Source organism: Hordeum vulgare, chromosome 4H (genome assembly GCF_904849725.1).
Source record: "Hordeum vulgare subsp. vulgare chromosome 4H, MorexV3_pseudomolecules_assembly, whole genome shotgun sequence".
NCBI lineage: Eukaryota > Viridiplantae > Streptophyta > Magnoliopsida > Poales > Poaceae > Hordeum > Hordeum vulgare.
Genome location: NC_058521.1, coordinates 51,805,120 through 51,877,208, shown reverse-complemented (window position 1 = coordinate 51,877,208; position 72,089 = coordinate 51,805,120). Strand labels below are relative to the sequence as shown.

Below are 72,089 nucleotides of genomic sequence, written 5' to 3'. Positions count from 1 at the left end.
GCCACACCATGATCTCCATCATCATGATCTCCATCAACGTGTCACCATCGAGGTTGTCGTGCTATCTATGCTATTACTACTAAAGCTACGACCTAGCAATATAATAAATGCATCTGCAAACACAAACGTTATTTTAAAGACAACCCTATGGCTCATGTTGGTTGCCGTAGCATCGACGTGCAAGTCGATATTAACTATTACAACATGATCATCTCATACATCCAGTATATCACATCACATCATTGGCCGTATCATATCACAAGCATATCCTGCAAAAACAAGTTAGACGTCCTCTAATTTGTTGTTGCATGTTTTACGTGGCTCCTAGGTGTATCTAGTATGATCGCATCTTACTTACGCAAAAACCACAACGGAGATGTGCAAATTGCTATTTAACCTCTCCAAGGACCGCCTCGATCAAAACCAATTCAACTAAAGTTGAAGAAACCGACACCCGCCGGTCATCTTTATGCAACGAGGTTGCATGTCAATCGATGAAACCAGTCTCTCGTAAGCGTACGAGTTATGTCGGTCCGGGCCGCTTCAATCCAACAATACCGCCGAATCGAGAAAATACTAAGGACGGAAGAAAATCGAACATGACCGCTGACAACCCATAAGTATAGGGGATCGCAACGGTTTTTGAGGGTAGAGTATTCAACCCAAATTTGTTGGTTCGCCAAAGGGGAAGCGAAAGAATATTCTCAAGTATTACTAGCTGAGTTTGTCAGATTCAACCACACCCGAAAGATTAGTGTCTGCAAGCAAAGTATCAGTAGCAAAGTAGTATGATAACAACGGTGCCACAAACGATTTGTTGACGGCAGACTATTCCTAACTGTTGTATCAATGGCGCCAGTAGGTTGCACGTGGGCGAGTAACTATTCTTCCCCGACAACAGTGTCGGAAAAGATCTTGCAACAAGTAACAGCGAAGTAGCAAGGAACAGCAGTAGCGGCAGCAGCAAAGTAACAGCAGTAGCAACAGTAGCAGCAAAGTGGCCCAATCCCTTTTGTAGCAAGGGACAAGCCTAGACAAAGTAACGTAGCAAGGACCAGTAGTAAAAGACTCGTAGGCAGTGGATCGGTGAAGGATGAGTATGACGGATGTGATTCATCATGTAACATCTATAACACGGAGAGATATGTAACTAGCTCCCGTTCGTCAATCTAATGTAGGCATGTATTTCGTATGTAGTCATACGTGTTTAGGGAAAAGAACTTGCATGACATCTATTGTCCATCCCTCCCGTGGCAGCGGGGTCCTAATGGAAACTACGGTATATTAAGGTTCTCCTTTTAATAAAGAACCAGACTAACGCATTAACACTTGGTGAATACATGAACTCCTCATACTATGGTCATCTCCGGGAGTGGTTCCGGCTATTGTCACTCCGTGGTTACCGGGTCATAACACATAGTAGGTGACTACAACTTGCAAGATACGATCTAAATCACACATATATTGGCGACAACATAATAGGTTCAGATCTGAAATCATGGCACTCGGGCCCTAGTGACAAGCATTAAGCATAGCCAAGTAGTAGCAACATCAATCTAGAACATAGTGGATACTAGGGATCAAACCCCGTCAAAAATAACTCGATTACATGATAGATCTCATCCAACTCATCACCGTCCAGCAAGCCTACGATGAGATTACTCACGAACGATGAAGAGCATCATGGAATTGTCGATGGAGGAAGGTTGATGATGACGATGGCGACGATTTCCCCTCTCCGGAGCCCCGAACGGACTCCAGATCTGCCCTCCAGATGAAGAACAGGAGGTGGCGGTGCCTCCGTATTGTAAAACGCGATGAAACCTTCTCTCTGATTTTTTTTCTGGGCTACACGGAATATATAGAGCTGAGTTTGGGGGCGGTGGTGCCATGTGGGCCCCACAAGCCCTCACGGCGCGGCCTAGGGGGTGGTCGCGGCCTATGGGCTTGTGGCCCACTGGCACGCCCCCTCTGGTGGATCTTTGCGCAGGTATTTTTTCTTTTATTCTAGAAAAAATCTCTGTAAATTTTCAGGACATTCCGAGAACTTTTATTTCTGCACAAAAACAACACCATGGCAATTCTGGTGAAAACAGCGTCAGTCCGGGTTAGTTCCATTCAAATCCTACAAATTAGAGTCCAAAACAAGGTCAAAAGAGTTCGGAAAAGTAGATACGACGGAGACCTATCAACTCCCCCAAGCTTAAAGCCTTGCTTGTCCTCAAGCAATTCAGTTGACAAACTGAAAGAGACAAAAGAAAAACTTTGACGAACTCTGTTTGATCTTGTTGTTGCAACTATGTCTAACTCATATCCAGAGTTTCAGCAAGACCACAAGAAAACCACATAAGCAAATGACATCTAGGTCTCACGGTAAACTCATATCAATGGCATAATCAACTAGCGAGCAAATAATAATAAGTCTCAAACGTCAACACTTCAATCAAAACAACATGAAGCAGTATGAATAGATGGTATCTCGCTAGCTCTTTCTAAGACTGCAAAACATAAATGCAGAGCACCTTCAAAGACCAAGGGCTGACTAAACATTGTAATTCAAGGCAATGAAGATCCAGTCATAGTCATACTCAAGACAGTTAAAAGCAAAGCATAAAAATGACAAAGGTGCTCTCTAATTGGTGCTTTTGCAAGAGGAGAATGACTCAACAGGAACATAAATAGACAGGCCCTTCGCAGAGGGAAGCATTGATTTGCAGAGGTGCCAGAGCTCAAGCTTTGAAAACAGAGATAATAATTTTGGGTGGCATGCTTTCATTGTCAACGCAGTGACTAAGAGTTCTCAACATCTTCCACACTACACATGATATAGGCGGTTCCCAAACAGAAAAGTAAAATTTTGACTCCCCCACCACCAATCAATCACACTCCACGGCTAGCCGAATCCTCGGGTACCGTCCATACCAACATCAATCCTGGGGGGTTTTGTTTGCTATTATCTTTTCGATTTGAGCATGGAACTGGGAATTCCAATTACCTGCCCCTTCTCGTGGATGATAGTGAATAAACACATATCGAGGATAACACGCCTAGCATGGAAGATACCAATAGCCCCCTGTCACCACATGAGCACTTCAGGCATACAAAACAGATTATTTCTTGAAGGTTTAGAGAGTGGCACTTGCAAATTTACTTGGAACGGTAGGTAGATACCGCACATAGGTAGGTATGGTGGACTCATATGGCACAACTTTGGGTTTATGGCGGTGGATGCACAAGCAGTATTCCCGCTTAGTACAAGTGAAGGCTAGTAAAAGACTGGGAAGCGACCAACTAGAGAGCAACAACGGTCATCAAAATGCATTGAGAGTAACTAACATTGAGTGCAAGCATGAGTAGGACATAAATCACCATGAACATGAACATCATAGAGGCTATGTTGATTTTGTTTCAACTACATGTGTAAACATGCGCCAAGTCAAGCCACTTGAATCATTCAAAGGAGGATACCATCCTATCATACTACATCATAGGCATCTCAACATTCATGTTGGCAACCAAGACAAACCATTATAAGCTCCTAGCTAAGTAAGCATGGCATAAGAAACTATGATCTCTAAGTTGTCATTGCAAACATGTTTCTCTCACAACAAAGTTGAACAAGGAACAGTGAGCTAGTCATATTTACAAAAACAAAATAGATCGAGTTCATACCAGCTTTTCCAGGCTCAGTCACTTCATCATATATCGTCATTATTGCCTTTCACTTGCACGACCGAATGATGTGAACAATAATAAGAGTGCTCGTGCATTGGACTAAAGCTGGAATCTGCAGGCAAACACAAAGGAGAAGACAAAGTAATATGGCTCTTTGAAAGCTAAAGAGGTATGCATGCAAGAGCCACTAAACATTGTAACCATGATCTTCTACCTTGACCCAAAGAAAAAAAAACTATCTACACTGGAAATCTCCCAACAAGCAAAAGAAGAAAAGGAAAATCTTTTTGGGTTTTCTCAAACTAGACAGACACACGAAAAGAAAACGAGAAAAAGAAAATAAACTAGCATGGATGATACAGTGGCAAAGTGTGAACACCGACGAACAAAGTGAAAGCATAAGCAAGAATGTAAATTCGGTGAGAACACATACTCCCCCAAGCTTAGGCTTTTGGTCTAAGTTGGTCTACTCCCATGGATGGTCCTGGCGAAACCCAAAATCATAATGGGGGTTATACGGGAGCGCTGCAGCCACTGCCTGAATAGCTGCCTCATGGAGACGAGCAACCTTTGCCTCCCTTTCATACTCATCTGCCTCTCCTCTGGTTATGTAATATCTCCGTTTTACCTGAAAGTTAAAGAAGGCAGGAGCAGGAAGGGTAATATGGAAAACACGCTGCCGGTTAAATATCAAACGGTATAGGAGGGATTCATCATCCCTCTCAAGGAACTGGTAGCGTGTCAAAGCGACGCGGTCAAGGAAAGCTCTATGGAGCGGGGGATCTCCTTCGCGGATGGGTACTCCAAGAAAATTTCCTATGCGAGTGGCATAGATCCCACCAAACAAATCCCCTTCAATAGCATTCTTATTCAGCCTCCTTGCTATAATAGCTCCCATGTTGAAGCTTTTGTCACCCGTCACTGTGCTCTTAAGGATACTAAGGTCGGGTGCGCAGAGGTGACAATGCTCAATCTTGCCATTAATGCATCTTCCTATGAAGAGGGCAAAATAATGCAAGGCAGGAAAATGAATACTCCCGATGGTAGCTTGCGTAATGTCTCTAGTTTCTCCAACTGTAATACCAGAGCAAAAATCTCTAACCGAAGATTTAGGAGGATCATTGAGGCTACCCCAAATGGGTATTTTGCAAATTCTATTGAAATCCTCTAAATCCATGGTATAAGATTTATCATAGAGATCAAACAGTACCGATGGCTCACGACCAGCTGAAAATTTGAATCTACGAACAAAAGAGGCAGGGAGAGCAACATACTGTTCACATTTATCGGAGATGAATTCTTCGAGTCCGACGTTGTGAACAAGTGCATCAAACTCATCTTTGAAACTAGCCTCAATCATAAATTCATCAGAAGGCCATTCACATGGTTATACGTGTGCGTCCCTAGGTTGGTAAGGATCAGGCTCCCAGATCGCAAGACGGGGACCTCTCTTGCTTGAGGAACCACCATGAAAGTTTCTCCTGAACATCTTCCTTTTCTGAAATTTCCAGTAACCCAAAGGAAAGGTGAACAAGGTTCAACTGAACTTGTAGCAACTACTCCCAATAGTTCCTAGAGGCTATATTACGCATCAAAACTACTTGGGACCAGCTAAAATCAGCATGCAAAGCTCAAGAACATGGTCACTGCTACTGCGTCAACAGACCTTCCCTGGTACGGCGCCAGGAATCCTGCTGTTGCGGCTACGCCTTTAGGGACTTCCCAGGCAAATATGCAAAGGATTCCCCCGTGGCCTTGGAGCCTTGCGTTGGTGTTCCCTCGAAGCGGAAAGGGTGATGTAGCACAGCGGCGGTAAGTATTTCCCTCAGTTTTGAGAACCAAGGTATCGATCCAGTGAAGGAGTATCACAAGTGCCTCCACAAACACAAAGAGCTTGCTCCCAACGCTATGAAGGGGTTGTCAATCCCTTATAGATTGTTTGCCAAGTGAGAACTGAAAGCAACAAAGTAAAAAAGCAAAGTAAAAGCGGAGGTGTAAACGATAGGTGTGAATAGACCCGGGGGCCGTAGTGTTTTTTTTAGTGGCTTCTCTCATGAAAGCAAGTAGACGGTGGGTGAACGAATTACTGTCGAGCAATTGATAGAACCGCGCAAAGTCGTGATGATATCTATGGCAATGATTATATCTATAGGCATCACGTCCAAAACAAGTAGACCGATACTTTCTGCATCTACTACTATTACTCCACACGTCGACCGCTATCCAGCATGCATCTAGTGTATTAAGTCCAAAAGAACAGAGTAACGCCTTAAGCAAGATGACATGATTAGATGGACAATCTCATATCTACGACAAAGCCCATCTTGTTACCCTTGATGGCAACTACACGATGTGTGCCTTGCTGCCCCTATTGTCACTGGGAAAGGTCACCACACGGTAAGAACCCAAAACCAAGCACTTCTCCCATTGCAAGAATCATAGATCTAGTTGGCCAAACAAAACCCAAGACTCGGAGAGACTTACAAGGATATCAAATCATGCATATAAGAAATCAGCAAAGACTCAAATATAAATCATAGATAATCTGATCACAAATCCACAATTCATCGGATCTCGACAAACACACCGCCAAAGAAGATTACATCAGATAGATCTCCATGAAGATCATGGAGAACTTTGTATTGAAGATCCAAGAGAGAGAAGAAGTCATCTAGCTACTAAGTACGGACCCGTAGGTCTGAAGTGAACTACTCACGAGTCATTGGAGGGGCGATGATGTTGATGAAGAAGCCCTCCAACTCCAAAGTCCCCTCCGGCAGGGCACCGGGAAGGGTCTACAGATGAGATCTCGCGGAAATAGAAGCTTGCGGCGGCGGAAAAGTGTTTTCGTGGACGCCCTGATTTTTTCTGGATTTTTAGGGAATATATAGGCCAAAGACCTAGGGCAGGGGGGCGCCAGGGAGGCCACAAGCTTGGTTGTCGCGGCCTCCCCCCTGGTCGCGGCAACAGGGCTTGTGGGCTCCCTGTGGGCCCACTTTCTTGGCCCTCAAGCCTCCTGATCTTCTTCCTTCTGGAAAAAATCATTTTGGGGATTTTATTCCGTTTGGACTCCGTTCCAAAATCATATCTAAAAAGAGTCAAAAACACACAAAAAACAGGAATTAGCTCTTGGCACTTAGTTAATAAGTTAGTCCCAAAAAAGATATAAAACGTAAACAAAACATCCAAAGTTGACAAGATAACAGCGTGAAACCATCAAAAATTATAGATACGTTTGAGACATATCAGTCACCAAGGTAGCAAAAATACGCGGAGTATAAGGCACTAGAGCAAAAACTAATTGGATCAATGGAGGAGTCACTTACCAAGGAGTAATTTCCCCAAAACAGTTCGGAGAATGGTGATTTGAGCAAAGAGATCGAAAATCCCAGCAAAAGGAGCAAGAACACGGGTTTGAGCTGCGAAGCGATTTTTTCTGGAGGTAGGAGAACCAGATGAGAGCAAGAATGAGTGGGGGTGCCTGTGGGCCCCACAAGCCTGGGTGGCGCGGCCAGGGGGTGCCCGCGCCCCTAGGGCTTGTGGCCCACTGGTGTGGCCCCCACACAAACTCTTTGTCTCATAATTTTTCAAAACTTCCAGAAAAAATCATACTTGATTTTCAGGACGTTCGGAGAACTTTTATTTTCAGGGTACTTTTCTACCGGACGCTAAAACAAAAAACAGGGAAAACTAAATTAAATCTATCATTTTTCTTCTAAGCAACCTAAAGTGAAAGCTTGGAAGAGAGGTTTGTGACTCCTCGATTCATCCATCTCATGGTCATGGAAAGAAAATCCGTCAACGAGGTTGATCAAGTCTCCTCGACAAACCTTTTCGAATCGCAAAAGAGAACGGAGAATTTTCGAATAGTCACTAGGTCACCTCAATGGGGTGTGTATTTCCCCAACAAGCAAATCATACTTCATCTTGACACGAGGAATAGGGCATTCAAAGCTCCCAATAAGAATTGATGAAGTCTTTTCGATAGCATTGATGCAATGTACTCGATATTGTTTCTTCGAAAAGTGCACTCTATGCTCATTACCGTTGACATGGAAAGTGACATTGCCTTTGTTGCAATCCATAACAGCCCCTGCAGTGTTTAAAAATGGTCTTCCGAGGATGACAGCCATGGCATCGTCCTCGGGAATATCCAAGATAACAAAGTATGTTAAGATAGTGACATTAGCAACCACAACAGGCACGTCCTCGCAAATGCCGATAGGGAAAGCAGTTGATTTGTCGGCCATTTGCAGAGAGATTTTAGTGGGTGTCAACTTATCCAGTTCAAGTCTACGATAAAGAGAGAGAGGCATAACACTAACACCAGCTCCAAGATCGCATAACGCAGTTCTAACGTAGTTGCCTTTAATGGAGCAAGGTATAGTAGGCACACCGGGATCACCTAGTTTCTTAGGAGTTCCACCCTTGAAGGTATAGTTAGCGAGCATGGTGGAAATCTCAACCTCAGGTATCCTCCTCTTATTAGTCACAATATCTTTCATGTACTTAGCATATGGAGACATCTTGAGCATATATGTCAAACGCATTTGCACAAAGACAGGTCTGATCATCTCAACGAATCGCTCAAAATTCTCATCATCCTTTTTCTTGGATGGTTTGGGAGGAAAGGGCATGGGTTTATGAACCCATGGTTCCCTTTCTTTACCATGATTCCTAGCAGCAAAGTCATTCTTATCGTATATCTTAGTCTTAGGTTGTGGGTTATCAAGATCAACAGGTTCAATCTCCACATCCTTATCGTTGCTAGGTTGAGCATCATCATGAACATCACTATAGATATTATCATTAGGGTCATGATCATCACCAGATTGTGTTTCAGCATCAGAAACAGAGGCATCGTTTGGACTCTCAAGTGTAGCAGCAACAAGGTTGCTAGTGTGCAGGTTCCTATCATCTTTCTTCTTCTTTCTAGGATGACTAGTTGCATCAGTGCTAACTCCTTGAGTATCTTATTCAATTCTCTTCGGATGACCCTCGGGATACAACGGTTCCCGGGTCATTCTACCGTCTCTAGTGACAACTCTGACGGAATTGTCATTCAACTCATTGAGCAAGTCATTCTGAGCTTTAAGTACTTGTTCTACCTGAGTAGTAACCATAGAGGCATGTTTACTCAGCAGTTTAAGATCATTGACATTTCTGTCCACACAAGCACTTGAATGACTAAGCATACGAGCATTCTGTTCCAATTGTCTGCTAACATAATCATTGAAACTCTGTTGTTTGTCAATGAAGTTATCAAATTCTTCCATGCATAGGCTAGCAGGTTTATCAAAAGGAATAACAGTCTCATCAAACCTACGCAGAGAATTTACTTCTACTACCTGTATCGGGTTATCGAGACCATGGACCTCTTCGATAGGTGGTAGATTTTTGACATCTTCAGATTTAATGCCTTTCTCTCGCATAGGTTTCTTGGCTTCTTGCATATCTTTGGGACTGAGGAATAGAATACCTCTTTTCTTCGGAGTTGGCTTAGGAGGTGGTTCGGGAATAGTCCAAGCATTCTCATTGCACAAGATGTTATTCAATAGAATCTCAGCTTGTTCTACAGTTCGTTCCCTAAAAACACTATTGGCACAACTATCTAGGTGGTCTTTGGAAGCATCGGTAAGTCCATTATAGAAGATATCAAGTATTTCATTCTTCTCAAGAGGGTGATCAGACAAAGCATTCAGTAGCTGGATGAGCCTCCCCCAAGCTTGTGGGAGACTCTCTTCTTTAGCTTGAGCAAAGTTGTATATTTCCCGCAAGGCAGCTTGCTTCTTATGGGCAGGGAAATATTTTTCAGAGAAGTAGACCATATCCTGGGGGCTACGCACACAACTAGGAGCAAGAGAAGTGAACCAGGTCTTAGCATCATCCTTTAGCGAGAAAGGAAACAGCTTGAGCATGTAGTAGTGGCGGATCTTTTCCTCACTAGTGAATAGGGTGGCTATATCGTGCAGTTTGGTAAGATGGGCTACAACCGTTTCAGACTCATAACCGTGAAAAGGATCAGATTCGACCAGAGTGATTAACTCAGGGTCAACAGAGAATTCATAATCCTTATCGGTCACAAAGATAAGCGAAGTGGCAAACTTCGGGTCGTATTTCATCCTAGCGTTCAGAGATTTTTCTTTCCACTTGCGCAGTAATTTATCAACATCATAGCTATCCTTACACGCAAGAAAATCCTCAGCTATCTCTCCCTCCATAACATAGCGCGTATGTAACGACCCGACCTGAAACGGCCAAGTCTCTGGTGTTTCCGTACCATCCCAAGATCATGTTGGTACACACTCAGTACATCAATGTATATATCAAGAGTTCAATCACACAGCTTTATTAATCGAAATCTCATATCGAGTACTTTATTACAATAATGAATTACAATAAAGTGGCTGAAGGCCATCTCATGAGATAACTAATGAAGACTAGCGGAAGCATCAGGTAGACGAGTCCATCCGACTCGAGGGAATGTCGCCGAGCGTAGATCGTAGCCTCACTCCTGGTCGGAAAAGTACTCTGCAACATGATACGTTGCAGCCGTGTAGGTCAGCATATGGAATATGCCGGCAAGTCATCAAAGAGAGGGGGTGAAATAATATCCAACAATTTCTACATGCATATATGGCAGGTGGGGCTATAAGTTTTAGCATAAAGCAAATTTTCTCGTACAACAAGAGAGGGCTGAACGCAAAATATTACTACATTGTTTTGTTGTTAACGAGATGGTTCCGCCAACCAATTCTCGTACCTGAGTTGTCGATAATTCCCACATCATTATTAAATTGTGTTGAGAGTTCAGGAAAATTTCAATGCCTTTGGCTCAAGTTGTCCATGACCGTGCACTCGGCTAATCGATTAGGTTTGGGCACTCTGCAGAGTTTTGCACACGTTCCCCACAAGATTTGATCGCCTCCAGGTATATCCTCGCACTTCAAGGTGTTTGATGATCAAAACATGGTCTTTAAACGGGTCCCTATGATCCCCTGTCGGTGCCCATTCAATCCTACCGTTCTTCTACATCTGCTAGCACCGCCTGTCCAGAGTCGCCGCGTTGTCCAACCAAGCTAGAGCCCATAATGACTTGTGGTTGTGCATCTAAGCCTTGGGTCTTGAAGCCTCCGTCCATCTCTTCGAGCCTGGGTGAAGCTTTCCGCAAGATGTCATGGCACGTCTCCAAGCATCCCGGGGTCGTCCACTGGTTTCTCCAGGGAGCCCGTCAAAACCGTTCTTCACCCAGAGTTGCATTGCTTCACGAGGTCTTGAAAATCTTGACTTAACCGGTCTTGGTTATTTAATTATCCTCGCATCACTCGTGTTATGCACTCAACCAGAATCTCGTCTACTCAAGCATAACAATATGAAATTTGTCGTCCCGGGCCAAGTATCGGGGTTGTTGTGTGCCTACCACATGATACTACAACCTATAACTATAATTTCCAAGTACCTACTCAGCATGCAATTGGGCAAAGAAGGGTGAAACTACCATGCATAGAAAACATAGGCAAATAATATGATCAAAATGACTTGCCTTGATGATAGTTGTCTTGATCGAGCACTTCTAAGTAGCAAGCTTCGCACTCCGGGTGATCTACCGATACAAACAAATACACACCATAAGCACTACAATCATCAACAAGTAAAATAACATCACAAGCACAAAGTAGCTATGGCATAAAGTGAAGGAATTCACTTCACCTAACTAAGGCAGAAATTGTTTCTGTTAAAACCCCAAGTAAAATATTGAAAAACATTGAAACTTATACTACAGAAATACATAATCACTAGGAAGCAGTAGCAAAAATAATCAAATTAAAATCTATTTTTAAACTCCTGGAATAAGCAAAACAAGGTTTAAACTAAATCTAATATAATTCAAATTTGAAAATTTCAAACATAGACAAATAATATGTTTTTGAAAACTAAAGAAAAATTGTGATCTACTGGAAAACGATTCAACTCCATTGGAGTTCTGTAGCCAAAGTTATGATCAAAACAATTTTAAAACTCTCTCTGTTTTGGAATTAAAACATAAAAAGAAAATCTGAATTTTATCGGATAGGGGTACACGTGTTTCTCTCTGGTTGGTTGGGAGGTTGTTTGCTGCGGTGACAACTAGCAAATGGCCAAATCTTAACAAAAACTCTCCGGCTAATAGTAAGTGAAAGAAAACCGTTCGGGTTTTGTTTAAAAACCGAAGGGGTATTGTGCTTCTAATCACATGCGTTCGTTTCAGATCTAACGGCTACCAGGGGATGGGGGGTGCTCACCGTGGGGTGCTGCTGGTGCTCCTTCTTCGACAAGGCAGAGAAGGTGACGGTCGACGGGGAGGGCCCTCCGGCGGTCTCCGGTGGCGGCTAAGAGGTCGGGGGTGTTGCGGGGAAGCTCCTTCGTTGGTTGATGGCGGCGGAGGGGCAGTTCGGTGGCCGGGGTAAGCAGGGGGAGCTTGGGGAGCTTCGGCCAGCTCCAACTCCGGCGAGGTGGCGAGGGGTGGTGAAGACGCGGCGAGGGATCGGGCTAGGGGGAATGGGTTGCGGGGGCGGTGGGGGAGCTCGGGGCGGCGTCGGTTGGGGCGGGGAGGCGAGCGGTGGCGCGGGGGTTGGCGGGGGCGATTTCTCTGGAGCCTGGCTCCGGCGAGGCAGTAGGGCAGGGCGAGGCGGCGAGCGGGCGTGGGGACTCGGGGTCTTGGGGGAACGGGGCGAGGAGGCGAGAGGGGGTACTTATAGAGGGAGGAGAGGGTTGGGGGAAGGAAGGGGCTCGCGGATCTGAGCGGATCCCGGCGAGGCAGCAGCTCGGCCATGGAAGGAAAGAACCGGCGGGGGAAGAAGGAAGGAAGAAGAAGGGAAAGAAAAAACTAGAAGGGAGCGCGAGAGAAGCTCGGTTCGGCCAGGGGATCTGGATCCCGGGCTAGGCGGGATTGGTCCTATTCGGCTCTAAAGCGCCGGCGGCGCTTTCCTTTTTACAAAAATATGGTTCCCGATTTTGTATTTTTTTTTTAAACAGCAAGAGAATGGAATAAAAGGAAACAAAATAAAATAATTAATATAGGGTATTATATACCAAAATGATCAGAAAAATATTATCTACTCGATTAACATTTTTCCAAGGCCAAAATAAAAACTAAAAAAATGTTTTTTCAGAAAAACCCCTAAAAGCTTTATTTTCTTTTTCAAATTATTTTCTCCATAAATCTCTGGTTTTTCTTGGCTCAATTATTTTCAAAAGTGCCCCTGATTTTGGAGGGTCATTTTCCTCCGCTCTTCTTTGCTTGCAAGAATTTTGTCGGGGCATTTCTCGAGGGAAGAAAATAGAAAAGCAAAAGCAAATATTTGAAAGAATTCAAATGCAAAACTTTATTGCAAACAGAATGCATAGATGCTTAGCTACATTTATAGAACATTCCCAATTAGAAAAAATTGGGATGTTACAAACCTACCCACCTTAAGATGAATCTCGCCCTCGAGATTTGGGTTGGCTAGAAAATAGGTGATCTCGACGAAGATCCTCTTCTCATTCCCAGGTGGCTTCTTCCTCGGTGTGGTGGCTCCACAACACCTTGCAGAACTTGATGATCTTGTTGCGGGTAACTCTGTTGGCGGTCTCGAGAATCCTGACGGGTTTCTCCTCATACGTCAGATCACTGTCAAGCTGTATGGCCTCTAGGGGCACTGTATCTCTCAACGAAACATCAGCCATCTCAGCGTGGCATTTCTTCAACTCGGAAACATGGAAGACATCATGAACTCCAGACAATCCTTCCGGCAATTCCAGTTTATATGCAACTTCGCCTCTACGTTCAAGAATTTTGTAGGGGTCAATGAATCAAGGGGCTAACTTTCCTTTCACACCGAATCTCTTGATTCCTCGAAGTGGAGACACCCGAAGATATGCTCGGTCTCCCACTTCGTATGTTACTTCCTTGTGTTTGTTGTCAGCATAACTCTTCTGTCTGGACTGAGCTATCTTGAGTCGGTCACGAATCAGCTTGACCTTCTCTTCAGAATCTCGGATAAGGACAGGACCAAATAGTTGTCGGTCTCCAACTCCATCCCACATCGGTGGTGTTCTGCACCTCCTTCCGTATAAAGCTTCGAAAGGGGCCATCTTCAGACTCGGCATAAGGCAAATTGTCATCCCAGGTAGACCCATAGTCTAGTTCGCAAGATCTCAACATGTCCTCTAGAATCTGATTGACTCTCTCGGTCTGTCCATCTGTCTGTGGGTGAAAATTTGTACTGAACTCCGATCTCGTTCCCAAGGTTTCATGCAGTTGGTGCCAAAATTTTGACGTGAACTGAGTCCCTCTATCTGACACAATACTCTTCGGTACTCCATGTAGACATACGATCCTCGTAATATATATCTTGGCCAGCTTGGCACTCGTGTAAGTAGTCTTCACGGGAATGAAGTGAGCTACCTTGGTCAAACGATCGACCACAACCCAAATAGAATCATAGCCAGAACGGGTCCTGGGTAATCCTGTGATGAAGTCCATACCAAGCTTTTCCCATTTCCACTCGGGTATCGGCAGAGGTTGAAGCAAACCTGCTGGCTTCTGATGCTCGGCTTTCACTCGCTGACAAACATCGCATATTGCTACAAACTCGGCAATGTCTGTCTTCATTCCTGTCCACCAGAAACTTTCTTTCATATCCAGATACATCTTGGTGTTGCCTGGGTGTATCGAGTACGGGGAATCATGGGCCTCCTGAAGTATCAACTTCCTGAGTTCGGGATCATTGGGCACATAGATGCGATCCTCAAACCATAAAGTCCCGTGTTCATCCTCACGAAAACCTTTAGCCTTCCAGTCTTTCATTTTCTGCTTAATCTCAGCTATCTCTGTGTCTCTCTTCTGTGCTTCGTGGATCTTTTCTGTCAAAGTGGACTGAATTTCTAGTGTGCCTATAAATCCTCTTGGAACTATCTCCAATTTGAGCTCTCGGAGATCATCGGCTAACTCCTGGGGTAATCCTCCCACTATGAGTGTATTCACATAACTCTTGCGGCTCAAGGCATCGGCTACAACATTTGCCTTGCCTGGGTGATAATGCAATCTCATGTCACAGTCCTTGATCAATTCTAGCCATCTCCTCTGTCTGAGGTTCAACTCCTTCTATGTGAAGATATATTTCAGGCTCTTGTGATCAGTGGAAACATCACAACTATTTCCGATCAGGAAATGTCTCCAGGTCTTGAGAGTGTGCACTACGGCTGCTAGTTCCAAGTCATGTGTGGCATAATTCAGCTCATGGGGTCTGAGCTGTCTGGATGCATAGCCTACGACTTTACCTTCTTGCATGAGCACTCCTCCAAGTCCTTGACGAGAAACGTCACAGTAAACCTGGAAATCCTTCCGAATGTTCGGCAATATCAGCATTGGGGCTGTAACCAGACGTTTCTTCAACTCTTGAAAACTGGCTTCACATTCCTCAGTCCAAACATACTTGGACTCCTTCTTCAACAACTCTGTCATGGGCTTGGTGATCTTTGAGAAATTCTCAATGAACCTCCGGTAATATCCGGCAAGTCCGAGGAAACTACGGATCGCCTTAACTGAAGTGGGTGCTACCCATTCGGTGACTGCTGCGACCTTGGCAGGGTCCACTGCTATTACTTCTCCTGAAATGACGTGTCCGAGGAATCCGACTTCCTTCAACCAAAATTCACATTTGCTGAACTTCGCATACAACTGATGCTCTCGAAGTTTCTCCAGAACTAGACGCATATGTTCCTTGTGTTCTTCCTCATTCTTGGAGAATATCAGTATGTCATCGATGAACACCACGACAAACTTGTCCAAGTATTCCAGAAATACCTTGTTCATCAGGTTCATAAAATATGTCGGAGCATTAGTCAGTCCAAATGACATGACCGCGTACTCATACAAGCCGTACCGAGTGGTGAAAGATGTCTTGGGTATATCTTGTTCACGAATCTTCAGCTGATGATACCCGGATCGAAGATCGATCTTGGAGAATACTCGGGCTCCAACTAACTGGTCAAACAGATCATTGATCATCGGCAAGGGATACTTGTTCTTGATGGTCGCCTCATTCAATGCACGATAATTGACAACCATTCTCAAGGACTTATCCTTCTTTTCAACCAAGAGCATTGGGGCTCCCCAAGGTGAAGAACTTGGGCCAATATACCCTTTGTCCAACAACTCCTTAATTTGCTTCTTGATTTCTACCAAGTCATTTGCGGGCATCCGATAGGGTCTCTTGGATATCGGGGTTGTTCCGGGTAATAGATCAATCAGAAATTCAATCTCTCTATCAGGTGGCATGCCCGGCAATTCCTCTGGAAATAGATCTGGGTATTCTTGGACAATCGGTACTTCCTCCTGGACTACTCCCGTGCGAGAGTTTCCCGTTTACTCTGTGTCGGGCGCTGAGACACGTACTTAATCCGCTTTTGCTTGGGGGTGGTGAGCAAAATAGACTTAAGGGCACAATCAATATTCCCTTCGTACTTGGCCAACCAATCCATGCCTAGGATTACATCCAATCCCTGAGACTCTAATACGATGAGGTCAGTGGGAAACTTATGGTTCCTGATGTTGAGACTCAAAGCATGGCATCCTATCCCGGCTGTCATCATGCCTCCTGGGGATCTGACCTTAATAGGCTGGCTGAGGGTTCTAGTTGGCAAACTATACTTTTCCACAACTACCCTTGATATGAATGAATCCGTTGCACCAGAATCAAAAAGTACCAATACTGGACGTGAATTTAGCAATAACTTACCAACCACAGTATCGGGGTGATCATAGACCTCTTGAACGTCAATGTGATTCACCTGAGCTCGAGGAAAAGGGTTGGGCTTCTTTGCTGAGTTGTCGTTGCCGTTTCCATTTCCCTGCTTGTTCTGGGGACATTCAGTGGCATAGTGTCCCGTCTTCTCACACTTGAAGCAGGTGATATGAGTCAGGTCCTTCTGAGCTGGAGCGGAATGATGCTGAGTGCCGGTACCGCCATTCTTGAAGTTGTTGTAGTTGCGGTGGTTCCCATTTCCTCCATGGTTGTGGCCTCCATGGTTGTGCACTGGGTGGTTATGTTGGACGTGTCCTCCAAACTTACCGGATCTAGTCCCGGTATTCCCTGAATAGGGGGTGTAGCGAGGCTTCTGCTGAGTGCCGGAGTTGAACTTCCCATTGCCATACTTCCGCTTGCGGTTCTCCATCTGCCGATGTTTCCCCTCCAAGATGAGGACCTTATCTACCAGCTCCTGGTAGTTGTTGAAGTTGGCTACAGTCAGCTGAATGCTCAGCTCATCATTGAGTCCCTCCAAGAACTTTTCCTGCTTGGCCGCATCATCGGCCACATCTCCAGGTGCATAACGGGTGAGCATGCTGAATTCGTCAACATACTGAGCAACGGAGCGATTTCCCTGGCGTAAGTTGCGAAACTCGCGCTTCTTCAGACTCATGGCCCCAGCTGAGACATGAGCGGTGCGGAAGGCTTGCTTGAACTGCTCCCAAGTGACTCCAGCAATGGGTTATGTGGTGGTGTAGTTCTCCCACCATGCAGCTGCAGGGCCTTCAAGTTGATGCGCGGCAAAGCGCACCTTCTCAGCTTCAGTACAACCGGTAGTGATTAGTTCCCGCTCCATCTTGCGGAGCCAATCATCTGCCACAATGGGCTCAATGCTGCAGGAGAAAGTCGGAGGGTTCAACCTCAGGAAACGGGTGAGATTGTCGGCCTGGGTTGGATGGTGGTTGTTGTTATTGTTCTTGTTCTGGATGATCAGCTGCATCAGGGTATTCTGTTGCTGAATCAACTGAGTGAGTTCCGGCGGAAAGTTGGAAGCAGGGTCACGTCTCGGAGGCATCTGGTGTTTGTAGAGGGGTGAGATTAGCATAGAACAATGGTCTAAAGAGTAATTACACTACCCATATGAAATGCAACAAACAAGTATCACACCACACATTTTATTCAATACCATCACAAAAGGTTCACACACAGGGATACAAGTTTCCATAACCTAAACATCGGCCTAAGAGTTTAACGATAAGATAAAATTGGTGGACTAGTCCAAGTGTCCTCCTTAGAAAAGCATGGTGGTGGGTCCTTCGGTGGAGCTTGCTTCATAGTCCTCCTCATTGCTGATCAAGGGGGCTACGTCTCCTTCGGGATGAAGGTTCTCGCCCATGTCCAGTTCTTCCTCCAGGTATGCGACACGAGTCTTTAGCTTCTCGATCCTCTCCAAGAAGTCATGCACCTCCAATTCGTGCTCATAGTGGGCTTCTCGGGCTGCTTCTTCGAGTTTGAGTTCGCGGAGCGACAGTTGCTTGATCTTCCTGGCGTCATTGATCACACGATGCTCCAGAGTCCCACTGTGCTTCTCCAAGGTCTGGGCATAGGACAGGAGAGCGTCCTTGGTCTTGCTTGATATGATTTCTCCATCTTCTCCTCTTCGGGATACCGTGAATACATCCGGTGAAATAGGGCAGCCTCTGTACACTTCTTTGATACGTCTGAGTGCACAATGGATCTCCATGTCCCTTCCGAGAATCCAGCTGGGTGCGATGAACTTGAAGTCCACAGGCTCAGTGCGCGGCTCGAATGTCCTTCCGGGAACGTGCACCTCAATCTTGTAGCGTGAATCCTCCGGGTATGACGAGGTAGGCTTCCCAGTGATAGTCGGCACAGCAATCCTCAAGTCCTTGGTGGTCCGCATCGGCTCCTTTCCGAAAGGCATAGTGCCGTCGGGCTGGCAAAACTCTGTGAACTTAACGGGGATGAAGGTGGCCATCTAAAACATTGGAAAATCAGAGAGAAGTCAGAAATGATGAGAAGAGGAAATAGAAGATTTATAGACATAAGAAAAATACTTTTCTTCCTAAGGCTTTTCCATTCCTAGAGGTTACGTTCTACGGTCAGCGTGTGCTCTGATACCATTTCTGTAACGACCCGACCTGAAACGGCCAAGTCTCTGGTGTCTCTGTACCATCCCAAGATCATGCTGGTACACACTCAGTACATCAATGTATATATCAAGAGTTCAATCACACAGCTTTATTAATCGAAATCTCATATCAAGTACTTTAGTACAATAATGAATTACAATAAAGTGGCTGAAGGCCATCTCATGAGATAACTAACGAAGACTAGCGGAAGCATCAGGTAGACGAGTCCATCCGACTCCAGGGCATGTCGCCGAGCGTAGATCGTAGCCTCACTCCTGGTCGGAAAAGTACTCTACAACATCTTACGTTGTAGCCGTGTAGGTCAGCATATGGAATAGGCCGGCAAGTCATCAAAGAGAGGGGGTGAAATAATATCCAACAATTTCTACATGCATATATGGCAGGTGGGGCTATAAGTTTTAGCATAAAGAAAATTTTCTCCTACAACAAGAGAGGGATGAAAGCAAAATATTACTACATTGTTTTGTTGTTAACGAGATGGTTCCGCCAACCAATTCTCGTACCCGAGTTGTCGATAATTCCCACATCATTATTAAATTGTGTTGAGAGTTCGGGAAAATTTCAATGCCTTCGACTCAAGTTGTCCATGACCATGGACTCGGCTAATCGATTAGGTTTGGGCACTCTGTAGAGTTTTGCACACGTTCCCCACAACATTTGATCGCCTCCAGGTATGTCCTCGCACTTCAGGGTGTTTGATGATCAAAACATGGTCTTTAAACGGGTCCCTCTGATCCCCTCTCGGTGCCCATCCAATCCTACCGTTCTTCTACATCTGCTAGCACCGCCTGTCCAGAGTCGCCGCGTTGTCCAACCAAGCCAGAGCCCATAATGACTTGTGGCTGTGCAGGTAAGCCTTGGGTCTTGAAGCCTCCGTCTGTCTCTTCGAGCCTGGGTGAAGCTTTCTGCAAGATGTCATGGCACGTCTCCAAGCATCCCGGGGTCGTCCACTAGTTTCTCCAGGGAGCCCGTCAAAACCGTCCTTCACCCAGAGTTGCATTGCTTCACGAGGTCTTGAAAATCTTGACTTAACCGGTCTTGGTTATTTAATTATCCTCGCATCACTCGTCTTATGCACTCAACCAGAATCCCGTCTACTCAAGCATAGCAATATGAAATTTGTCGTCCCGGGCCAAGTATCGGGGTTGTTGTGTGCCTACCACATGATACTACAACCTATAACTATAATTTCCAAGTACCTACTCAGCATGCAATTGGGCAAAGAAGGGTGAAACTACCATGCATAGAAAACATAGGCGAATAGTATGACCAAAATGACTTGCCTTGATGATAGTTGTCTTGATCGAGCGCTTCTAAGTAGCAAGCTTCGCACTCCGGGTGATCTACCGATACAAACAAATACACCATAAGCACTACAATCATCAACAAGTAAAATAACATCACAAGCACAAAGTAGCTATGGCATAAAGTGAAGGAATTCACTTCACCTAACTACGGCAGAAATTGTTTCTGTTAAAACCCCAAGTAAAAATATTAAAAAAATTGAAACTTATACTACACAAATATATAATCACTAGGAAGCAGTAGCAAAAAGAATCAAATTAAAATCTATTTTTAAACTCCTGGAATAAGCAAAACAAGGTTTAAACTAAATCTGATATAATTCAAATTTGAAAATTTCAAACATAGACAAATAATATGGCTTTGAAAACTACAGGAAAATTGAGATCTACTGGAAAAACATTCAACTCCATTGGAGTTCTGGAGCAAACGTTATGATCAAAACAATTTTAAAAGTCTCTCTGTTTTGGAATTAAAACATAAAAAGAAAATCTGAATTCTATCGGATAGGGGTACACGTGTTTCTCTCTGGTTGGTTGGAGGTTGTTTGCTGCGGTGACAACTAGAAAATGGACAAATCTTAACAAAAACTCTCTGGCTAATAGTAAGTGAAAGAAAACCGTTCGGGTTTTGTTTAAAAAACCGAAGGGGTATTGTGCTTCTAATCACATGCGTTGGTTTCAGATCTAACGGCTACCAAGGGGTGGGGGTGCTCTGATGGGGAACGTCGCATGGGAAACAAAAATTTTCCTACGCGCACGAAGACCTATCATGGTGATGTCCATCTACGAGAGGGGATGAGTGATCTACGTACCCTTGTAGACCGTACAGCAGAAGCGTTAGAGAACGCGGTTGATGTAGTGGAACGTCCTCACGTCCCTCGATCCGCCCCGCGAACAATCCCGCGATCAGTCCCACGATCTAGTACCGAACGGACGGCACCTCCGCGTTCAGCACACGTACAGCTCGACGATGATCTCGGCCTTCTTGATCCAGCAAGAGAGACGGAGAGGTAGAAGAGTTCTCCGGCAGCGTGACGGCGCTCCGGAGGTTGGTGATGACCTTGTCTCAACAGGGCTCCGCCCGAGCTCCGCGGAAACGCGATCTAGAGGAAAAACCGTGGAGGTATGTGGTCGGGCTGCCGTCGAAAAGTCGTCTCAAATCAGCCCTAAAACCTCCGTATATATAGGTGGGAGGGAGGGGGCCTTGCCTTGGGGCTCAAGGAGCCCCAAGGGGGTCGGCCGAGTCCAAGGGGGAGGACTCTCCCCCCCCCAAACCGAGTTGGACTAGGTTTGGTGGGAGGGAGTCCCCCTCCCTTCCCACCTCCTCCTTTTTTTTCTCTCTTGATTTTCTTCTCCTTGGCGCATAGGGCACTTGTGGGCTGTCCCACCAGCCCACTAAGGGCTGGTGTGTCTCCCCCAAGCCCTATGGGCTTCCCCGGGGTGGGTTGCCCCCCCCCCCCCCGGTGAACTCCTGGAACCCATTCGTCATTCCCGGTACATTCCCGGTAACTCCATATCTACTTAAATCGTCAGTGAAGGTGAGAAAATAACGATATCCGCCGCGTGCCTCCACGCTCATTGGACCACATACATCGGTATGTATGATTTCCAATAAGTCACTTGCATGCTCCATTGTTCCGGAGAACGGAGTTTTAGTCATCTTGCCCATGAGGCATGGTTCGCACGTGTCAAGTGAATCAAAGTCAAGTGACTCCAAAAGTCCATCAGCATGGAGTTTCTTCATGCGATTTACACCAATATGACCTAAGCGGCAGTGCCACAGAAATATGGCGCTATCATTGTTTACTCTAACTCTTTTGGTCTCAATGTTATGTATATGCGTATCGCTATCAAGATTCAATATGAACAATCCTCTCACATTCGGTGCATGACCATAAAAGATGTTACTCATAGAAATAGAACAACCATTATTCTCAGACTTAAAAGAGTAACCGTCTCGCAATAAACAAGATCCAGATATAATGTTCATGCTCAACGCAGGTACTAAATAACAATGATTTAAGTTCATCACTAATCCCGATGGTAGCTGAAGTGACACTGTGCCGACGGCGATTGCATCAACCTTGGAACCATTTCCTACGCGCATCGTCACTTCGTCTTTCGCCAGCCTTTGTCTATTCCGCAGTTCCTGCTTCGAGTTGCAAATATAAGCAACAGAACCGGTATCGAATACCCAGGCACTACTACGAGAGCCGATTAAGTACACATCAATAACATGTATATCAAATATACCTGATTTTTCTTTGGCCGCCTTCTTATCTGCCAGATACTTGGGGCAATTGCGCTTCCAGTGACCCATACCCTTGCAATAGAAACACTCTGTTTCAGGCTTAGGTCCAGCTTTGGGTTTCTTCGGCGGATTGGCAACAGGCTTGCCGCTCTTCTTCGAATTGCCCTTCTTGACTTTGCCGTTTCTCTTGAAACTAGTGGTCTTATTTACCATCAACACTTGATGCTCTTTACGGAGTTCAGACTCTGCGACCTTCAACGTCGCAAACAACTCGCCGGGAGACTTGTTCATCCCTTGCATGTTGTAGTTCAACACAAAGCCTTTGTAGCTCGGCGGCAGTGATTGAAGGATTCTGTCAGTGATAGCTTCTTGCGGGAGTTCAATCCCCAGTTCAGCTAGACGGTTTGAGTACCCAGACATTTTGAGCACATGTTCACTGACAGACGAGTTTTCCTCCATCTTGCAAGCATAGAATTTATCGGAGGTCTCATACCTTTCGATCCGGGCGTTCTTCTGAAAGATAAACTCCAACTCCTGGAACATCTCAAATGCTCCATGATGCTCAAAGCGACGTTGAAGTCCCGGTTCTAAGCCATACAAGACTGCACATTGAACTATTGAGCAGTCCTCCTTACGTGCTAACCAAGCGTTCTTAACATCCTGATCAGCCGTAGCGGGTGGTTCATCTCCTAGCGCAGCATTAAGGACATAATCCTTCTTCCCAGCTTGTAAGATTAGCTTAAGATTACGAGCCTAGTCTACAAAGTTGCTTCCATCATCTTTCAACTTAGCTTTCTCTAGGAACGTATTAAAATTCAGGATGACTGTCACGTGAGCCATGATCTACAACACAAATATATACAAAGTGGACTTAGACTATGTTCAAGATAATTAGAGTTCAACTTAATCAAACTATATGCTAAACTCCCACTCAAAAAGTACATCTCTCTAGTCATTTGAGTGGTTCATGATCCACTTACACTATCCCAAGTCCGATCATCACGTGAGTTGAGTATAGTTTCAGTGGTAAGCATCTCTATGCTAATCATATCAACTATATGATTCATGATCGACCTTTCGGTCTCATGTGTTCCGAGGCCATGTCTGCACATGCTAGGCTCGTCAAGCTTAACCCGAGTGTTCCGCGTGCGCAACTGTTTTGCACCCGTTGTATGTGAACGTTGAGTCTATCACACCCGATCATCACGTGGTGTCTCGAAACGACGAACTGTAGCAACGGTGCACAGTCGGGGAGAACACAATTTCGTCTTGAAATTTTAGTGAGAGATCACCTCATAATGCTACCGTTGTTCTAAGCAAAACAAGGTGCATAAAAGGATTAACATCACATGCAATTCATAAGTGACATGATATGGCCATCATCACGTGCTTCTTGATCTCCATGACCAAAGCGCCGGCACGATCTTCTTGTCACCGGCGCCACACCATGATCATCCATCAACATGTTGCCATCGGGGTTGTCGTGCTACTCATGCTATTACTACCAAAGCTACATCCTAGCAAAATAGTAAACGCATCTGCAAGCAGAAATGTTAGTATAAAGACAACCCTATGGCTCCTGCCGGTTGCCGTACCATCGACGTGCAAGTCGATATTTCTATTACAACATGATCATCTCATACATCCAATATATCACATCACATCGTTGGCCATATCACATCACAAGCATACCCTGCAAAAACAAGTTAGACGTCCTGTAATTTTGTTGTTGCATGTTTTACGTGGTGACCAAGGGCATCTAGTAGGATCGCATCTTACTTACGCAAACACCACAACGGAGATATATGAGTTGCTATTTAACCTCATCCAAGGACCTCCTCGGTCAAATCCGATTCAACTAAAGTTGGAGAAACTGTCACTTGCCAGTCATCTTTGAGCAAAGGGGGTTACTCGTAACGATGAAACCAGTCTCTCGTAAGCGTACGAGTAATGTCGGTCCAAGCCGCTTCAATCCAACAATACCGCGGAATCAAGAAAAGACTAAGGAGGGCAGCAAAACGCACATCACCACCCACAAAAACTTTTGTGTTCTACTCGAGAAGACATCTACGCATGAACCTAGCTCATGATGCCACTGATGGGGAACGTCGCATGGGAAACAAAAAATTTCCTACGCGCACGAAGACCTATCATGGTGATGTCCATCTACGAGAGGGGATGAGTGATCTACGTACCCTTGTAGACCGTACAGCAAAAGCGTTAGAGAACGCGGTTGATGTAGTGGAACGTCCTCACGTCCCTCGATCCGCCCCGCGAACAATCCCGCGATCAGTCCCACGGTCTAGTACCAAACGGACGACACCTCCGCGTTCAGCACACGTACAGCTCGACGATGATCTCGGCCTTCTTGATCCAGCAAGAGAGACGGAGAGGTAGAAGAGTTCTCCGGCAGCGTGACGGCGCTCCAGAGGTTGGTGATGACCTTGTCTCAGCAGGGCTCCGCCCGAGCTCCGCAGAAACGCGATCTAGAGGAAAAACCGTGGAGGTATGTGGTCGGGCTGCCGTGGAAAAGTCGTCTCAAATCAGCCCTAAAACCTCCGTATATATAGGTGGGAGGGAGGGGGCCTTGCCTTGGGGCTCAAGGAGCCCCAAGGGGGTCGGCCGAGTCCAAGGGGGAGGACTCTCCCCCCCCCAACCGAGTTGGACTAGGTTTGGTGGGAGGGAGTCCCCCTCCCTTCCCACCTCCTCCTTTTTTTTTCTTTTCTCTCTTGATTTTCTTCTCCTTGGCGCATAGGGCACTTGTGGGCTGTCCCACCAGCCCACTAAGGGCTGGTGTGTCTCCCCCAAGCCCTATGGGCTTCCCCGGGGTGGGTTGCCCCCCCCCCCCGGTGAACTCCCGAAACCCATTCGACATTCCCCGTACATTCCTGGTAACTCCGAAAACCTTCCGGTAATCAAATGAGGTCATCCTATATATCAATCTTTGTTTCCGGACCATTCCGGAAACCCTCATGACGTCCGTGATCTCATCCGAGACTCTGAACAACATTCGGTAACCAACCATATAACTCATATACGCATAAAACAACGTCGAACCTTAAGTGTGCAGACCCTGCGGGTTCGAGAACTATGTAGACATGACCCGAGAGACTCCTCGGTCAATATCCAATAGCGGGACCTGGATGCCCATATTGGATCCTACATATTCTACGAAGATCTTATCGTTTGAACCTCAGTGCCAAGGATTCGTATAATCCCGTATGTCATTCCCTTTGTCCTTCGGTATGTTCCTTGCCCGAGATTCGATCGTCAGTATCCGCATACATATTTCAATCTGGTTTACCGGCAAGTCTCTTTACTCGTTCCATAATACAAGATCCCGCAACTTACACTAAGTTACATTGCTTGCAAGGCTTGTGTGTGATGTTGTATTACCGAGTGGGCCCCGAGATACCTCTCCGTCACACGGAGTGACAAATCCCAGTCTTGATCCATACTAACTCAACTAACACCTTCGGAGATACCTGTAGAGCATCTTTATAGTCACCCAGTTACGTTGCGACGTTTGATACACACAAAGCATTCCTCCGGTGTCAGTGAGTTATATGATCTCATGGTCATAGGAATAAATACTTGACACGCAGAAAACAGTAGCAACAAAATGACACGATCAACATGCTACGTCTATTAGTTTGGGTCTAGTCCATCACGTGATTCTCCCAATGACGTGATCCAGTTATCAAGCAACAACACCTTGTTCATAATCAGAAGACACTGACTATCATCGATCAACTGGCTAGCCAACTAGAGGCATGCTGGGGACGGTGTTTTGTCTATGTATCCACACATGTAAATGAGTCTTCATTCAATACAATTGTAGCATGGATAATAAACTATTATCTTGATACAGGAATTATAATAATAACTATATTTATTATTGCCGCTAGGGCATAATTCCAACGTGCTCACCGTGGGGTGCTGCTGGTGCTCCTTCTCCGGCGTGGCAAAGAAGGTGGCGGTCGACGGGGAGGGCCCTCCGGCGGTCTCCGGCTGTGGCTGAGAGGTCCGGGGCGTTGCGGGGAAGCTCCTCCGTCGGTTGGTGGCGGCGGAGGGGCAGTTCGGTGGCCGGGGTAAGCAGGGGGAGCTTGGGGAGCTTCGGACGGCTCCAACTCCGGCGAGGTGGCGAGCGGTGGTGAAGAGGCGGCGAGGGGTCGGGCTAGGGGGGATAATGGGTTGCAGGGGCGGTGGGGGAGCTCGGGGCGGGGAGGCGAGCGGTGGCGCGGGGGTTGGCGGGGGCGATTTCTCTGGAGCCTGGCTCCGGCAAGGTAGCAGGGCAGGGCGAGGCGGCGAGGGGGCGTGGGGACTCGGGGTCTTGAGGGGGAACGGGACGAGGAGGCGAGAGGGGGTACTTATAGAGGGAGGAGAGGGTCGGGGGAAGGAAGGGGCTCGCACATCCGAGCGGATCCCGGCAAGGCAGCAGCTTGGCCATGGAAGGAAAGAACCGGCGGGGGAAGAAGGAAGGAAGAAGAAGGGAAAGAAAAGAAAACAGAAGGGAGCGCGAGAGAAGCTCGGTTCGGCCATGGGATCTAGATCCCGGGCCAGGCGGGATTGGGCCAATTCGGATCTAAAGCGCCGGCGGCGCTTTCCTTTTAAAAAAAATATGTTTCCCTTTTGTATTTTTTTAAAAACAACAAGAGAATAGAATAAAAGGAAACAAAATAAAATAATTATTATAGGGTATTATATACCAAAATGATCAAAAAAAAATCTCTACTCGATTAACATTTTTCCAAGGCCAAAATAAAAACTAAAAAAAATGTTTTTTCAGAAAAACCCCTAAATGCTTTGTTTTCTTTTTCAAATTATTTTCTCCATAAATCTCTGGTTTTTCTTGGCTCAATTATTTTCAAAAGTGCCCCTGATTTTGGAGGGTCATTTTCCTCCGCTCTTCCTTGCTTGCAAGAATTTTGTCGGGGCATTTCTCAAGGGAAGAAAATAGAAAAGAAAAAGCAAATATTTGAAAGAATTCAAATGCAAAACTTTATTGCAAACAAAATGCATAGATGCTTAGCTACATTTGTAGAACATTCCCAATTAGGAAAAATTGGGATGTTACAGCGTATCAGGCATAACAGGCATAGTAAGAGGTTCTACTTCAATAGTATCAGCAGTTTTAGAAGTATCATCACGTCTAGCAGCAACTCTAGCAATATGTGCATCAAGGAATGCACCAAGTGGCAAAGCAGTATCAGGCATAGCATCATCAGGCATAGTATCAAGCATAGCATCATCAGGCATAGTATCAAGCATAGCATCATCAGGCATAGTATCAAGCATAGCATCATCATAAGCATCATGGGCAGCAGAAGTAGCATCATCAAGCACATGCGACATATCAAGATTTCTAGAAGGAGGCGAAGTCACAAACTTACTCATAACTGAAGGTGAATCAAGTGCAGAGCTAGATGGCAGTTCCTTACCTCTCCTCGTAGAGGAAGGCAAGATTTAGTTCTTGGATCTTTCGGATTCCTCATAGTGATCAGCAGACGAAAATCCCAAGTGACTTAGAGAATATAGTTGTGCTTCCCCGGCAACGGCGCCAGAAATAGGTCTTGATAACCCACAAGTATAGGCGATCGCAACAGTTTTCGAGGGTAGAGTATTCAACCCAAATTTGTTGGTTCGCCAAAGGGGAAGCGAAAGAATATTATCAAGTATTAGCAACTGAGTTTGTCAGATTCAACCACACCCGAAAGATTAGTGTCTGCAAGCAAAGTATCAGTAGCAAAGTAGTATGATAGCAACGGTGTGAGAAACGATCTGTTGATGGCAGACTATTCCTAACTGTTGTATCAATGGCGCCAGTAGGTTGAACGTGGGCGAGTAACTATTCTTCCCCGACAACAGTGTCGGAAAAGATCTTGCAACAAGTAACAGCGAAGTAGCAAGGGACAGCAGTAGCGGCAGCAGCAAAGTAACAGCAGTAGCAACGGTAGCAGCAAAGTGGCCCAATCCCTTTTGTAGCAAGGGACAAGCCTAGACAAAGTAACGTAGCAAGGACCAGTAGTAAAAGACTCGTAGGCAGTGGATCGGTGATGGATGAGTATGACGGATGTGATTCATCATGTAACAGCTATAACACGGAGAGCTATGTAACTAGCTCCCGTTCGTCAATCTAATGTAGGCATGTATTCCGTATGTAGTCATACGTACTTAGGGAAAAGAACTTGCATGACATCTATTGTCCATCCCTCCCGTGGCAGCGGGGTCCTAATGGAAACTACGGGATATTAAGGTTCTCCTTTTAATAAAGAACCGGACCAACGCATTAAGACTTGGTGAATACATGAACTCCTCATACTATGGTCATCTCCGGGAGTGGTTCCGGCTATTGTCACTCCGGGGTTGCCGGGTCATAACACATAGTAGGTGACTACAACTTGCAAGATAGGATCTAAAACACAAATATATTGGCGACAACATAATAGGCTCAGATCTGAAATCATGGCACTCGGGCCCTAGTGACAAGCATTAAGCATAGCCAAGTAGTAGCAACATCAATCTAGAACATAATGGATACTAGGGATCAATCCCCGTCAAAACTAACTCGATTACATGATAGATCTCATCCAACTCATCACCTTCCAGCAAGCCTACGATGAGATTACTCACGAACGACGAAGAGCATCATGGAATTGTCGATGGAGGAAGGTTGATGATGACGATGGCAACGATTTCCCCTCTCCGGAGCCCTGAACGGACTCCAGATCTGCCCTCCAGATGAAAAACAGGAGGTGGCGGCGCCTCCGTATCGTAAAACGCGATGAAACCTTCTCTGTGATTTTTTTCCGGGCGAGACGGAAGATATAGAGCTGAGTTTGGGGGCGGTGGTGCCACGTGGGCCCCACAAGCCCTCACGGCGCGGCCTAGCGGGGTGGCCGCGGCCTGTGGGCTTGTGGCCCACTGGCACGCCCCCTCCGATGGATCTTTGCGCAGGTATTTTTCTTTTATTCCAAAAAAAATCTCCGTAAATTTTCAGGACATTCCGAGAACTTTTATTTCTGCACAAAAACAACATCATGGCAATTCTGCTGAAAACAGCGTCAGTCCGGGTTAGTTCCATTCAAATCATGCAAATTAGAGTCCAAAACAAGGGCAAAAGAGTTTGGAAAAGTAGATACGACGGAGACATATCTACCGCCCACAAAACCTTTTGTATTCTACTTGAGATAACATCTACGCATGAACCTAGCTTTGATACCACTGTTGCAGAACGTTGCATGGGAAACAAAAAAAATCCTACACACACGAAGACCTATCATGGTGATGTCCATCTACAAGAGGAGATTAGATCTACGTACCCTTGTAGATCTCTCAGCCGGAAGCGTTAAGAAACGCGGTTGATGTAGTGGTACAACTTCGGCATTCAAATCATCGTTGTCCCACGATCCGTCCCACGAACGGTTCCGATCTAGCGTCGAACGGACGGCACCTCCGTGTTCAGCACACGTACAGCTCGACGATGATCTCAGCCTTCTTGATCCAGCAAGCAAGACAGAGAAGTAGATGAGTTCTCGGGCGGCGTGACGATGCTCTGGTGGTGGTGGTGATCTACTCCTGGAATGCTCCATCCGAGCTCCGCAGAAATCCGATCTAGAGGTAAAACTATGTGGAATAGCCTTGAGTTTCACGTGGAAAAGTTGTGTCTCGAAAAGCCCTAAACCAACAATATATATAGGAGGAGGGGAGGGGCTAGCCTTGGGGCACAAGGGCCCCAAGGGTGCATCGGCCGCCAGGGAGGAGGAGGACTCCTCCTCCAATTCGGTTTGGGAAGGAGGAGTCCTCCTCTTCCTTCCCACCTCCCTCTTTCCTTTTTTTCTTTTCCTTTGGTATTTTTACATGTGGCGCCATAGCCCTCTAGGGCTGACTCCACCAGCCCAATAAGGACTTGGTGCGCCACCCTAGGGCCTTGGGATCACTCCCGGGTGGGTGGGCCCCTCCCGGTAAACACCCGAAACCCATTCGTCACTCCCGGTACACTGCCAGAATTGCCCAAAACTTTTCGGTGACCAAATGAATCCATCCTATATATCAATCTTCGTTTTCGGACCATTCCGGAAACCCTCGTGACGTCTGTGATCTCATCCGGGACTCCGAACAACGTTCAGCAACCACACATATAACTCAACCATACTAAAACATAATTCGAACCTTAAGTGTGCAGACCCTGCGGGTTCGAGAACTATGTAGACATGACCCGAGACACTCCTCGGTCAATCTCCAATAGCGAGACTTGGATGCCCATATTGGATCCTACATATTCTCTGAAGATCTTATCGGTTGAACTTCAGTGTCAAGGATTCATATAATCCCGTATGTCATTCCCTTTGTCCTTCGGTATGTTACTTGCCCGAGATTCGATTGTCAGTATCCGCATACCTATTTCAATCTCGTTACCGGCAAGTCTCTTTACTCATTCCGTAATACAAGATCTCGTGACTTACACTTAGTCACATTGCTTGCAAGGCTTGTGTGTCATATTGTATTACCGAGTGGGCCCCGAGATACCTCTCCGTCACACGGAGTGACAAATCCCAGTCTTGATCCATACTAACTCAACGGACACCTTCGGAGATACCTGTAGAGCACCTTTATAGTCACCCAGTTATGTTGCGACGTTTGATACACACAATGTATTCCTCCGGTGCCAGTGACTTATATGATCTCATGGTCATATGGCGCATAGGGCCCTTTTGGGCTGTCCCACCAGCCCACTAAGGGCTGGTGCGCCACCCTTATGACCTATGGGCTTCCCCGGGGTGGGTTGCCTCCCCCGGTGAACTCCCGGAACCCATTCGTCATTCCCGGTACATTCCCGGTAACTCCGAAAAACCTTCCGGTAATCAAATGAGGTCATCCTATATATCAATCTTCGTTTCCGGACTATTCCGGAAACCCTCGTGACGTCCGTGATCTCATCCGGGACTCCGAACAATATTCGGTAACCAACCATATAACTCAAATATGCATAAAACAACGTCGAACCTTAAGTGTGCAGACCCTGCGGGTTCGAGAACTATGTAGACATGACCCGAGAGACTTCTCGGTCAATATCCAATAGCGGGACCTGGATGCCCATATTGGATCCTACATATTCTACGAAGATCTCATCATTTGAACCTCAGTGCCAAGGATTCATATAATCCAGTATGTCATTCCCTTTGTCCTTCGGTATGTTACTTGCCCGAGATTCGATCGTCAGTATCCGTATACCTATTTCAATCTCGTTTACCGGCAAGTCTCTTTACTCGTTCCGTAATACAAGATCCCGCAACTTACACTAAGTTACATTGCTTGCAAGGCTTGTGTGTGATGTTGTATTACCGAGTGGGCCCCGAGATACCTCTTCGTCACACGGAGTGACAAATCCCAGTCTTGATCCATACTAACTCAACTAACACCTTCGGAGATACCTGTAGAGCATCTTTATAGTCACCCAGTTACGTTGCGACGTTTGATACACACAAAGCATTCCTCCGGTGTCAGTGAGTTATACGATCTCATGGTCATAGGAATAAATACTTGACACGCAGAAAACAGTAGCAACAAAATGACACGATCAACATGCTACCTCTATTAGTTTGGGTCTAGTCCATCACGTGATTCTCCTAATGACGTGATCCAGTTATCAAGAAACAACACCTTGTTCATAATCAAAAGACACTGACTATCTTTGATCAACTGGCTAGCCAACTAGAGGCTTGCTAGGGACGGTGTTTTGTCTATGTATCCACACATGTAAATGAGTCTTCATTCAATACAATTATAGCATGGATAATAAACGATTATCTTGATACAGGAATTATAATAATAACTATATTTATTATTGCCTCTAGGGCATAATTCCAATAGTCTCCCTCTTGCACTAGAGTCAATAATCTAGCCCTCACATCATCATGCGAATTACATTGTAATAAATCTAACACCCATACAGTTCTGGTGTTGATCATGCTTTGGCTGTGGAAGAGGTTTAGTTAGTGGATCTGCTACATTCAGATCCGTGTGCACTTTGCATATATTTACGTCCTCTCCCTCGACGTAGTCGCGGATGAGGTTGAAGCGTCGTTTGATGTGTCTGGTCTTGTGAAACCGTGGTTCCTTTGCTAAGGCAATGGCACCCGTGTTATCACAGAACAAGGTTATTGGATTCAGTGCGCTTGGCACCACTCCAAGATCCGTCATGAACTGCTTCATCCAGACACCCTCCTTAGCCGCCTCCGAGGCAGCCATGTACTCCGCTTCACATGTAGAATCTGCTACGACGCTTTGCTTGGAACTGCACCAGCTTACTGCACCCCCATTAAGAATAAATACGTATCCGGTTTGCAATTTAGAGTCGTCCGGATCTGTGTCAAAGCTTGCATCGACGTAACCTTTTACGGCGAGCTCTTCGTCACCTCCATACACGAGAAACATCTCCTTAGTCCTTTTCAGGTACTTCAGGATATTCTTGACCGCTGTCCAGTGATCCACTCCTGGATTACTCTGGAACCTACCTGCCATACTTATGGCCAGGCTAACATCCGGTCTAGTGCACAGCATCGCATACATGATAGAACCTATGGCTGAAGCATAGGGGACGGAGCGCATATGCTCTCTATCTTCATCAGTTGCTGGGCAATGAGTCTTACTCAATCTTGTACCTTGTAGAACTAGCAAGAACCCTTTCTTGGACTGTTCCATTTTGAACCTCTTCAAAACTTTATCAAGGTATGTGCTTCGTGAAAGTCCTATCAGGCGTTTTGATCTATCCCTATAGATCTTAATGCCTAGAATGTAAGCAGCTTCTCCTAGGTCCTTCATAGAGAAACTTTTATTCAAGTAATCCTTTACGCTCTCTAAAAACTCCACGTTGTTTCCAATCAGCAATATGTCATCCACATATAATATTAGAAATGCCACAGAGCTCCCACTCACTTTCTTGTAAATACAAGATTCTCCAACCACTTGTATAAACCCAAATGCTTTGATCACCTCATCAAAGCGTTTGTTCCAACTCCGAGATGCTTGCACCAGTCCATAAATGGATCGCTGGAGCTTGCACACCTTGTTAGCATTCTTAGGATCGACAAAACCTTCGGGTTGTATCATATACAACTCTTCCTTTAGGAAACCGTTAAGGAACGCCGTTTTGACATCCATCTGCCAGACGGTTTGAGTACCCAGACATTTTGAGCACATGTTCACTGACAGATGAGTTTTCCTCCATCTTGCAAGCATAGAATTTATCGGAGGTCTCATACCTCTCGATCCGGGCGTTCTTCTGAAAGATAAACTCCAACTCCTGGAACATCTCAAATGCTCCATGACGCTCAAAGCGACGTTGAAGTCCCGGTTCTAAGCCATACAAGACTGCACATTGAACTATTGAGTAGTCCTCCTTACGTGCTAACCAAGCGTTCTTAACATCCTGATCAGCCGTAGCGGGTGGTTCATCTCCTAACGCAGCATTAAGGACATAATCCTTCTTCCCAGCTTGTAAGATTAGCTTAAGATTACGAGCCCAGTCTACAAAGTTTCTTCCATCATCTTTCAACTTAGCTTTCTCTAGGAACGTATTAAAATTCAGGATGACTGTCGCGTGAGCCGTGATCTACAACACAAATATGTTCAAAGTGGACTTAGACTATGTTCAAGATAATTAGAGTTTAACTTAATCAAATTATTCGCTAAACTCCCACTCAAAAAGTACATCTCTCTAGTCATTTGAGTGGTTCATGATCCACTTACACTAGCTCAAGTCCGATCATCACGTGAGTTGAGTATAGTTTCAGTGGTAAGCATCCCTATGCTAATCATATCATCTATATGATTCATGATCGACCTTTCGGTCTCATGTGTTCCGAGGCCATGTCTGCACATGCTAGGCTCGTCAAGCTTAACCCGAGTGTTCCGCGTGCGCAACTGTTTTGCACCCGTTGTATGTGAACGTTGAGTCTATCACACCCGATCATCACGTGGTGTCTCGAAACGACGAACTGTAGCAACGGTGCACAGTCGGGGAGAACACAATTTCGTCTTGAAATTTTAGTGAGAGATCACCTCATAATGCTACCGTCATTCTAAGCAAAATAAGGTGCATAAAAGGATTAACATCACATGCAATTCATAAGTGACATGATATGGCCATCATCACGTGCTTCTTGATCTCCATCACCAAAGCACCGGCACGATCTTCTTGTCACCGGCGCCACGCCATGATCTCCATCAACGTGTTGCCATCGGGGTTGTCGTGCTACTCATGCTATTACTACTAAAGCTACATCCTAGCAAAATAGTAAACGCATCTGCAAGCACAAACGTTAGTATAAAGACAACCCTATGGCTCCTGCCAGTTGCCGTACCATCGACGTGCAAGTCGATATTTTCTATTACAACATGATCATCTCATACATCCAATATATCACATCACATCGTTGGCCATATCACATCACAAGCATATCCTGCAAAAACAAGTTAGACGTCCTCTAATTTTGTTGTTGCATGTTTTACGTGGTGACCATGGGTATCTAGTAGGATCGCATCTTACTTACGCAAACACCACAACGGAGATATATGAGTTGCTATTTAACCTCATCCAAGGACCTCCTCGGTCAAATCCGATTCAACTAAAGTTGGAGAAACCGACACTTGCCAGTCATCTTTGAGCAACGGGGTTACTCGTAGCGATGAAACCAGTCTCTCGTAAGCGTACGAGTAATGTTGGTCCAAGCCGCTTCAATCCAACAATACCGCGGAATCAAGAAAAGACTAAGGAGGGCAGAAAAACGCACATCACCGCCCACAAAAACTTTTGTGTTCTACTCGAGAAGACATCTACGCATGAACCTAGCTCATGATGCCACTGTTGGTGAACATCGCATGGGAAACAAAAAATTTCCTACGCGCACGAAGACCTATCATGGTGATGTCCATCTACGAGAGGGGATGAGTGATCTACGTACCCTTGTAGATCGTACAGCAGAAGCATTAGTGAACGCGGTTGATGTAGTGGAACGTCCTCATGTCCCTCGATCCGCCCCGCGGACAATCCCGCGATCAGTCCCACGATCTAGTACCGAACGGACGGCACCTCCGCGTTCAGCACACGTACAGCTCGACGATGATCTCGGCCTTCTTGATCCAGCAAGAGAGACCGGGAGGTAGAAGAGTTCTCCGGCAGCGTGACGGCGCTCCGGAGGTTGGTGATGACCTTGTCTCAGCAGGGCTCCGCCCGAGCTCCGCAGAAACGCGATATAGAGGAAAAACCATGGAGGTATGTGGTCGGGCTGCCGTGGAAAAGTCGTCTCAAATCAGCCCCAAAACCTCCGTATATATAGGTCGGAGGGGGGGGGACCTTGCCTTGGGGCTCAAGGAGCCCCAAGGGGGTCGGTCGAGTCCAAGGGGGGAGGACTCGCCCCCCAAACCGAGTTGGACTTGGTTTGGTGGGTGGGAGTCCTTCCCTTCCTTCCCACCTCCCTTTTTTTCTTTCTCTTTGATTTTTATCTCTATGGCGCATAGGGCCGTTTTGGGCTGTCCCACCAGCCCACTAAGGGCTGGTGCGCCACCCTTATGGCCTATGGGCTTCCCCGGGGTGGGTTGTGTTGGAATTATGCCCTAGAGGCAATAATAAATGTATAGTTATTATTATAATTCCTGTATCAAGATAATAGTTTATTATCCATGCTATAATTGTATTGAATAAAGACTCATTTACATGTGTGGATACATAGACAAAACACCGTCCCTAGCATGCCTCTAGTTGGCTAGCCAGTTGATCAATGATAGTCAGTGTCTTCTGATTATGAACAAGGTGTTGTTGCTTGATAACTGGATCACGTCATTGGGAGAATCACGTGATGGACTAGACCCAAACTAATAGACGTAGCATGTTGATCGTGTCATTTTGTTGCTGCTGTTTTCTGCGTGTCAAGTATTTATTCCTATGACCATGAGATCATATAACTTACTAACACCGGAGGAATGCTTTATGTGTATCAAACATCGCAACGTAACTGGGTGACTATAAAGATACTCTACAGGTATCTCCGAAGGTGTTAGTTGAGTTAGTATGGATCAAGACTGGGATTTGTCACTCCGTGTGACGGAGAGGTATCTCGGGGCCCACTCGGTAATGCAACATCACACACAAGCCTTGCAAGCAATGTAACTTAGTGTAAGTTGTGGGATCTTGTATTACGGAACGAGTAAAGAGACTTGCCGGTAAACGAGATTGAAATAGGTATGCGGATACTGACGATCGAATCTCGGGCAAGTAACATACCGAAGGACAAAGGGAATGACATACGGGATTATACAAATCCTTGGCACTGAGGTTCAAACGATAAGATCTTCGTAGAATATGTAGGATCGAATATGGGCATCCAGGTCCCGCTATTGGATATTGACCGAGGAGTCTCTCGGGTCATGTCTACATAGTTCTCGAACCCGCAGGGTCTGCACACTTAAGGTTCGACGTTGTTTTATGCGTATTTGAGTTATATGGTTCGTTACCGAATGTTGTTCGGAGTCCCGGATGAGATCACGGACGTCATGAGGGTTTCCGGAATGGTCCGGAATCGAAGATTGATATATAGGATGACCTCGTTTGATTACCGGAAGGTTTTCGGAGTTACCGGGAATGTACCGGGAATGACGAATGGGTTCCGGGAGTTCACCGGGGGGGGCAACCCACCCCGGGGAAGCCCATAGGCATTTGGGGAGCCACACCAGCCCTTAGTGGGCTGGTGGGACAGCCCACAAGTGCCCAATGCACCAAGAGAAGAAAAATCAAGAGGAAAGAAAAAAAAGGAAGGAGGTGGGAAGGAAGGGGGACTCCTCCCACCAAACCAAGTCCAACACGGTTTGGGGGGGGGAGTCCTCCCCCCTTTGGCTCGGCCGACTCCTTGGGGGTCCTTGGACCCCAAGGCAAGGCCCCCCCTCCCTCCTCCTATATATATGGAGCAATTAGGGCTGATTTGAGACGACTTTCTCACGGCTGCCCGACCACATACCTCCACGGTTTTTCCTCTAGATCGCGTTTCTGCGGAGCTCGGGCGGAGCTCTGCTGAGACAAGGTCATCACCAACCTCCGGAGCGCCGTCACGCTGCCGGAGAACTCTTCTACCTCTCCGTCTCTCTTGCTGGATCAAGAAGGCCGAGATCATCGTTGAGCTGTACGTGTGCTGAACGCGGAGGTGCCGTCCGTTCGGTACTAGATCGTGGGACTGATCGCGGGATTGTTCGCAGGGGGATCGAGGGACGTGAGGACGTTCCACTACATCAACCGCGTTCTCTAACGCTTCTGCTGTACGGTCTACAAGGGTACGTAGATCACTCATCCCCTCTCGTAGATGGACATCACCATGATAGGTCTTCGTGCGCGTAGGAAATTTTTTGTTTCCCATGCGACGTTCCCCAACAGTGGCATCTTGAGCTAGGTTCATGCGTAGATGTCTTCTCGAGTAGAACACAAAAGGTTTTGTGGGTGGTGATGTGCGCTTTGCTGCCCTCCTTAGTCCTTTCTTGATTCCGCGGTATTGTTGGATTGAAGCGGCTTGGACCGACATTACTCGTACGCTTACGAGAGACTGGTTTCATCGTTACGAGTAACCCCCTTTGCTCAAAGATGACTGGCAAATGACGGTTTCTCCAACTTTAGTTGAATCGGATTTGACCGAGGAGGTCCTTGGATGAGGTTAAATAGCAACTCATATATCTCCGTTGTGGTGTTTGCGTAAGTAAGATGCGATCCTACTAGATACCCTTGGTCACCACGTAAAACATGCAACAACAAAATTAGAGGACGTCTAACTTGTTTTTGCAGGGTATGATTGTGATGTGATATGGCCAATGATGTGATGTGATATATTGGATGTATGAGATGATCATCTTGTAATAGAAATATCGACTTGCACGTCGATGGTACGGCAACCGGCAGGAGCCATAGGGTTGTCTTTATACTAACGTTTGTGCTTGCAGATGCGTTTACTATTTTGCTAGGATGTAGCTTTAGTAGTAATAGCATAAGTAGCACGACAACCCGATGGCAACACGTTGATGGATGATCATGGTGTGGCGCCGGTGACAAGTAGATCGTGCCGGTGCTTTGGTGATGGAGATCAAGAAGCACGTGATGATGGCCATATCATGTCACTTATGAATTGCATGTGATGTTAATCCTTTTATGCACCTTATTTTGCTTAGAACGACGGTAGCATTATGAGGTGATCTCTCACTAAAATTTCAAGACGAAATTGTGTTCTCCCCGACTGTGCACCGTTGCTACAGTTCGTCGTTTCGAGACACCACGTGATGATCGGGTGTGATAGACTCAACGTTCACATACAACGGGTGCAAAACAGTTGCGCACGCAGAACACTCGGGTTAAGCTTGACGAGCCTAGCATGTGCAGACATGGCCTCGGAACACATGAGACCGAAAGGTCGATCATGAATCATATAGTTGATATGATTAGCATAGGGATGCTTACCACTGAAACTATACTCAACTCACGTGATGATCGGACTTGGGATAGTGTAAGTGGATCATGAACCACTCAAATGACTAGAGAGATGTACTTTTTGAGTGGGAGTTTAGCATATAATTTGATTAAGTTGAACTCTAATTATCTTGAACATAGTCTAAGTCCACTTTGAATATATTTGTGTTGTAGATCATGGCTCACGCGAGTGTCATCCTGAATTTTAATACGTTCCTAGAGAAAGCTAAGTTGAAAGATGATGGAAGCAACTTTGTAGACTGGGCTCGTAATCTTAAGCTAATCTTACAAGCTGGGAAGAAGGATTATGTCCTTAATGCTGCGCTAGGAGATGAACCACCCGCTACAGCTGATCAGGATGTTAAGAACGCTTGGTTAGCGCGTAAGGAGGACTACTCAATAGTTCAATGTGCAGCCTTGTATGGCTTAGAACCGGGACTTCAACGTTGCTTTGAGCGTCATGGAGCATTTGAGATGTTCCAGGAGTTGAAGTTTATCTTTCAGAAGAACGCCCGGATCGAGAGGTATGAGACCTCCGATAAATTCTATGCTTGCAAGATGGAGGAAAACTCGTCTGTCAGTGAACATGTGCTCAAAATGTCTGGGTACTCAAACCGTCTAGCTGAGCTCGGGATTGAACTCCCGCAAGAGGCTATCACTGACAGAATCCTTCAATCACTGCCGCCAAGCTATAAAGGCTTTGTGTTGAACTACAACATGCAAGGGATGAACAAGTCTCCCGGCGAGTTGTTTGCGATGCTGAAAGTCGCAGAGTCTGAACTCCGTAAAGAGCATCAAGTGTTGATGGTGAGCAAGACCACTAGTTTCAAGAGAAACGGCAAAGGCAAGAAGGGCAATTCGAAGAAGAGCGGCAAGCCTGTTGCCAATCCGCCGAAGAAACCCAAGGCTGGACCTAAGCCTGAAACAGAGTGCTTCTATTGCAAGGGTATGGGTCACTGGAAGCGCAATTGCCCCAAGTATCTGGCAGATAAGAAGGCGGGCAAAGAAAAATCAGGTATATTTGATATACATGTTATTGATGTGTACTTAACCGGCTCTCGTAGTAGTGCCTGGGTATTCGATACCGGTTCTGTTGCTCACATTTGCAACTCGAAACAGGAACTGCGGAATAGACGAAGGCTAGCGAAAGACGAAGTGACGATGCGCGTAGGAAATGGTTCCAAGGTTGATGCAATCGCCGTCGGCACAGTGTCACTTTAGCTACCATCGGGATTAGTGATGAACTTAAATCATTGTTATTTAGTGCCTGCGTTGAGCATGAACATTATATCTGGATCTTGTTTATTGCGAGACGGTTACTCTTTTAAGTCTGAGAATAATGGTTGTTCTATTTCTATGAGTAACATCTTTTATGGTCATGCACCGAATGTGAGAGGATTGTTCATATTGAATCTTGATAGCGACACGCATATACATAACATTGAGACCAAAAGAGTTAGAGTAAACAATGATAGCGCCATATTTTTGTGGCACTGCCGCTTGGGTCATATTGGTGTAAAGTGCATGAAGAAACTCCATGCTGATAGACTTTTGGAGTCACTTGACTTTGATTCACTTGACACGTGCGAACCATGCCTCATGGGCAAGATGACTAAAACTCCGTTCTCCGGAACAATGGAGCGTGCAAGTGACTTGTTGGAAATCATACATACCGATGTGTGTGGTCCAATGAGCGTAGAGGCACGCGGCGGATATCGTTATTTTCTCACCTTCACTGACGATTTGAGTAGATATGGTTATGTCTACTTGATGAAGCACAAGTCTGAAACATTTGAAAAGTTCAAGCAATTTCAGAGTGAAGTGGAAAATCATCGTAACAAGAAGATCAAGTTCCTGCGGTCTGATCGTGGGGGTGAATATCTGAGTTTCGAGTTTGGTGCTCACTTAAGACAATGTGGAATTGTTTCGCAGTTAACACCGCCTGGAACACCACAGCGTAATGGTGTGTCCGAACGTCGTAATCGTACTTTGTTAGAAATGGTGCGATCTATGATGTCTCTTACTGATTTGCCGTTATCATTTTGGGGTTATGCATTAGAAACAGCTGCATTCACTTTAAATAGGGCACCATCAAAATCCGTTGAGACGACACCATACGAATTGTGGTATGGCAAAAGGCTAAAGTTGTCGTTTCTTAAAGTTTGGGGATGTGATGCTTATGTCCAAAAGCTTCAGCCTGAAAAGCTGGAACCCAAAGCGGAAAAATGCGTCTTCATAGGTTACCCAAAAGAGACAGTTGGGTACACCTTCTATCTCAAATCCGAGGGCAAAGTGTTTGTTGCTAAGAACGGAACTTTTCTCGAGAGGGAGTTTCTCTCGAGAGAATTGAGTGGGAGGAAGATAGAACTTGACGAGGTTGTCGAACCTCTCATCCCTCTGGATGGTGGCGCAGGGCAAGGGGAAACCTCTGTCATTGCGACGCCGGTTGAGGAGGAAGTTAATGATGATGATCATGAAACTCCAGTTCAAGTTTCTGTTGAACCACGCAGGTCGACGAGATCACGCGCTGCTCCAGAGTGGTAAGGTAATCCCGTCTTATCAATCATGTTGTTAGACAACAATGAACCTGCAAATTATGAAGAAGCAATGGTGGGCCCAGATTCCAACAAATGGCTAGAAGCCATGAAATCCGAGATAGGATCCATGTATGAGAACAAAGTGTGGACTTTGGAGATACTACCTGAGGGCCGCAAGGCTATTCAGAACAAATGGATCTTTAAGAAGAAGACGGACGCTGACGGTAATGTGACTGTTTATAAAGCTCGACTTGTGGCAAAGGGTTTTTCACAAGTTCCAGGAATTGACTACGATGAGACTTCCTCTCCCGTGGCAATGCTTAAGTCCGTCAGAATCATGTTAGCAATAGCTGCATTTTTTGATTATGAAATCTGGCAGATGGATGTCAAAACGGAGTTCCTTAACGGTTTCCTTAAGGAAGAGTTGTATATGATGCAACCCGAAGGTTTTGTCGATCCTAAAAGTGCTAACAAGGTGTGCAAGCTCCAGCGATCCATTTATGGACTGGTGCAAGCATCTCGGAGTTGGAACAAACGCTTTGATGAGGTGATCAAAGCATTTGGGTTTATACAAGTGGTTGGAGAATCTTGTATTTACAAGAAAGTGAGTGGGAGCTCTGTGGCGTTTCTAATATTATATGTAGAATACATATTAATGATTGGAAACAACGTAGAGCTTTTGGAGAGCATAAAAGGTTACTTGAATAAAAGTTTTTCTATGAAGGACCTAGGAGAAGCTGCTTACATTCTAGGCATTAAGATCTATAGGGATAGATCAAAACGCCTGATAGGACTTTCACAAAGCACATACCTTGATAAAGTTTTGAAGAGGTTCAAAATGGAACAGTCCAAGAAAGGGTTCCTGCCAGTGTTACAAGGTACGAGATTGAGTAAGACTCAGTGCCCAGCAACTGATGAAGATAGAGAGCATATGCGCTCCGTCCCCTATGCTTCAGCCATAGGTTCTATCATGTATGCGATGCTGTGCACTAGACCGGATGTTAGCCTGGCCATAAGTATGGCAGGTAGGTTCCAGAGTAATCCAGGAGTGGATCACTGGACAGCGGTCAAGAATATCCTGAAGTACCTGAAAAGGACTAAGGAGATGTTTCTCGTGTATGGAGGTGATGAAGAGCTCGCCGTAAAAGGTTACGTCGATGCAAGCTTTGACACAGATCCGGACGACTCTAAGTCGCAAACCGGATACGTATTTATTCTTAATGAGGGTGCAGTAAGCTGGTGCAGTTCCAAGCAAAGCGTCGTAGCAGATTCTACATGTGAAGCGGAGTACATGGCTGCCTCGGAGGCGGCTAAGGAGGGTGTCTGGATGAAGCAGTTCATGACGGATCTTGGAGTGGTGCCAAGTGCACTGGATCCAATAACCTTGTTCTGTGACAATACTGGTGCCATTGCCTTAGCAAAGGAACCAAGGTTTCACAAGAAGACCAGACACATCAAACGACGCTTCAACCTCATCGGCGACTACGTCGAGGAGGAGGACGTAAATATATGCAAAGTGCACACGGATCTGAATGTAGCAGACCCGCTGACTAAACTCTTCCACGGCCAAAACATGATCGACACCAGAACTGTATGGGTGTTAGATTTATTACAATGTAATTCACATGGTGATGTGAGGGCTAGATTATTGACTCTAGTGCAAGTGGGAGACTGTTGGAATTATGCCCTAGAGGCAATAATAAATGTATAGTTATTATTATAATTCCTGTATCAAGATAATAGTTTATTATCCATGCTATAATTGTATTGAATAAAGACTCATTTACATGTGTGGATACATAGACAAAACACCGTCCCTAGCATGCCTCTAGTTGGCTAGCCAGTTGATCAATGATAGTCAGTGTCTTCTGATTATGAACAAGGTGTTGTTGCTTGATAACTGGATCACGTCATTGGGAGAATCACGTGATGGACTAGACCCAAACTAATAGACGTAGCATGTTGATCGTGTCATTTTGTTGCTGCTGTTTTCTGCGTGTCAACTATTTATTCCTATGACCATGAGATCATATAACTTACTGACACCGGAGGAATGCTTTTTGTGTATCAAACGTCGCAACGTAACTGGGTGACTATAAAGATACTCTACAGCTATCTCCGAAGGTGTTAGTTGAGTTAGTATGGATCAAGACTGGGATTTGTCACTCCGTGTGACGGAGAGGTATCTCGGGGCCCACTCGGTAATGCAACATCACACACAAGCCTTGCAAGCAATGTAACTTAGTGTAAGTTGCGGGATCTTGTATTACGGAACGAGTAAAGAGACTTGCCGGTAAACGAGATTGAAATAGGTATGCGGATACTGACGATCGAATCTCGGGCAAGTAACATACCGAAGGACAAAGGGAATGACATACGGGATTATACGAATCCTTGGCACTGAGGTTCAAACGATAAGATCTTCGTAGAATATGTAGGATACAATATGGGCATCCAGGTCCCGCTATTGGATATTGACCGAGGAGTCTCTTGGGTCATGTCTACATAGTTCTCGAACCCACAGGGTCTGCACACTTAAGGTTCGACGTTGTTTTATGCGTATTTGAGTTATATGGTTGGTTACCGAATGTTGTTCGGAGTCCCGGATGAGATCACGGACGTCACGAGGGTTTCCGAAATGGTCCGGAAACGAAGATTGATATATAGGATGACCTCATTTGATTACAGGAAGGTTTTCGGAGTTACCGGGAATGTACCGAGAATGACGAATGGGTTCCGGGAGTTCACCGGGGGGGCAACCCACCCCGGGGAAGCCCATAGGCATTTGGGGAGCCACACCAGCCCTTAGTGGGCTGGTGGGACAGCCCACAAGTGCCCAATGCGCCAAGAGAAGAAAAATCAAGAGGAAAGAAAAAAAAAAGGAAGGAGGTGGGAAGGAAGGGGGGACTCCTCCCACCAAACCAAGTCCAACTCGGTTTGGGGGGGGAGTCCTCCCCCCTTTGGCTCGGCCGACTCCTTGGGGGTCCTTGGACCCCAAGGCAAGGCCCCCTCCCTCCTCCTATATATATGGAGCAATTAGGGCTGATTTGAGACGACTTTCTCACGGCTGCCCGACCACATACCTCCACGGTTTTTCCTCTAGATCGCGTTTCTGCGGAGCTCGGGCGGAGCTCTGCCGAGACAAGGTCATCACCAACCTCCGGAGCGCCGTCACGCTGCCGGAGAACTCTTCTACCTCTCCGTCTCTCTTGCTGGATCAAGAAGGCCGAGATCATCGTCGAGCTGTACGTGTGCTGAACGCGGAGGTGCCGTCCGTTCGGTACTAGATCGTGGGACTGATCGCGGGATTGTTCGCGGGGCGGATCGAGGGACGTGAGGACGTTCCACTACATCAACCGCGTTCTCTAACGCTTCTGCTGTACGGTCTACAAGGGTACGTAGATCACTCATCCCCTCTCGTAGATGGACATCACGATGATAGGTCTTCGTGCGCGTAGGAAATTTTTTGTTTCCCATGCGACGTTCCCCAACAGGTTGCCCCCCCGGTGAACTCCAGGAACCCATTCGTCATTCCCAGTACATTCCCGGTAACTCCGAAAAACCTTCCGGTAATCAAATGAGGTCATCCTATATATCAATCTTCGTTTCCGGACTATTCCGGGAACCCTCGTGACGTCCGTGATCTCATCCGGGACTCCGAACAACATTCGGTAACCAACCATATAACTCAAATACGCATAAAACAACGTCGAAACTTAAGTGTGCAGACCCTGCGGGTTCGAGAACTATGTAGACATGACCCGAGAGACTTCTCGGTCAATATCCAATAGCAGGACCTGGATGCCCATATTGGATCCTACATATTCTACGAAGATCTCATCGTTTGAACCTCAGTGCCAAGGATTCATATAATCCCGTATGTCATTCCCTTTGTCCTTCGGTATGTTACTTGCCCGAGATTCGATCGTCAGTATCCGTATACCTATTTCAATCTCGTTTACCGGCAAGTCTCTTTACTCGTTCCGTAATACAAGATCCCGCAACTTACACTAAGTTACATTGCTTGCAAGGCTTGTGTGTGATGTTGTATTACCGAGTGGGCCCCGAGATACCTCTCCGTCACACGGAGTGATAAATCCCAGTCTTGATCCATACTAACTCAACTAACACCTTCGGAGATACCTGTAGAGCATCTTTATAGTCATCCAGTTACATTGCGACGTTTGATACACACAAAGCATTCCTCCGGTGTCAGTGAGTTATATGATCTCATGGTCATAGGAATAAATACTTGACACGCAGAAAACAGTAGCAACAAAATGACACGATCAACATGCTACGTCTATTAGTTTGGGTCTAGTCCATCACGTGATTCTCCTAATGACGTGATCCAGTTATCAAGCAACAACACCTTGTTCATAATCAGAAGACACTGACTATCTTTGATCAACTGGCTAGCCAACTAGAGGCTTGCTAGGGACGGTGTTTTGTCTATGTATCCACACATGTAAATGAGTCTTCATTCAATACAATTATAGCATGGATAATAAACGATTATCTTGATACAGGAATTATAATAATAACTATATTTATTATTGCCTCTAGGGCATAATTCCAACAGCGTATCTCTTTGTGAGGACACGACGGATAAGCTAGTGTACATGGCCTGATAGACATCACCCGAGTTGCCTCGGGTTGGCCCCGCACAATGCTCTATTTAGGACCAGCACTATCGACACTGGCCCTCCACTACTAGGAAAAGGGCTATAGATAATATAGAGACTAATGACGCACCAGACAAGTGATGCGCCACTACTATATAGCAGTGGTGCACCATGTGCAGGTGCACCATTAGTGTGATGGACACTAATGGCGCACCACACACACGGTGCGCCACTACTAATAATTTTTTTTTCAAAAGTACTAATGGCGCACCGTGGCAGAGTGTGCCATTACTAGTTTAACTAGTAATGGCGCACCACTCACCCAGTGCGCCACTACTATAATTATTTTTTTTGCAAAACTACTAATGGCGCACCACCAGCTGGTGCGCCATTAGTAACCAGGGTTACTGATGGCGCATTTGTAGGTGGTGCGCCATTAGTAGTTTTGCAAAAAAAAAGTATCTCTCTGCTCCACCGCGACCGCGGAAAAGGAGACCAGACACCGCACCAACGCAAACCCTCACCACTCTCTCCTCCGTCTCCCTCGCCGCCGGCGCCGCCGCCATGCTCCGGCTACGAAGCTCCATCCTCGCCCATCTCCTCTCTTCTTCTCCGGCCGCCTCTCCCGCATCCCCTCTCCACCGCCTCATATCCGCCGCCGTGCCCGCCATTCCCCCGAACCCTAGTGGCTTCGCCGTGGAGGAGTACCTTGTCTCCACCTGCGGCCTCACACAAGCGCAGGCCGTCAAGGCCTCCACCAAGCTCTCCCACCTCAAGTCCCCCGCCAACCCGACGCCGTCCTCGCCTTCCTCGCCGGCCTCGGCCTCTCCGGCGCCGACGTCGCCGCCCTCGTCGCCAAGGACCCGCGATTCCTCTGCGCCAACGTGGAGAGAGTCCTGGCCCCCAACGTCGCCGTGCTCACCGGCGCCGGGTTATCGCATTCCGAGATCGCGCGCGTCCTCTCTCTCGGCCGCCCCCAATTTCGTCACAGAGCCATGGCAAGTTACCACATTTACGTGCATTGTAGTTCTGCAGCACACTCATGTACTCCCTCCGTTCCTAAATATAAGTCTTTAAAGAGATTTCATTAGGAGACTACATATGGATGTATATAGACATACTTTAGAGTGTAGATTTACTCATTTTGCTCCGTATGTAGACTACTAATAAAATATCTTAAAAGACTTATATTTAGGAACGGAGGGAGTATGAGGCAACACAGTGGTGAGGAAGAAACTTACAGTCTCATCTGTGGGAAAAGTGATAGATCATATGAATTTGTGTGCTTCTCAGGGTGTCATATCGGATATGCTGGTGTTGCTTGGTTGTCTTCACATGGAACATGATGATACGGAGAATTGGTGATAGCTGATGCATTATGGTCTCTGCCAGTTAGAGTATTCGTTTTAATGTATGCCTTGTGAAGCTATGGGGTGAGCAAGGGTCAAGGAGTTTTGTGTGCAGTATGTTAACCTCATGATGACTTGCCGGTTTGATAAGGTTTTGTGCTATTTAACTTATTGCTGCTGATTCTGGTGTTCTGATTGTGTTAGTGATTTTCCTTGATGAAGATCAGATAGTGGCCTACGTGAGTTATATGAAACCTATTCGAGATTTATCAAACTGCATGGGAAATAGAAAGGTCCTCCTTTTGATGTGTTTGGGTGTTCTGCCTGTGTATCTACCTTGCAACTGCTATGTGTTCGCAGAGCTTATGCCCTGTTTTACTCTCATTTTTTTTAAACGTTTTCTTTGTGGAGCTTTTGGTTGGGGTTGCCTTGGGGAGTATTTTGGGCGTTATTTCACGTCTTAAATAGACTAAGGCCATCTCCATGTTAAGATACTTCTATGTTCTCACACTGTAATTGTTGAGCTGCGTGGAGCTCACCTCTACTAATTAATTTTCACTACATGGTGAGCTTCAAATCCTTGTGTAGTTTTATGTTTGGTGTTTCTCTCTGTTTTTAACTTATCAATTATTTAGATCTAATAGCATAGGCCTTGCTTAGGAAGATCATAGTCATTAAGGAGGAGCTATTCAATCATTTAATTGTTTATTGTTCGAACTAAAAGGTTGATTTTTAATCTTTCCTCTTCAGCTGTTTGAAAAACAGAGCCACCTTAGCGACGGTAGAATCGTCCTTTTGGAAATAAGAGATGGTAAGTTACCACATTGCCTGATTGGCTCTTTTTTTGTAACAACAACGAAAAGTATGTTCATATAAACAGCTCGTCAGGGGATTGGTAGTTACTCACTCCCTCCTCTTCAGTTTGTTCCTAAAATAGATAACCAATCTGAACTTGAGGGGCCACATAGAAATGCTGGGCCATGGCTATGCTCCATTTGCTCTCAGAAAAATGATACGAGTTGTATATCATGTGAGGTATGTGGCGTTCTTTGGGATTTGTCTCTGTATTTCAGTAACGCCAATGAAGCTGAAGGTGGAGGTACATAACACAGTTCTCATTTGCTTTTGTTCCTGTGGTACAGTAGAATTGTTGTTGTTTAGCCTGTTAATTTTGTTGAGTTCCTCTCCTGAAATATAGCTAAACGCAGAAAAAAGTACTCAGGTGTATCTGTACTGGCAAGATCTCTTTTCACACCATCTGGTCCAAAATCAAAAGTTGTTGTCTTCTCTGATGGACTTCAAGGCAACGGAAATGCAACCGGACACATGCAAGCTTCCTTGGGTACTCTGCACAAGACATACATGGCACATAATCAGCGCCGTAACATAGGTACATTACACTTCTACACGAAGCAAGTATTTACATTGCACAGCTTATTATCCGTCTTCTTGTAGCTTTATGTTCTGTTTATTATGTATGGAAATCAATGTGTATTCAGAACCAGACATGTCATTTAGCTAGTTTATTAAATCCTCAATGTAGGCAGTATTAGCATATACAATGATGGTGACTTTTGCTTATCATTAATTCATTATAAGATATGGTGAAGTGAACTAACTGTCATGTGCTGTGGATTATAGCTAGCAGCTCAAGCCAGACCTTCTTACCTCTTCTACACGAGTTGTAGCAAGAAACAGGGTGGTGGTTTATGGTTCTTTTGATAAATTTGCAGGAACTTCTTCAGAGGGTACACAGTAACTTAGCAGATTGAACATATGAGCTTTATGTCTAATACACAGCTTATGAAATATGCTTACTCTAGGCCTTAAGAATAATTTCAATATCAATGTGAATGTTTAATTCTGTTGCTTGGAATTTGGGTAAACATTCATATAATGGACTAGCTGTTCTCTCATAAGAGGTCCATATCTTATAGTTTTATAATGTGTGTTAGGATATGGAGTACTTAATTATTATCATGTTTGCTTGTTATCGTTCTGTCTCATGGATAAATTATGGAGACACCTGGAACATGACTGCATTATTTTGATGTTGACAGTGCCTTTCAAGTTTGATATAGCATCTCTTGATGACGTGGTCTCCGCGGGCTTAAAATCGTCCAGACATTTGGAAAAAGGTAGTCTTCGTAGCATTTCTCTTATTCTCTCGACTACTTAAAAGATGCATCTAAACATTTACTTCAAGAGAACTTCATGTTGTATTACCTTTTTGTTTGCAAGCTCATGTGGAACTTTTGTAGTTGATAATGATTTGACTAATCTTACATCTTTAAGCATAACCAGTGAGTCTGGTTATCATGTAGAGAGCAACTATTTACCACTGTCACCAAAGAACCTTATGAAATCTATTCATTTTACATCTTACATCTTTTGTTCTATTCATTTCACCATAGATTTGGTAGCACTTTTAGGTTGATGCCATTGAACAAGATATTAAGTTTGTCATATACTGTAAGCTAAAAAAGTGAACTCTCTTTTGTACTATTGTTCTCATGGTCCACGGATGCCATGTAATCTTCATGATTTAGAGTGTTAAATTTGACATGTTGATGATTTCATCTTGTAGGTTGCCACGCGGATGCTCTTTGGACTACGATATGGACATGAAGGCATTTGTTTTAGTGCCAAATATTACTTACTAATGCCCGCAAAGTATCGTTGTGTATTATATTTGCTATGGAGCTATGTATGTATGGATGCTATGGAACTATATGTATATATGGATGCTATGGAATTTTGGATGTATGGATGCTATGGAATTTTGATATATGGATCATGAAATTTGTTGTGCAACTTTGCATATATGTTATGTGTTGTGGATCAGTAAAACTATTGGGCACATATTATGTATTTTATATTTGATATATATGTTATGTGATGTTGAATTTGTGGTTTTGAACAAAACATATATATGCCAGAATCTTTGATGTCATGGGGCTCTCAACAAAGATTTCATACTAGTGGCGCACCACTCAGCACTTTAGTGGCGCACTGCAAAAAGCACACTAGTGGCGCATCGTCAACTAGTGCGCCATTAGTAAGCCAGAGCACATGGGTAAATATGCCCCCCTGGGAGGCATATTAATGAAGCACCATGTGCTATACTAATGGCTCACTGCCTGGTGCGCCATTAGTATACCAGATACTAATGACGCACCTGTGGTGCGCCATTAGTAAAAAATTCTAATGGCGCGATGCTAGTGGCGCACCTGTAGTGCGCCATTAGTAGCCAAAACAGGTGCGCCACTAGCAGGCATTTTCCTAGTAGTGCTCCCTGTATTATGTTGAATTACTCTGTGGGTTCATGACGCCCTATGTTTCAGTATTAACAGAATTATTATGTTGGACAAATATAGTACCAATATTGGGCCTTGCTAGACAAGCTTTATCCCAAAACGAAAGTCAAGGGGGTCCCTATAACAACCCCAAGCATGTTAGGAGTGCTTATTTATGGAACATAACACCGTTAGCCGAAACTAAGGCGGCAAAGGTGGAACAAAACACCAGGCTAGAAGGCCAAGCCTTCCACCTTTTACCAAGCATATAGGTGCATTAAATTAAATAACAATTATAGGGTGATATAATAAGGAACCCATGATAGCACATGGAAAGCGATTGCACCTGCAACTAGCGACGCTAACAAAGGCTGAGCAAGCAATAACATAGCCAATCAGTGGTTTGCTAGGTTGTGAACAGGTTGAAGGTTTTCATGGCAATGTTGAGAGGCTGACATTTAACAGGTGGTAGGCAGCGAGACATAGCGAAAGAAATGAGACAACTAGCATAGCAAGGATAGTAATGGTATATAGGGAAATGATCATCTTTCCCGTGATCCCGCTTGGAAGAAGAACGAGTCAGTGAAGCAGACGAACCGACATAGTCGTACGGATCCTCACATTCCGACATGCTTGCGGAACTCTATCAAGACGAAGCAAACCGGAAACAAGAATCAACACATGAACACCACACATACACGAGATGATGCACAACACATATGATGCATGATCAGTTTAAATTATGCAAGGCATGGCATGGCAATTCACGACAATCAAACACTAGACATTAAGTGAAGCTCAATATGCAACGAGTTGCATATTGACGAAACTCCACATTTACTTATTTAGTTAACTCATGTTTATTTACACGATAACATTAAATGTTGTTAAACATAGCAAGGGGTGAAGCATAAATAAACTACCTATCTAGGCATTTTAAATGAGGCCGGAAACGACATATAGCATTTTCGAGACGGCCCCAAGCATTAACTTTGAAATCTGTCCAGATTTTCCTAACCACATTTTATGTTTGTTAAATGAAAAAACAAAATGTTTCACGTGATTCTACTCATCGTTCTAGTCCATTTACATATATGGCTCATCTCCAACGGAGCTACGATTAATTAACTACGGACTAAACCGTTTTTAACCCATTGTCACGCTAACCAATGCAAATGGCACGAAAACAGTTTTAAATATGCATGAGATTTGGGAAATATTACTCTGCGCAAAATTCTACACGTTTTACATATATAAACGCACGGTTTAAAAGATATAAGGGTTTTAAAATCAATGCACTTTTCTGAAAACCCTGGTAAATAGATAAATTCGTAGGACCTAAATAAAAACAACTACGGGCCTAATCTGGCACTATGGGCTGAGTTGAGCGGTGCAACTTAGTTAAACGCCGCTCAGGGCGAGGGATAGGCGAGCTGTTTACCTCGGGCCAACTGGGCCAGATCTGGTGGAGAAGCGGAGCAGAGGCAAAGTTGGAGGTTGGGCCTTGGGCCGATCTAGGCTGGCTCGCGAGGCCCGAGTGGAGGCTGGTCCACGCTCGTTAGATCGGACATTGGTGATGTGCTGCTCCCGCCGCTCGAGCGCGAGCGCCGTTAGAGCTGTGGCGCGGCCACGCGAGGCGGGGAGGCCGAAACAGTGGATGGCCGGCGGGACGGGCGGTTGGATCTGGTCGTAGCTGCTCCATCTCCGACGACCTATGGCGAGGTGGAGACCATGGCACCTTCCTGCGCACAGAGATGAGATGAGGAGAAGTTACGGGAGAGAGAGATGGGAGAGAAGGAGAGAGAAGAGGGATGGCAGTGCTCGGCCAGGTTCCGGGGAGGGCATTCCGGCGAGGGCGTTTCGGCGATCGCCGGTGACCAGCGGGGCGGCAGGGTCGACCAGCAGCGAGGAGAAGCCCTCGGTGTGGCTGGGCCCAGATGGGCTTCCCAGGGGCCGATCTGGGTTCTTGCGGGCCTGTGGCTGGAGGTGGGAGAGGCTGGCGGCCAGGGTTAGGAGGGCGTGGAAATCGAGGGCGGTGGCTGGGGTAGGTCCTAAAATGACAAGGGGGTTGGTTATATAGGGAAAGGGGGCTAGAGTTTGCAGATTTCATCCGAATTCGGACTGCAGGATCGCGATCGGACGACTCCGGCGATGGTTAGAAGCTAGGTTTGGCCTTAGTGGCTGTGTAGAGTAGGCTAGGTGGGGAAGAGAGGGAGGTTTGTGACCCGACAACGAGAGTTTTAAACACGGCAAAACGTCCGACGATAAACCGATGACTCTGACGCTACGGTCGACCGTTCGGGTATCAAACGAACTCCGATTGTGTTGAAATTTGACACGCGGCCTACCTACACTAAAACAAGGCCGCACATCAAGTTTCAACCCAATCCGAGAATATTTTATACACACTTTTAAAAACAAGATTTTAACGATGTCGCGGGCGCGTGCGTGTGTGGTTGGTCTCAAAACGGTCAACGACAAAAACGAAGAGAACCGGCAACTAATAACGGATGCAAGTTTTGAAAACTTGCGGCAACGAAGTGCCGATGCAATGCAGATGATGCACATGATGCGATGATAAGTGCGATAAACAAACTTCTCACACGACGGCAACGGAATAAGAGGGGAATTTTCTGGAACGTCGGTCTCGGGGTGTCACAAACAGGTATGAGAAAAATCAGGGGTATGGAGGATGACTACGACGAAGAAATATTGGAGGAGGAACCACAACCGGTTGTGAGGGAGAAAATTCCTACTAGGAGGGGATGATGCAAGAGTACGCGAGGAAGGAAGAACCGATGATGTTGGATTTGTCGTCGTTTGCTTATGAAGTTGAACTGGTCGTCAGTTTCGTATGATGTTGAATTTGTAGCCATCTTGAGCTTGTTGTCGATGTTGAACTCGTACTAATGTTGAACTCATCGTTTTTGTTGAAATTGAAGTAATGTTGAACTCATCGTTTTTGTTGAAATTGAAGTAATGTTGAACTCATCGTAATGTTCATCCTTATTTATTATGTAGAATCCATTTATTCAAGTTTTATTGAAAATATTGATTCATACATGAATACATATTATACTTGTAGTGTCTATAAATTAAAAGAGTGCAATGCCTAATGCTCACGTGTTACACCAAACAATGTAGCCCCTAGCCCTCTTGCACCGTGCGGTGTAGTGTCTCAATGTTAGACGATGTACAAGCACTTAGCTGTTTCTGCGACACCAAACTGTTCAACTTGCTATTTGGATTCTCTGGATAGTCCTTGTGTTTGCTAATTTAAAGTATGACGCTGCATAAATACTTAGTAAATTTTAAGAAGGATCGTCGCGCGACGATATAAGTTAATGTGTAGCGTCTAAAACAAAGATGTTGCACATGATAGTGTATCGGATGTGTAATAGATGCTGCACAATCAAGGATAAGGTTCAGTCTGGTCCCGGAATGCTACATTGATCAGGAATGTAGCGTCAGTATAGTACCGACATGTGAGGCGCTATACAAAAGGATTAGATAGATGCATGAAATTGTTTGACCAACGGTTTAATTCGTGAAATACTTGCACCTCAAGGTCAATTTTTGTCCATTTTGCGGATCAGACCCCGGATCCCCGACCTCTTTCAGTTCAAGCCGAACAAACGCGACAGGGAGAGAGAGAGAGGAGAGCGGAGAGGGGAAGGCGATGGGGGCGGCGAAGAGAAGCGGGGGTCAGAAGGGGCTCCTCTGGAGGCTGCCGGAGGTAACCTCAAGGGAGCTCGGCAAGATCGGCCCCGCCTTCGGGCTCGGCATCGGCTGCGGCGCCGGCGCCGGAGTCGGCTTCTTCGGCGGTAAATCCCTCCTCCCCCTTCCTCTTCCTGTACAGTTCAACCTTCGTCGTGTGCTTCTTTCTTGCCTGCTACTTGTTTCCGCGTTATCCCGCGCTCTTGACGCCGTTGACGGGCTGATTGATTCCGCGGATTGTGCTAACTTGAGCGTCAGATGCTTCCGTGCCCGCTTTGTGTCTCGTTGGTTGATTGGATGGTTATTGCCACGTTCAGATGCTCCTGTCCTGCACGGTTCAAAAATTTGTTAACTGCCAGTAGCTCTCTTGTTCAGATTATGATTTGTTTTAAAGTTAGTCCGGATGGGACTTAATGGAGCAGGGCTAGGGTTTGCTCTCGGAGGTTTTCACAGATTAGGATAATGTTGTTTAATTGCATCGGCGGTAATTTTAGATACCTATGTCTTGGCAAGTGGTGTAACAACATTAGCCTTGGATGTACGGCAATTTGGCTTCCAACGATTTATCCTAATTACTGTGCCCAGAGTAGACCAATTGTCTGCATCCTTAAACTTTCTGACAAATACAGTGTAGAAGGAATAGCATGCTGGCCACTTGAGCTCTAATAATTTAAGATGTGTCATCCAAGACATTCACGTCATCACAAGAGATACCAATGCATATATAGCTAAAATATCATTAAGGCAGGATCGATGGTATGGAAATTATTGTAGTTTCATTTTCTGTAAACGTTAAAGACATCTATTATAAGTGCTGTTCAAAGTGTATCATTTAACACTTGGGGCCCATTTTAAAATTTGGAGCAATCGAAACTTTCAACTTTTCATACTTTGTTACTTTACATTGTCGTAAATGTAGTGTGTAAAGAAGTAAACATGGCGATGCAAGCAACAATATTTATTCATCCAAGTAGTTACCTATTACTGAATAACACTTCAATAATTTTAGTGTGCCCCCATACAAATTGAAACAATTTTTCTTCTCTCCATATTATAGTTGCAACTATAATGTGCTGCAATCTTGTCTCCCAAGTCCTCCCTCCTAGATATGCCAAGCTCAATTGGGTATATTTCTTGTACAGAACTTATAAACTCTGAATGTTATTTACTTGTTAAAAGTGTGATCATTGAATGTTATATCGCATGGTGAGTCTATTCATTTGCTCGCTTGCAGTTTGCTATCAGAAATATAAGGTAGAAGAATGCTTGCATATTTATTCCTTGCATTGAAATAAGCTTAAGATGGCATGCCGCCAAGTTTTGTAATGTCATGAAAATGTTGATTTTTTTTTTCCAATGCTAATCCATCTTTTATATACAGTTCATTCATTCATTGGAATTTCCTCCCTCCCCTACCATTTGTCTATTTTTGTTAATGAACTCTGTATAATTTTATCTTTTTCATGAATAATGTAGGTGCAGGATTAGGTTATGGATTTCCTGGACTCACTTTAGGCTTTGGAGTTGGAGCTGGCTGTGGTATAGGATTTGGTTTTGGTTATGGCTTGGGCAAAGGAATTGCTTATGATGATAAGAAAAGTCATTCAAACATTGGTAAAATGTTTCAGGAAACTCCAAATCTGCCTAAGTAAGTACTGTATGGCCATGAAATACTTAAGAGGGATTTGTGCAACAGACATACCTATACGTGTTATGCCTTGTTGCCTAACCTTGTAATATCTATTATCTTTGAAGTTTTACTCTAGTTACAGTTGGTCATGTAAGTGAATTTGGCAGCAGAGCAATCTGAAGGGTAAAGTGGAAATATTATCAACTGGCTTGAAACGAACAATCCAAGTAGTTGGTAAAAGAACAAGAGAAAATTGACTTATGAATCTTTTTTTATTGATATTGTTTGGACTTAAATTACATAACTTACCAAATGAGATTGGAGAAAGAACCTTAAACAAGCTTGCTTATGATTTGAAATGAAAAGATCTCTTCAAGCAGTCCCACACATAATAGTTATTCGAAGTGGACATGATTGGCAATTTGACTGGAATAACCTAGAACAAGAACTTTATTCAGAATTGCAGTGTGAAAGGCAAAAGGAAGAAAATGAACTGAGCAGTCAATTCCATGGCAGAGCCAAATCTATTTTAACTTGAGCTCCCTCCTTTCCCGCATTTGGCAGTACACAATATGACCTTATAAGTTATATTATTGTTCTGTAACATACTAGCACCTAGGAGTATTCAGGTACGACCCATCCAAAACCGGCTGTGAAGCCATAGTTCACTTTGCTTCTTTCCATGTGATGTCAACAGTGGTGCCATTTCAAAAATTTATATATGATGGCTCCACTGATGACAGATTGAACTGAAACATTTTTTGACACCCCTATTAGCACTACCTGTTTCGTCTAAACTACAGTAATAAACTATACACATATTATAGCATGCAACACTTGATGACTTAAACACCTAATTTTTTTTCTTCGAGAAAACGCAAAAAGCCTTTGCGTTTCATTGTATTGAAAATAAGGGGGGCTTACATCCTCCTAAGAGGCTAGTACAGCAGCATTACATGAGGACCAGTGAACATCCCAGGATGTGGGCAAGATTACCCTGAGCCCTTTGGCCCCGACTCTTGCCCAACATCTGGTCTCATCCTTGATCCTGTCCAGGAGCTCATCGAGCGATGGTGTTACATGATAAAAAATAAAATGAAGTGGAAATATCTAGGGCTAAGTGCAAATCATGGAAAATCACACCAATTTTTTTGGTTCCTCACTGAACATCGTGAAATAACATTTCTATGTGAAATATGCTAATTTAATGACTATCTCCTGTCTTGTTGAAAAATAACCCTGAAAGGCCTAACATGGTGTAAATTGTCTGGACGAATCCTAATCACACAACCTAATCCTTGAACCCATGAGCTTTTAGAGGACTAGTGTACACGCTTCACAGCCTTATTAGTTATTCCTATTTCTTTCTAAAAAAACATTCCTGTCAAGATGGTAACAGGTGCAACAGTGGGATATTTGAAGTGACATCCAAGTATCCCGTGTATGCATAATGTAACCATGCCCATAAAACAAACAAGAATAGCATCTCATTCCTGACTCGTGACAAAAACTGTAATGTCATATTCTGCTATTACTCTATTTCTGACAGCTTCGGTGTTTCACGTAAATAGACCTGATAGAATGTTACAGAAAATAGATTTGTTGGTATTAATTTGAGAATCTGATCTGTACTTTAACACCAATTGTTTTGAGATTTTGATTTTTGTACAGCAAAAACTGCACTGTTTTTCTCGTATTAGACATAACTTAAGCAGTTTTGTTTTGTCATAGTTAAAAATCAAGTTGAGGCCCCGACACTACTCCCTCATCTCTCAGTTAATGCGTATGTGTTTTACTGCAGTAATATGCTAAAAAGTTTCCTGCAGATTGTAGCATAAATAGAACATAATTTGATTTGATGTTTACTTTGAAATCTTGAAGATTATGTGCAAGTTCTCTGTTTGTGGTGAGAAGGAAACTATAAGTATTATCTCACCCTCAACTTAGTCTTTGTTTCTCATGGTTGAGATTCGTCAAAGTTGCTACCTTATGGCATTTGCCATACCCAGAAGATAACTTCAAGTTGCATGCAAAAGAATGTGTATTGTTCCGATATGTTGCTCATCCTTTCCTCCTCTTCTCTATTCCAGGGACACCATTGCTGGTTTGTTTGACGAGTTGGTCGTAAACACCAAAAAGCTTGCCACCGCAACTTCAAAACAAATTGAAAAATGGCACTGAGCTGCACCACCATATATGGCTGCTGCTATTTGCTATCTTAGATGGTGATTAGTTGGATAGAGACTGCCGTGTCACATTGTAATATCCCATTTTCAACATTTGTAAGTAGGCTTGTATTCAAGTAGTGTTCTGAGGTAATAGTAGAGCTTGTTTTGAAATTCTGGAAATGTCGAACATTGTGGTAGTTAAGAAAGAAAGTTTGAACCGATGGATGCTTTTTATGATTGTTGTACATGTCGGAATATGTTCTGTTACCGGTGTTGCTCATCTCATCATCATATGTTAAAACTTGAGCCTGATTTGGTGCTGTCAAATTGTGATGGAACTCTGGGGGTGTGTGTGGGCTGAAACTCTTTTCTTGGTTCTCTCCATCTCTCATTGGATATCTGTCCCCATCCGTTATGTTTGGACCAATTGGTATCCCATGGCTCCTGATAAACGAGATAACAAGCGGCCCTAATGGCGCCACATCAGCACCCTCATCTGCCAAGTCAGCACAGCCCGCCCAATCAGGCCCAGGCAACAGATAGCCCTCCTGAACACTGAGCCAATCACAGCCTCCTCGGCCTATCCTTCACGGGCCCACAACATCCTCCAATCCTCATTTCCAACCATTTAAACTAGACCACATTTCCCTCCACAATCACCCATCACATCCTCCCTTCCTGCTGAGCTGAGCACGCCCCTCTGCTGCACGCCCCTTCTCCCTCCCAACCTTGGGCTTGAGGCAATGGCGGCGCTCGCTCCGACCAAGATGCTCGGCACCCGGCTCGACTTCGCCGGCTCCTCCAGGTATGCCACAGCGGCGCCGACTGCCGGCGCGCAGAAGATCGTCTCCCTCTTCGACCGCTTCAACAAGAAGCCTGCCCCGAAGCCGAAGCCCGCGCCCGTGGCCACCTCGAGCGCCGGCATCGACGACGAACTCGCCAAGTGGTACGGTGAGTACGAAGAAATCTGACGGAGATTGCGCTCTTTCCAGGTAACTTGTTCAGTTCTGAATATTCGTACATATGTATCTAAATATGTCTTCTATTTGTTTCAGGCCCTGACAGGAGGATCTACTTGCCCAACGGCCTCCTTGACCGGTCGGAGGTGCCGGAGTACCTCAACGGCGAGGTTCCCGGAGAGTAAGTCATAGGCCTCACTCCATTTACTCTACACACCATACATTAGTCATGCTTTGCCACAGCTCTGCGAGAGCAATCTTCATAGCACAAGACTGTTTCCTTTAGCAGCATAGTACTCCACAAGCTCTCACATGGCTGAAATGCTCATGTAAGTAAACATAAGTGATATGCATCTGAACCAATTGCTTGCTTTCCCTTTGGACTTGCAGCTACGGCTACGATCCTTTTGGTCTGGGCAAGAAGCCAGAGGACTTCGCCAAGTAAGTACAGCAGTAATCTGCATTTTGCAAGTGTGGACTAATCTGTGAAGTATTCTATCGAATTTCAGAACATATTCTCTCGACTAAGCAATCCTGCCCTACACCTCGATTCTGCAGGTACCAGGCCTTTGAGCTCATCCATGCCAGGTGGGCCATGCTCGGCGCCGCCGGATTCATCATCCCCGAGGCGCTCAACAAGTTTGGCGCGAACTGCGGCCCCGAGGCCGTTTGGTTCAAGGTAATTGCTGAATGCCGATCGTCAGTTTTCAGAGCTTCAGGTTCAGAACTTTGGAAGTTTGAATAACTCACCGTGTCATAAACAACATCCTGCAGACCGGCGCCCTGCTCCTTGACGGCAACACCCTCAACTACTTCGGCAACAGCATCCCTATCAACCTGATCCTCGCCGTCGTCGCCGAGGTCGTCCTCGTCGGAGGCGCCGAGTACTACAGGATCACCAACGGACTGGTCAGTACCCTGAAGTAGATGTGCGTTACGGCAGCCAGGCGTACGTCCTTGTACTGACCAACGGTTTCGTCAACTTCTCCGGCAGGAATTCGATGACAAGCTCCACCCAGGCGGCCCGTTCGACCCGCTCGGCCTCGCCACCGACCCCGACCAGGCGGCGCTGCTCAAGGTGAAGGAGATCAAGAACGGACGGCTGGCCATGTTCTCCATGCTGGGCTTCTTCATCCAGGCCTACGTCACCGGCGAGGGGCCCTTCGAGAACCTGTGCGCCCACCTCAGCGACCCCTTCGGCAACAACCTGCTCACCGTCATCTCCGGCGCCGCCGAGAGGGTGCCCAGCCTGTGAGCTGGCCGTTGATTGCCCGTCCGCCGCCGTCGGCTGTTGATGCTCAGCTGCATGCGTGCGTGCGATGCAGCATGATGTGCTGTGTGAATTTTACCGGGGAAAAGTATGAGAGTACGAATGTGCCGTACGTGTAAATTATCAAGGGCAGAAGAAACATGACCGTTCTGATTTCTGATGGGAGTTTCGGACCACTGCTACTTGAGTAATTTCTCAAATGTTTTCATCATCGTTCTGATTTCTGATGGGAGTTTCGGACCACTGCTACTTGAGTAATTTCTCAAATGTTTTCATCATCGTTAAGAACCAGATTGACTCTTTTTGAAACTTGATTGGTTAAGTCCTTGCATATAGATAGTGAACTTGTTATTGATTACATTATATGCATAGATAGATTACGAATATAATATTGCCGAGTTTGAAGTGCTCAAATTATGCCTAGATCTTACAGATTCTAGGCTACAGTCTTCACATATAGCAAAATTTCCATCTCAATAGCAATTTAAAAAACTTTTGAATATCGCGAGAATATAAAGACAACATGTATGCATCCTATAGACCAAAGTTGCAAATGCAAGTTGAGTCCAATAGTTGATGAACCAAAAAAAACTCAAAAATACTTCTATGAATAGTATTTTCTAAAATACCATAAAAATTGTTACTATTGACAAACAAAAAATACTCGCATGATCTCAATAGTAACAAATTTGTTTTTAGATGCACGTATTTTTGTTTCTCCATTTTTGGATTAAAATTTGATCCAAAAAAATAGACGGGAGAAGGAAAATGCATGCAATGTCAGTGTTTCCTAATTTTATTAAAGTTTTCATGATTAATAGAGGTTTGTTTTTTGACGCAATCATGATTAATAGAGGTTTTCTTTTGAGAAATATGATTAATAGAGGTGGTACTAAAGTTCATGCATGGGCCCTCTAACACACTTGTTTTTCTTTTCTTTAAGTGAGTCTAAAACACTTGTCTGTAAGGTGTCATTCCACTACCACCAATGGTCCCATAAATGTCCTTGATGCGAATGAAAAATTGGAAATTAAATGTGTACAAGCCCATGCAAATAATCTCTTACGCTGAGTCTGGTCCATGGTTCACATTGACCTATGTTTACAATGCAATGGCCCATGCTGACTTGGTCCATCAGAAAGCCCAGGTTATTCATTGTCTTGTCTCTTCTTTCCTTTGTCTCAAAAAAAAAAAAACTCCTTGCTCTAAAATAAAATCTCACCGACTCAAAAATATTAAAATAATAAATCTCTTCTTTCCTTCAAGCAATTTTATACTAAGGTTAATATATTTTCTTTTCTTTTCCTCGTTCGATCATACTCCCTCCGTCTCAAAATAAATGACACAAAAGTGATTTAGTTTTATATTAAAATTAAGTCATTTTTAAGTCATTTATTTTAAAACGGAAGGAGTACTTTTCTTGATGTATCTTTTTTTTCTTGATGTATCTGACGTGGCAATGACTCAATGCCAACCAGAAAGATGTTGATCACCCATCGACTAAATATTACTACGACCAAAATGTTTCAGGAGAAGCAGGTCCATAGGCCCTTACGTAAAAACCATCAGTAGGTTTAGCATTTTCGTATTACCACCAACACCACCTCGACCTTTGAGGCTTTGACCACCATACCCTTTTTGTAAGAGCACCCTCAGTATCTATCTTTTTAATTACCACAATTTTCATGTAGATACATGTCCCATCGTCCTAGACACAAAGAAAAAAATATCCCAACATATTTCCACGTATCCTATGCAACCGGAGTGAAGGAAAAAAATCAATATGAACCGGGCTAAATAATTTCCACACAAAACGAGTTGATAATAATTATATAAATGCAACTAGAAAACCTCAAAGGAAGAGCAGCAATTCATACGAATTGTTGAGGTTTTGTTTCTTTGAACAAAAGCCTCTATAGGTAAAAACATATTTCTAAACTGATTGATGCAACATTCTAAAACTGCTCAAAATATATTTATGAAGACATATATGCACCACCGGTATCCACGAAAAAAATAAGTCTCATCTAATTCCTGCACCACTTGATTTTACACGAAGATTCATGCATATTTTTTCTTTTTTATTTGATTAATTATTTTTTAATATGTTACAAACACAACCGTTCATATATATACACATACACTCATCCTACCTTTATGAGCATCTTTAAGATACTAGCCATCACATCATCGGAAGATTGACGTAGTCATCACGGATGCCTTCATAAAACTTCTCCTCTACTGAACGCACATCGTTAAAAAGCCTGAAGTAAATCTAGAAAAATGCAAACACCAACGCCAGTCTAAGACTTGACACTAATTGAGTTAGAGATAACAGGAGCCAGGCAGCCAACACGTAGCACCACCCCTCCCCTGCAACTCCTGCCTGCAACACACGTTCCCTACACTTGCCCCACGCCACGCAGCAGGCAGCAGCAGGTGATGACTGATCATATCTCATCTCATCTCATCTCATCTCATCTCCCCGGCACACTAAGCCAGCGCCCGGCGCGCAATAACTCGAGGAGCAAAACATCCTCCTGGGCTCTCTCTGGAGGCGGGGACGATTCGATCGGGGCACCATCAATTCAGCAGCAACGCCTGCCTGCGATTCCTCTTCCCCGCGTGGTCCTGCTCGACCCGCCGTGATTATCGTCCATTTCCCAGCCCCTTGCGTGCACGGCTTTATACCACCAGCAGCAGCAGCTGCAGCTGCAGGATCGCAGGGCACTCGTTGCTTTGCTTCACCCCGGTGGCGTGAGTGAATTCCAGCTGCTTTGTGCACTGCAATACTACTACTACTGCTGCCTCGAGTGGACCACGTCATCTGCAGTGGTTCACAGGATCGTTCTGAGTTTCCCGGGCGCAGGCGCATGCCTAGCCCAACTCTACCACGAACGCTTAACAATCCGTTCTGCTCTCTCTCCGCATGTGATTTCACTGCTTTTGCTCGTGCTTAAAAGTTTGATTATTACACAAGGTAGCTCTAGCTCTGATGAGAAGGTAGATGGGTTCCTTTTTCCTGATTGGCTGGCTGGGCTGGGCTGGGCTGGCCCCGTGGTTAGTGCCGACTCAAGAACAACTGCCTGCCCTTGTCCTGTGGCGTGGCAGGGTTCACATGCATGTTGCATGCATGGCCGCGTGAGCTCTTGCGCACAGCACAAAGATAGGACGAGCATTAGTGCTGCATCATCGTGTCCTTGGAGCACTTGTCACTCTCCTAACCCTAACCTACGGGTCAACTAGTAGGAAGCATGCATGCATGCAGCATCAAGCTTTCCGTGCTTGGATTATTCTTCTAGGACCTGCTTCCCGTGCTTTCTTCTCATGAAAGGCTTCCTTGTCTTTGTGTCTTCTCACAGGGGAGCCATTGGTTTTTTTTTAACACTTAGTGTGCCCTAACTAGATTAGATAGATGAGATGGGCACCAGGCAGCAACCCCCTCCTGCTTTTCTTGCCCTTTTTCTTTCCCTTGACGTGGACGATGGGCTGATGCGGTCAAGAGAAAAGTAAATGCTCGCCTCCTCCTCCTTGCCCCTTGTCGATCAACATCAACATCTAGTATCATCATCACCACCATCCTCCTCCCTCTGCTATACAACAGTGCTACAGTAGCATGGCCTGTTCAGAGTTTTATTTTGTTTGCAGAGCGTACTTGCGCGCCACTACAGCAATAAGCCAAAACGTACTGCGGTCTGCAGCACTGTAGCTGTGGAAAAAGTGAAGAGGGGCCTCGAAAGCAAGAAGCTGTCATGCCAGAAGGAGCGAGCTATTTATTTAACCTCCCCCCTCCAAATAAATTCCCCTGGCTGGCTTGGCTCCTACGGCCTCTGCTACTAGGGCGGTGTGGTAATACTAGTATAGTATAGTATAGTATAGTATCATAATTCTACATTTTCTTTTGCATTTTGCATGGGTGGATGGAAGGTGTCTTCTGAAAACATAGTACCGCCACGTGCACCCTCACCGAGCCGCGGCAGGGAAATGACACCACGCTGCGACGTATGGGTGGCCACCCCCCGCCTGGTGATGCCCGTGGTATCCTGATTCCCTACGTAGCGCAGCTGGATAGGCCGGAATCCCAGCTCGCTCGCACGCACGCACGCGCAAGATCACGCGCACACGCAAGCGCGCGCGGCCGGGCGTCCGATCTGATTTGATAACACGGCCGGCCTCCTCCTCCGCTTTGCTTGTTTCTTCCGGCGCGGCGGACGATGCTGTCGTACAACCAAACAGCCCCTATCCCTGTTCTCTCGGCGCCGATGGCGAAAGCTTTGCACGTACGTCCGTCCGTGCATGCGTGGTCAGTGCCTCATTAAACCCTCGTGCTGCCGCTGCCGCTGCCGCTGCCGCTGCTGGGGTTTCAGAGCTTTTGGCTGTGGGGGTTTGTGCGTGTGTGTGATGGATAGAATGTTTGATGCAGAGGCCTTTAATTTGTCCGAAAGTTGGGCGCTGGATTTGCCTTTCCTGGCCATCGTTTGCTGCGGACTGCTCACGTCGCCACGTTGCGGTAATAATGGAGCTCGGTACGAATGTTCAGGCTCTCTCGCCCTTGCCCGGTGGCCGCAAATTAACGTAATCAGGTTCAGTAGGAAAACCATGGTGTAGATCTTCTTAGTTGCGCTGGTTTTGTAGATGATGTACTAGTATCATATTTTTTCGGGGTTTCTGCATAATGGTTTAGTACCGTTTCTTCTACTAAACGAGATGTAGTACCATTCAATTTGTTTGAGGTTGATGGCTATGCCGGCACAGTCAGCAGTGCTTGCAGATGATAGTACACTCAACCATGGACATGGTCACCCTAAACCGGCCTCCCAGTACTCTCCAATCTATCTATATTTACCTGCTACCTAGATGCAATTCAATGCGCATCCCTCGTCTCTCTCCATCTCAGCACACACACACAGCGTTGGCATGTGTGATGGTACTGTGGGTTTTCTGGTAGAAGTACTATTTCTCCCCCGGACACTGGGCCAAGATAAACCACATTGGTCTCGATCCATTGGCTAGAGCCTAGAGGGCTATTAGGAAGTACAAATGGGTGTTTTTTGTGCGGAAACAAGTGCACATGCTCTTCCTTCGAATGAGCTATCAGTATCAAGAATGAGTAGTTGAGTACCATGTACTCCATGCCTACTACTAGATGAACTCGGAAACAAACCTGCTTGCTTACAAAAAGTATTTTCCATTTGTAGATTTCTTTTCTTGAAAAAAAGGCATACATGCGACTGGGTATTACGTCTAAATTTTAAGTTTGGTGCAAAAACACTTATCTGCGTCCCATGTGCAAAAAGAATAAATTTAGTGCATGAATAGTTGCTGTTCTAGGCACTTTCATGTTTGTTAAGACACAAACCAGCATATTTTCTCATGAAAATGTAGAAGTGCATGATATGCTATCATATATACAGGATTAACAAAATTCAAAGAAATTACATAAAAAAACACGTTTTAATTTTTCTATAAACTAAAGGGTGTAACCAATCTCAGAGCACAAAATCCGCTTTCAGTATGTACCAGATTCAGGCTATTCGTGTTCTTTAGTGTTCTTCTCTGGTACTACTATATAATGATTTCACATTAGGGACAGACTCAGATAGCATGCACGTGTATGCGTGTTCCCAGTTTTTTTTTTCGAAACTTTTCACATTGTGGAAATTTGTATTTTAAAAATGAGCACCCTGTAGTGGTAAGCTATATCAAAAGCTTGAGCTATGTTGGCATTTTTTTTTTATTTTGCGTGCAGAATTTTGGTTGGTAGTATTTAGAAAAATAGAATCAGAAAGTATATTTCAGATGCTGAAATTTTTTTGAATAACAATCCATGGAAACATATATGTGTTCCGCACGAACGTGTGAGCTTTTTTTTGGGCTGTAAAAAAAATTTCCGGCCCAACAACAAAAATAAAGGGTCCCTTTTGGAATATTTGTCTTTTTATGTACACCACATGTAAAAGTATATGTTGTGAAATTTGGCATAGACGTAGCATACATGTGTATATGTGTTCACAAAAAAAATGAGTTGTGGAAATTTGAACTTTGAAAACGAGTTCCCTATAGCTCGAGCTACGTTTGCATTTTTCTATTTCGAGTGCATGGAGTTTGGTATTTAAAAATAAATCATTTAAAAAATATATTAAAAATCCATTTAAACATATATGTGTTCTGCAGGAACCTGTGAATTCTTCTTAAAACTGCATTCATAGGCTATAAACAAAAACCCTGCCCAACAGCAAATATAAAAGGGCCCAATCTGGAAATATGTGTGTTTCTTTTTCTGTATGCCACGTGTCAAACTATAATGTTGTGAAATTCTGTACATACATAGTATACATGTGTATGTGTGTTCACAAAAAAATTCAAAAAAATCATGTAGTGGAAATTTAAAATTTGTAAACAAGCTCCCTGTAGTTTAAGTTCTATTGGCATTTTTCGATTTTTATTATAAAATTTTGGTATCTGTGCTCTAGGGAGCTTGGTATTTTAAAAAGTCAAATTTCATTTTTCTTAAAGTCTGATTTTTTCATGAGAACATATATGTGTTCCTCATGAACGTGTGAAATTTTGTTTAACAAAATGTGATTTTTAAGCCGTCCAAAAAAAATTCTGGACAAACAAGAAAAATAAAGGGACACAGCTCATATTCTGATGCATAGTCTATTTTTGATTAACTGTTACTTTACTCTACCGTACTTTAAACTATTTAGTATAGGTGGAGCAGTGATCCCCTTTGACCCACTTAATCCAGTTGCCCCATCTTTTTCATGAAGTCTCGGTCATTTGATCGACGAGCCAAGACCCGTCACATCACTCACATCCCCTTAATTGCAGGATGCTGCAGAGCTACTATCGAGTACCGAGGGTGACACCTCGTTACATACTCCGATGTTAGCGTTGTAGTGTAGTTGACCGGTGGTGGTTCTCGGAGGGTGATTCCTCCTTCACCACCTCCGATAATGACTCTGTCGTATAACCCATCAAGAGTGGTCCATCGATGGTGATTCATCCCTAGCCACCTTGACGATTACATTGTTCGGGATCCATCGAGGGTAATACCTAGGATCCTTGTGATGTTACAGCGCACAATTACTTGACCTTGCTACTGGGAACATGAAAGATGTGTTGCGGGCGGATTCCCGCGCCAATGTGACAGGGCGTGGACGGTCATTCTCGGCCTTGCCACACATCCTCGAGATTAATTAAAATGCTAATGGTTTGGGTATTTGATCTGAGTTGGTCGGGAGACCTTTTCGCACTAACCATCACGTGGGAGAAGTTATGGGTACTCGACGTCGTGGTATCAGCCAAAGCTCTTCAGACGTCAGCAACGGAGCGGCGCGCGCTCGAGTGGCATGGATAAGCATCGTTCTTGTATGAGAGATGCGATGACAGACATCGGCCGCCCTTCCATCGTGAAGGAGGGCAAAGGGTGATGGGCCCATGACCCCTGCGCGCTTAGGATTTAGACCAGCGAGCTGGCCTCTTTGTTGAGCCTAGGTAGGTGTCGTGGTTTTGTCACGGCGGATGTCCTCGTGAAAGGACTTAGTGAATTAGCCATCGCACCTTGGTGGCGACTCAAAGGGGGTGAGCGAAAGCGAGAATCGGATTTACCCAGGTTCGGCCCTCGTGTGGAGGTAAAGCCTACGTCCTGCTTTGTGTAGATTGATGATGGATTCGATTACAAGGAGGGCGTAACTCGCCTGACCTAGCTCTCGATGATTTCAACCTGATCTATCTGCCCCAGAGACTCGCCTTTATATACAGGTCGAGGCCCTAGGGTTTACAAAAGTCCTAGCCACGCTACAGATCATGGTCTTCCATATCTCTAAGTCGCCGTGCTTTCCAAGACTGGAAACCTCCTTAGCGGCTTATCTTCTGCATCCATCCTGAACCGCCATCCGGTTCATGGGCCCCTGGGATAAGGCTTGCATTAACCATGTATGAGTCGCCCCTTTAGTGACCCAACCCAGTTAGGGCGGGTTACACCGCAGGTAATATCCCCAACATTAGGCCCCAGATTGACTTGAATTTATTCATGCCAATGAACTTCCACTCTCACTTTGGGCGACTTGTATTACTTCCACCTTTTGACAAATGACAAGCCGCCATCCCTCATAAATTGTCTGAGCCGCCAAGTAGTTATTGATGACATCACCTTTCCCCTCCATTTTCGGAATTCATTGACATAATTGCCCAACGGATCTTTTTTTATCGTCACCTTGTTATCCCGAAAATCCAGGCGCCATCATTGCGGGTTTTCAATTTGTCGCCTCTATTCTCGCGCCTGCCGTTTCGTTTCCAGCGCTAGGCCTTTAAATAATCGTAGGGGGGAGTGGGGGCGCCGTCACCTACCCCCACTTCATCTTCCTCGTCAGCTTCATCTTCCTCGCACCTGCGCTTCGGCCTCCTCGCCGTTCCCGAAGCTCCGTCTCCGGCCACCGCAGTCCGGGCGTTCTGAGGCCAGTCGAAGGCGCGGTCTCCGTCGCGGATCTTCCACATCCATCTCCTGGCATCGTCCTCCTCTCTCAGGTAAACACCCTTCCTACATTAGGGTTAGACCTCGAATCCCATGTTCTTCTAGGTCAGCCTCGGAATGCAATGAACAACTACCCTCTATCTTGGATCCGTCCAACATGCTTATGGTAGATCCTTCATAGTAGTAAATCACGGTAGTTTCACCGCATCTCCCGGCCGTTTGATGTATACGTCATAGATCCATACGGCATCCCTGTCGCATTCTTGTGCTCATAGCTTTGTAATTTCGACAGGCATTATTTCTTTAATTTGGTCCACCCGTAGATCCGTAATTTACTGCTTGTTTGTAGAAACATGTTTATCCTCCTTCCGGGAATATCTCTAAGGAAAAAACCCTTTTAAAGTTTCTACTCACCTTCTTCCACCATGGCGAGTTAGAATATCCCCGTAACTACGCCTTTGATTACTGAATGGCGAGTCATAATGTCCCTGTAAACATACTGTAGGTCACCCAACTGGCGAGTTACCACTTACATGGTTTCTAGTAAACCGCCTTGTTCCTTCTTTTTGTAGTCATGGGAAATATCTCGAAATGCAACTGGTTACCAACCAAAATCAATGACGCCTATTTTGATAAATACGTTACGGCGGGTTATCTTGATCCCAAAGAAATTTTTGGCTCGCGGACTGCCCCAGGCGAGGCGACTCCCCATTCTGCCGAGGGGGAGGTAGTCGTTTTTGTTGATCATCTTGAACGAGGCTTCAAGCCTCTCGGGTCAAAGTTCTTCAGAGACGCTTTGCACTTCCTCAATGTTCACCCTCAAGATTTGGGGCCAAACTCCATCAGCAACCTGTGCCAATTCTAGATGTTTTGCGAGGCCTATCTACAGATAGAACCCACTGTTTTGGAACTTCTTCTATCTGAACTGCCAGACTGAATTCACAAGCGGGCCTTGCTTGGAACTTGGGGGGTTAACATCCAGCGACGTCGCGAATGTGGGTTCCCACCTGTCATTCTGCCCAACCATCCCAAAGGCTGGGCCGAGTCATGGTTCTATTGTCGTGACACATCTCCTCCCGACGAGAACCCGCTTCCGGGTCACAGAGAAGATCGCTTGCCCATGGATTTCAAGCTGCCAGAAAAACTTACCGAATAAGAAGAATCAACCTTTATCCCCGTTTTCTTCCAGCTAAGGTCTTTGGTCAATAATGGGCTTACTGGGATTGACGTAGTCCGTTGTTGGGTGGAGTGGAGGATTATTCCTTTGAGTCGCCGTGATGGCCCGATGTGCGAGTATGATGGCAGCACGAACCACCCCTAATGTTTCTTCCATACAAGACTCACCGAAGAAGACATTGTTGAAATGATCAAGAAGTTAACTAGCGAGCCCTTGGAGAAGTGCGCCAAGATTGGGCTCAAGCCTTTCTGCCTCTCCAACCCGGCTCCAGTAGTAATAATCTAAGTCGCCTCCTTTCATTCTTTCAATATGTTTCCCAATGTTCCTCATCTGAACTGTCATTACATCATTCAGAAAGGATCAGCATTTTGGTCTCGAAGGCCCAAGGTGACTGTCCAGAAAACAAGCAAGCCGCCTCCTAAGAAGAAAAATAAGAACAAAGGCGAAGCCGCCGCCAAGGAGTCATCTGTCGTGGGCGAGTCTCGAGCCGGCGAAGAACAATCAGAGGTAAAAATTTACCCTTTGCTTGTTATCACTATCTTCCGACTTATGCTTATGCCCCGTTACCTTTGTTCGTAGGAGGATGACTATGAGAGCCAAGATGACGTCGTCCAGGTAATTTCTATTTCTTCCGACTCAACTTCTTCTTCTCCTAAGCCGGCCAGGCGGATTTGTGGAAAAGTTCCCATGTCTCACCCAAATGCTCATCTGGACCCTGATTTCCTTTTGAAGAAGGCGAGGTATACCCCCAAACGTCATACCCGAAGCCATTCTGGTGACTTAGTTTCCGGGTTACCCAAAAAGACAACTGGTTGGAAACGACAAAGTGAGGTATACTCCTGTTAACACCTTTCCCTTCTTGTGAAAAATGTTATTTGCAATTCGTTCACTCCTTGAACTCTTGTTCATCAGGTCTCTCCTCCTTCATCCAGCGACTCAGTAATGTCGGCTCTTCCCCCAATGATTCGTGTATAGGGGTAAGTTCTTTTATTAACCTTCTTCCTTCCCAATAATGATACATGTCCTAACGTTGGTGTCTTTTCATCTCAGAGCACATGCAAAAAAGAGGAAAACTGGCAACTTGCCTTCTGCTCCTAAAACAACTGAGGTGTTTGGTATGAGCACCTCTGTCCTAGAACTTGACGAAGACCCAGCGGCGACTCGTGATGACCTTGTGGATGACATTCCTGATGTCTGGACTGATTCTCCAAGCCCTCTGAAGGAGGCCACTGAAAATGTTAACCCGCCAAGCTCTTCCAAGGCGGCTGAAGACCGAGATACCATAGTTGTTACTGGTACTGGCCACTCTAAGCCTGCAACAACAGTGTTAACAAAACATGCATCCAAAGAGACCCACTCTTCTGCAGAGCAAGACATCACCAAGCTGAAGCTTCCCAATTATGAGAAGCTTGAATTTGAGCAACTCTACTCTGGCTTCGTAAGTCGCCTGGAGACAAGCTATGAAATGGAGAAGACCTTAGTCAACATAACACAAATCAAATATGAGGTACGTCCCTTTGTTATTTGTATTTCCACCCATTAGCCTTCCAAAAGACTAGTTTTGTTTGATGAATTGTATTCGTTGCATTATTTGGGAGACCCATATCTGTCCGTAGCCCCCAAGGGTCGGGTCATCTTTTTGAAAGATGAGCCGGGTCTTGAATTAGATAAAAACTTCAACATGTAGCCTCCAAGGGCCGGGTCATATTTTGAAAGATGATCCGGGTCTTGAATTAGATAAAAACTTCAACCTGTAGGCCCCAAGGGCCGGGTCATCTTTTGAAAGATGAGCCGGGTCTTGAATTAGATAAAAACTTCAGCCTGTAGCCCCCAAGGGCCGGGTCATCTTTTTGAAAGATAAGTCGGGTCTTGAATTAAATAAAAACTTCAACCTATAGCCCCCAAGGGTCGGGTCATCTTTTGAAAGATGAGCCGGGTCTTGAATTAGATAAAAACTTCAATCTGTAGTCCCCAAGGGCCGGGTCATCTTTTGAAAGATGAGTCGGGGTCATGAATTAGATAAAAACTTCAACTTGTAGCCCCCAAGGGCCGGGTCATCTTTTGAAAGATGAGCCGGGTCTTTAATCTTGTATGACTTTGAAAGGAATCATACATTAGCCCCCAAGCGTAAGGGATGTTGCTTGCAACAGTTCTGAAACTTGCCTCCCCAAAATTTGTTTGCAGGAATCCTTGACACGGGCCGA

At 45.2% G+C, this 72,089-nt stretch overlaps 3 protein-coding genes across 6 annotated transcripts; all 3 read left to right on the top strand.

Moving 5' to 3' along the window:
• The first annotated feature begins 46,301 nt into the window (after positions 1-46,301).
• Positions 46,302-48,288, top strand: LOC123447839 (classical arabinogalactan protein 5-like). 4 transcript variants are annotated; one of them, XR_006631548.1, is made up of 4 exons: positions 46,302-46,838; positions 47,134-47,273; positions 47,940-48,000; positions 48,111-48,288. XR_006631548.1 is itself a non-coding variant. In XM_045124532.1 (2 exons), exons 1-2 carry the CDS (start codon positions 46,405-46,407, stop codon positions 47,210-47,212), a joined length of 513 nt encoding a protein of 170 aa, XP_044980467.1. In that variant the 5' UTR covers positions 46,302-46,404; the 3' UTR covers positions 47,213-48,288. The 4 variants fall into 4 exon arrangements, 1 of the variants encoding a protein (XP_044980467.1); XR_006631547.1 differs by having other exon boundaries at positions 47,134-47,340; XR_006631546.1 differs by having other exon boundaries at positions 47,134-48,000.
• Positions 48,289-53,948: 5,660 nt separating this feature from the next.
• Positions 53,949-58,221, top strand: LOC123447838 (protein TRIGALACTOSYLDIACYLGLYCEROL 5, chloroplastic). The gene is made up of 3 exons (XM_045124531.1): positions 53,949-54,309; positions 55,679-55,850; positions 57,923-58,221. Exons 1-3 carry the CDS (start codon positions 54,165-54,167, stop codon positions 58,011-58,013), a joined length of 408 nt encoding a protein of 135 aa, XP_044980466.1. The 5' UTR covers positions 53,949-54,164; the 3' UTR covers positions 58,014-58,221.
• Positions 58,222-58,648: 427 nt separating this feature from the next.
• Positions 58,649-60,389, top strand: LOC123447837 (chlorophyll a-b binding protein CP26, chloroplastic). The gene is made up of 6 exons (XM_045124530.1): positions 58,649-58,951; positions 59,056-59,140; positions 59,350-59,400; positions 59,518-59,638; positions 59,734-59,868; positions 59,954-60,389. Exons 1-6 carry the CDS (start codon positions 58,744-58,746, stop codon positions 60,212-60,214), a joined length of 861 nt encoding a protein of 286 aa, XP_044980465.1. The 5' UTR covers positions 58,649-58,743; the 3' UTR covers positions 60,215-60,389.
• The last annotated feature ends 11,700 nt before the right edge of the window (positions 60,390-72,089 follow it).

What these genes read in the sequence shown, in the direction of transcription:
- LOC123447839 (XM_045124532.1), top strand. Translation starts at nt 46,405, where the DNA reads ATGCTCCGGCTACGAAGCTCCATCCTCGCCCATCTCCTCTCTTCTTCT. An exon ending in AATTTCGTCACAGAGCCATG is followed by an intron (nt 46,839 to 47,133) that starts GCAAGTTACCAC and finishes TGTGCTTCTCAG; the next exon opens with GGTGTCATATCGGATATGCT.
- LOC123447838 (XM_045124531.1), top strand. Translation starts at nt 54,165, where the DNA reads ATGGGGGCGGCGAAGAGAAGCGGGGGTCAGAAGGGGCTCCTCTGGAGG. An exon ending in CGGAGTCGGCTTCTTCGGCG is followed by an intron (nt 54,310 to 55,678) that starts GTAAATCCCTCC and finishes TGAATAATGTAG; the next exon opens with GTGCAGGATTAGGTTATGGA. An exon ending in GAAACTCCAAATCTGCCTAA is followed by an intron (nt 55,851 to 57,922) that starts GTAAGTACTGTA and finishes TCTCTATTCCAG; the next exon opens with GGACACCATTGCTGGTTTGT.
- LOC123447837 (XM_045124530.1), top strand. Translation starts at nt 58,744, where the DNA reads ATGGCGGCGCTCGCTCCGACCAAGATGCTCGGCACCCGGCTCGACTTC. An exon ending in CCGAGGCCGTTTGGTTCAAG is followed by an intron (nt 59,639 to 59,733) that starts GTAATTGCTGAA and finishes AACATCCTGCAG; the next exon opens with ACCGGCGCCCTGCTCCTTGA. An exon ending in ACAGGATCACCAACGGACTG is followed by an intron (nt 59,869 to 59,953) that starts GTCAGTACCCTG and finishes CTTCTCCGGCAG; the next exon opens with GAATTCGATGACAAGCTCCA.